This window comes from Oncorhynchus mykiss, chromosome 1, assembly GCF_013265735.2.
Source record: "Oncorhynchus mykiss isolate Arlee chromosome 1, USDA_OmykA_1.1, whole genome shotgun sequence".
Taxonomy (NCBI): Eukaryota; Metazoa; Chordata; class Actinopteri; order Salmoniformes; family Salmonidae; genus Oncorhynchus; species Oncorhynchus mykiss.
Genome location: NC_048565.1, coordinates 66,205,806 through 66,277,894, shown reverse-complemented (window position 1 = coordinate 66,277,894; position 72,089 = coordinate 66,205,806). Strand labels below are relative to the sequence as shown.

Below are 72,089 nucleotides of genomic sequence, written 5' to 3'. Positions count from 1 at the left end.
CCCCTTCGGGAGGAGCCCCGTAAACTTTCCCCCGGGTTCATCGGCCCTTTCCCCATCTCCAAGATCATTAGCCCCTCTGCTGTTTGTCTTCTGTTACCCCGTACCCTCTGTATACAGCCCACTTTTCATGTGTCTAGGCTCAAACCCATGTCTCGCAGCCCTTTGTCTCCTGACTGTGAAAAGACCCCTGGTGGCATGTCTGGTGGGTTAAGTGTGTGTGTCGGAGCTTATAAAAAGAAGGGATGCAGTCAGTCTCTCCTCAACTCTTAGCCAAGAGAGACTGGCATGCATAGTATTTACAGTACATTAGCCCTCTGATTACAATAAAGAGCAAGATGAGCCACTCTGTTCTGTTCCAGCTAGAACTTGACTAGAACTGTGTTAAAATACCCATGCTAACATAATGTATACTATATACTTAATGGGTATACACCACATACTATATACTATTAGTTAATTTTAGTATACTGTAAACAGAACAGTATCCTTTCAGTTGAGCGTACTAGCTCTTTGCCGGTCTACTGGAAGTCGATGCTGTTGCTATGCAACCTCTTGCTAGCTAGTTAGCATAACAAATGACTAGTTAGACATTTTACGACTTTGGGTGTGTTCTTAAATTCAATCTGGAGTGCCAAAGTGCGCTCGTAAGTTCAGAGCGTTGTCAGATTGTCCTTTGTTAATTCAGAGCGCTTCGCTCTCAGAGCACACACTGGACACTAGGTCGGAGGAGTAGGTTTTATTTTAGCGTTATGACCTTACAACTGCAGTCAAGCACCCAAGCTAACTTTGGCTAGCTTGCTAGCTACTTCCAGACACAAATGAGAGTGACCACTCTAACCATTTTCCTCGCCCTAGCAGAGCTGGTTAGGTAGTTTTCATGTTATCCAGAGCGTTGGTGACTGTGTTGCTGGCAATTATTTAATTATGTTCTTTTGCCGACATTTTTTAACTGGCACCGGCCACATTCAACCGGTGTTGAGCATTTGTAAATTAATTATTCTGCGATCTAGTACACTCAGACGAGAGTGCCCTGAAATCGGAGTAGGTAGCCAGAGCGAATTTACGAAAGCACCTGAATGTTAATTGAGAATGTACAAGGACTATACCGAATAATCAAGTCAATAAACATTGTGTATTTAGTTAGATAACATATAGTTAATATACTGGCAAGCTTGATATATAAGTAGCCAACTAACGTTAGGTAGCTAGCTAACATACCCGTACATACTGCTGTAATGATATGCTATATGGTTCGTAAGGACAGCGTAGCTAACAAATAGTCAGCCAACAACGTGTAAGGTAACTTATTTGAAAAGTAATTATTACATTGCTCAACATTTTGTTAACATGTCTCAAAGTTAGTTAAAGCAATGAATTTGTATCCACTATTGTTGGACTTCAGCTGCATATTTTCCGCCATTTCCTGAAGCACATTTCCTGAAGCACATTTCCTGAAGCACATTACCTGAAGAAATGCATTATGGGCCATAAAGTACAGAAATAGTGTCCTCTGTGTGTATACTTCATATTTTGGCGAATTGAGTACGACATCCAGGAACTTTTGGCATACTAACTATATTCATACTATGACCAATATGCATACTATATACTTAATTCACGTCATAAATAGTTTGGTTAGTGTGGGTTGTATGAGTATTCGAACACCGCTTAGGTCTTTCCTTGCAGCCCTCTACCACACAACTGGACAATAATAAAGATAAGACAAACCTAGAGCCTACTGGACTTACTTTTTGGAGTGTGGTGCCAAAACAGCAGAGCTTCTCTTTATTACGGATGGACCTCTCCCCATCTTTACAACCATTGAATGTATATGTTCTGACCATGACAGTTTACAATCTAAGGTAACACCTAGTCTTTTAGTCTCCTCAACTTGTTCAACAGCCACACCATTCATTACCAGATTCAGCTGAGGTCTAGAACTTAGGTAATGATTTGTACCAAATACAATGCTCTTAGTTTTAAAGATGTTCAGGACCAGTTTATTACTGGCCACCCATTCCAAAACAGACTGCAACTCTTTGTTAAGAGTTTCAGTGACTTCATTAGCTGTGGTTGCTGATGCGTACATGGTTGAATCATCAGCATACATGGACACACATGCTTTGTTTAATGCCAGTGGCAGGTCATTTGAAAAATAAAAAAGATGTCTATGCTTTCTATGCCAGCTAAACCCCATTGTGTCTGTGGGGCCTCTTAGTCATGGACAGAGAAACCCTTTGGCCCCTGGTCCTAGAGCAGCGGTAGACAGTAGAGTGATGGAGGCGGACAGGGATTGGCACAGAGGTGGGAAACGGGAGCAGTGCAGGGAGGGAGGGAGAATCACTGTGGTAGTAAATTTCAGCAGCCTGTTTACGCAGACAGGGCACACTGCTCCCACCACCTCTGGAATTCTCCCTCTCATCTTCACATAGCAGCCATGGAAATGCAGTGGAGAAGTGCTTTTTTCTCTCACATGCAAACGCACATACTGTATGCATTCACAGATACGCACGCACAGACACACGCACAGACACACGCACACACACACACACACACACACACACACACATACACACACACACACACACACACACACACACACACACACACACACACACACACACACACACACACACACACACACACACACACACACACACACACACACAGTCTTGTACAGCTACACTTTTGGGGACACACAATTCAGTTCTATTCAAAATAATATTTTCCCTAATCCCTAACCTTAAACATAACCCTAACCCTAACTTGTACTCTTGCCCTTACCCTAACCTTTACCCTAACCCTAGCTCTTAACCCTAAAACTAACCCTAGCTCCTAACCCTGACCAACATAATTCTAACCCTAACACTAATTCTAACCTTAACCCTAAACTCCCTAGAAATAGCATTTGACCTTGTGGGGACTAACAAAATGTCCCCAGTTTGTCAAATTGTTGTTAGTTTGCTATTCTTGTGGGGACTTCTGGTCCCCACAAGAATAGTTAAACACGTCCACGCAGAACACATTGTGTGTATAACAACCCAAGGGGGAGTGATTCTTTGTGATTCACACAATATTTTACGATCTGGTTGATGAGACATAGCAATGGAATTACATGCCTTGTTACTGCACTTGTCAAAACCCCCTGAGTGCTTTAGTCAGCAGCTTTCAAAAGATCCAGTCCTATAGATATCTCAGTAAATCATCAGGGAATGCAGACCTTTCTTAGTGGTTCAGACATCACACAGATTGCGGGTACATAAAATGCAGCTGCACCTTCATCTTGCGGATCAATCATAGACTTGGTAAGGCTTTAATAAAGAAAAAAGTACTGTAAACCACAACAAAAGCCAAAGGCCTTTTAACTATAGGATATGAACCCACCTCATTGCAGCTCATTGATTCTTGGTTTGATGTACACTACCGTTCAAAAGTTTGGGGTCACTTAGAAATGTCCTTCTTTTTGAAAGAAAAGCATTTTTTCATCCATTAAAATAACATCAAATTGATCAGAAATACAGTGTAGACATTGTTCATGTTGTAAATGACTATTGTAGCTGGAAACGGCAGATTTGTTATGGAATATCTACATAGGCGTACAGAGGCACATTATCAGCAACCATCACTCCTGTGTTCCATTGGCACATTGTGTTAGCTAATCCAAGTGAATCATTTTAAAAGCCTATTTGGTCATTAGAAAAACCTTTTGCAATTATGTTAGCACAGCTGAAAACTGTTGTCCTGATTAAAGAGGCAATAAAACTGTCCTTCTTTAGACCAGTTGAGTATCTGGAGCATCCGCATTTGTTGTTTCAAAATGGCCAGTAACAAATAACTTTCTTCATAAACTCCTCAGTCTATTCTTGTTCTGAGAAATAAAGCCTATTCCATGCGGAAGCTTTTCCAAGGCGAAGGCTATTCAAAGAAACTGAAGATCTCGGCCAACGCTGTTTACTACTCCCTTCACAGAACAGCGCAAACAGGCTCTAACCAGAATAGAAAGAGGACTGGGAGGCCCCGGTGCACAACTGAGCAAGAGGACAAGTACATTACAGAGTCTAGTTTGAGAAACAGATGCCTCACAAGTCTTCAACTGGCAGCTTCATTAAATAGTACCTGCATAACACCAGTCTCAATGTCAACAGTGAAGAGGCGACTCCGGGATGCTGGCCTCCATGCTGGCCTTCCAGAGTTGCAAAGAAAAAGCCATATCTTAGACTGGCCAATAAAAATAAAAGACCAAGATAGGCAAAAGAACACAGACACTGGACAATGATGAACTTGGATTAGCTAACACAACGTGCCATTGGAACACAGGAGTGATGGTTGCTGATAATGGGCCTCTGTACGCCTACAGTATGTAGATATTCCATTACAAATCTGCCCTTTCCAGCTACAATAGTCATTTACAATATCTACACTGTATGTCTGATCAATTTGATGTTATTTTAATGGACAAAAAAATGTGCTTTTCTTTAAAAAACAAGGACATTTCTAAGTGACCCCAAACTTTAGAACGGTAGTGTATGTAATACATTGCAGCAGAGTCCTAATCAACGTACCTTATTGACCTTTGACATGGCCAACCCCTCAGATGATCCAGCCAACTCTAAAACACAACAGGGCAACTCAGGATGGAGACTGTCAGAGAACCTCTGAGTGTATGTGTGTGTGTGTCTATAACGTTTTACATGGTGTACCAAGGTCATTGTGACAGACGATCCAGCCAACTCTAAAACACAACAGGGCAACTCAGGATGGAGACTGTCAGAGAACCTCTGAGTGTATGTGTGTGTGTGTCTATAACGTTTTACATGGTGTACCAAGGTCATTGTGACAGACGATCCAGCCAACTCTAAAACACAACAGGGCAACTCAGGATGGAGACTGTCAGAGAACCTCTGAGTGTATGTGTGTGTGTGTCTATAACGTTTTACATGGGAGGAAAGAAATGTATAAGGAAATTGTCATATTTTTCAATATAAATGGGGTTAAAGTAGATAGTTTCTCACTGGCTAAGGACATGCCATTCCTCACTACGCACGCACACACACACATAGGCCACCATGCTGCACTTAAATATGTACACACTCTGCACAGATTGACTTAGCAATGTGGAGATAACCACATAACCACCCACAGTGCTGTGTTTAAATGCAAACACACACAGCCTACTCGTGGCATAAATACTCAAATATGGTCAAACACACACACACACACACACACACACACACACACACACACACACACACACACACACACACACACACACACACACACACACACACACACACACACACACACACACACACACACACACACACACACACACACACACACACACACACACACACACACACACACACACACACACACACACACACACACACGTACGCACAAACACACACACACACCATTCCTTGGCCCGGTTTCAACAGCTCACTTTAAAATCCTGGGTAGTGGGACAGTCTTGTTTTGGTCCTCTTATAGATACTTCACGTATCATTACACCCAGAGTTAAAACACTAATCAAAGCTTTAATCCAGACCAGAAGCCCCCCCCCCCCCCAAAAAAAAAACAGCAAGTGACTTTTCAGTATGGGCTGGTATCTTATCTACTACCTCTAGGAATCTCTTTGACTTCACCTCATGTTAACGTACAGTCTGCCTCTTTCCATTAGGTCAGTCTGGGAGATAACTGGGCTTTAATGTGGACCAGCAGTTTATGATTGGCCTGGATTCAATCCATACTAGAATCTGGCTTCCATCCACTACCAGAAAGAGTATGTGCATGTCATTTTATCTCCTATACGCCTACATGTTATGAATTCAGGTTTTTCTTAAAACTGAATTTGTCTATAGGTAGTGTGTGTGTGTTCGAATTTGAGAGTGCATGCGTGTGTGTGTGTGAGTATATGTACAGCATACAGTGTGAGTGTGTCGGTGGGTGCCTACTGCAGTGACCCGGCGGGGTGGGACTCCATGTGGGGTGTTGGTTATCCATCACAGCCTTCTGCTCTTTGGTAGCCGTATGCTTGAACAGAGCGTGTAATTTCACCCCCCCAGGGCCCGACCCGGAGGCGACAGTCAGAGAGCAGCCATCACTCTCAACCCCTTGCCCCATCACACCCTCACCCCTCTGCCCCAGCTGTGCCACATCCATCTCTGTCCCCCTTACTGCTTTGCCGAAAGGAAAACCCCCACTGCAAGCAGTAGGGGAGATCGGGGTTGGTTGTCACACTTTTAACTCTTGCGTGTATTTCTCAGCACCAGTCTATCTTACAATACTCTTTTCAATATTGAAATGGGGGCCCTTTTTTATCCTCATATCTTATTCTTTCATGGGATTGGATGTCACACTGTATGGGGTTGGTTGTCACAATGTTTGCTAGCAGCTTATTCCTTTTTGTAACAGGAAGTGAAGCAATATGCCAAACTTGTCTTTGATCAAACGAGGTTCCTAACAAAATTCTGCATTTTATGCCTTGAGAATAACATATTTCATTTTTTGTACGTTTGTGTGTGTGTACGCTTATGTTTGCACATATACAATATGTGTGTGTGAGAGAGGCAAGGAAGGGAGCTCTTTATAGCACAAGCACAAAGGATCTTGGGATTTATTTTATACTGGCAGTGGCAATGTTGATAATGACAACCAACCCCACATTCCATTTGACAACCCTACCCAACCACCCCATGGTAATTAAGATATAGTTACCACATGAGTTGACCTAAGGAACTCTGAAATAGGTTTGACATATAGTTCTCACTTTCCTCTTTTCAACAAACACATTTGTTCATGGATACTGCCATAATTCAAACATTTACAAAGAGAATACCAATAATTGATTTTATTATGTTAATCTATGAAACACACAAATTCCTCTCACCTCACTGTTTTGTCATGCTGACATGAATTGACCAGGTGGATGAGTTCTTTCAAAGAATTCACACAGCACCATTTAGATTGGTAGTAGTTAACACTGTAATAGTGGTGCCCGAGTCAGCTGTTTGCTCATCAGCACCCACCTGCAATTGCTAATATCCCATCCGCCTCCGCCCAACTACATGTGATGAAGTGAAACCTAACCAGCTAATATAGAAAATGTGTTGTAGGCTACAGTCCGTTTTCTGCTTATAATTCCTGACATTTTGGTAGACTATTTGTTAGTCAACTTATCTATAATTAGATACATGCTTCTCTTTTGTCATTATATGTTGCCCTAGAATACTAAATAAACACATGCGCACCAGAATGTCAGAAATCGATAGAATGAATGCCTAAATCTAGTTGACGGTAAAGTTCTGTCACCAGTGAGAAAATGCAAAAATATGCAAATGTCATCAGCTTGACCGGTTCTAATGAAATACAAAGCTGTGAAAATGACCCAACATGTTTCTGTTAAGATTTCAGTTCGGCGTGGATGCAGATTTGTGGTTGAAATAATATCAGCTTCTATGTTGCTGATAAAGATAGCACCTTTACAGACGGTCCCTAACTGCACCTTTGCATTCTTTCAAGATACTGTGAGAAAAAAAACACATTTCTCCACTACTGTTCCTGAGTAAAAATGTAGCCGACATTTGGTGTACCATTTTACTGCAAGAAACCGTTCATTCTATGTGAGAGGTGCTAGACCTACCGTCAGTGTCCAGATGTCAGTTTTTATTTATTAACGCATTTGAACAGTAGGCTACAGCTCCCTTGACGTGCCATAGGCCTATTTGAATTCCCGTCTTGTGACTGACGAATTTGTTTAGCGCCTCATTATCATCAAACATAACCGGCACTGCTAGCATCCTTTTTACCACTTCGGCAAATCTTTACCAAACATTTGTCACGTTGTCATGAAGGATAGGGAGACAGGCGCAGGAATGCACAATAGCTTTTTCATGTTTTATTATACCCCAAATTACGGCGTGCCGTGTAAAGGCACGGGGATGGAGACCAAACAAACACGTAACAAAAACACAGGGTTGAAACCCAAACAAAAGAGCGAGGAGTACCTCGAATAAATAACACAAGCGCAGAATGATTAACCCACGGGACGAGACCCGTAATCATCTGCACAAGGGCACGAAAGCCAAAACACACAGCACAGGTACTCACACGCACAAATGGACATTGTAACAATAATCAACCCCCAATGGAAACCAAAGTGCACATATATACAAATACTAATCAGTGGGAATAGGGGACAGGTGTGCGTGAGGAAAGTTCCGGACGGCTCCGTGACAACATTAATTTTCTGGCTCCCCCTTCTCTTTATTTTCAATTCTCCATTTTGCAGCGTTTCTCTTATTGAATTAAACAATGACATTGTCCTTTTTGCCACCATGGATGAACTAACTTTTTCATCCCGTTTTCAAAAGCATTTGGCGATTGGCGTGTAGGCTAGGCTATTTGGTGCGCATAGCCTACAGATAAAGCTTTTACGCACTAATGCCAGATAGCCTAAAATAATGACTCGAAAAACCTCAATCTAGCATAAATTCCACAAGAATTATACATTTATGTATTTTTTTAAGGTAATATTTTCTCTTTATTCAACCCGCCCTTCATCCACACAATATTTAATGACCCTAACCCTGCCTGCTCCTAACTGCGGGGACTGCGGGTTAAGAGTCCAGGTTGCAGGGTCAACCCACGCATAATCACACTGTGACAACCAACCCATGAGACAACCAATCCCGGTCTCCCCTACAGGTTATTAAACTCTGATTGACAGACAGTTGAGTCACGAGAAAAGCCCTTGTGTTGTCTGAGCTGAGAACCTGTTGTGTCACGCAGTCTGCAAACAGTACAGTAGAGTACATTCGATCTCTGGTGCCATCCCAACAGCTGAGCCTGCACAGTGGGGAAGCCCACTTTCCCATATCATCTCACTTCCCTGACTTCCTCAGCCCAGCACATCTATACTGAGCAAAAATATAAACGCACCATGCAACAATTTCAAAGATTTTACTGAGTTACAGTTCATATAAGGAAATCAGTCAATTGAAATAAATGCATTAGGCCCTAATCTATGGATTTCAAATGACTGGGAATACAGATATGCATATTTTGGCCACATTTTAGAATGGCCTTTTAATGTTCCCAGCACAAGGTGCATCTGTGTAATGGTCATGCTGTTTAATCAGCTTCCTGATATGCCACACTTGTCAGGTGGATGGATTATCTCGGCAAAGGAGAAATGCTCACTAACAGGGATGTAAAAAAAATTGTGCACACACTTTGAGAGAAATACACTTTTTGTGTATGTATGGAACATTTGTTCAGTATAGTAAGGCAGGAGTGGAGAGGAGAGAAAAGGAGAGGAGAGAGGCGTCTCTGTCTCTGTCTCTGTCTCTGTGTCTGTGTCTGTGTCTGTCTCTGACCTGTAAACTGAGCCCAGTTCTGGCATTAAGCATTTCAGCCACTCTGCTGATGAATGGCGAGATGGAGACAGACTGTATTGGGCATGCAAGGGGGGGTTGGCGTCGCGCTGGGCGCCCTGACAGCTCACACTATGGTGGCTTAGGCTGATTTGGGCACCATGTTGTTGCCAGATGTGCAGCCAGCTAGTACTGGCCTCAAACTGAGACGCCTGTTCACGCAGACATCCAGGGCCTGGTGACTGGGGTGCAAACCATGCAGAGGTTTTGTGGGTAAATTCAGCCATTGAGGTGCAGTGCCTTTTATGACCTGAATGTGTCATACAAATAGTGATAGGAAGAAATGCATTGAGAATAAACATACGCATGAACTAGTCAATTATGGGGACATAATGTGTCTTTTTGGCCTTGCAATGCACACCACAGATCTCTAGAACTCACATGGTAAACTAACCCGTGCACCATGGCTCCAGTGTGTGCGTGTGTGTTTGTGTGTGTGCATGCGTGCTTGAGTGTGCACTTCTGTGTGTGTGCTTGTGTGTGTGCGAGTGTGCGTACGTGCATATCTTTCAGTGTGTGTGTGTGTGTGTGTGTGTGTGTGTGTGTGTGTGTGTGCGTGTGCGTGTGCGTGTGTGCCATTTCAGAGCCTCCAGCTTCTAGCCATGAAGTGGAACCACAGCCATACTCATATGACCAGCACGTCTTAATGAGGGACATTCCTCCAGGAATTCTGAGGGCCAGACAAAGAGGCTGAGAGACAGTGGTGCAGTGGGGCAGAGATGGGGAGGAATGGAGGGAGGAGAAAGAAGAGGTGGGGGGTGGGGAGGGGTGAGAGATCAGACTCCCCCTGAGCACCTGTGTTCTCCAAATCCAAGAGCCCAGCTAGCACATTTGGTTCCTTGAAAGTTGTGGGAAAGTATGTTATTAGTTTCACATTGGTAATGGGAATGATATCATACGTTTCCTGACTACTAAACATTTTCTGTTCTGGGGAGGTTTATTTTTAGGTTGCAGGGAGGTTCTGAGAATGTTTTACTCTGGTTCCGTGAAAGATTTCCTGGTAGGTTTTTATTAACGCTCGGAGAACTACTCTCGAATAACTTCCTTAAAACATTCAGACAATTTGAGAACATTACTTTAGTTTATCAGGATCCCTATCAGGATCCCTATCAGCTACCGCACGTGCAGCAGCTACTCTTCCTGGGGTCCACACAAAACATTCAAATACATGACCAAGTACAGAACAGTAGCAGACAAGAACAACGTAAGATATTACATTAAATAAACATATATATATATATATATATATATATATATATATATATATATATATATATAAAAGAGTATATACAGTACCAGTCAAAAGTTTGGACACCTACTCATTCCAGGGTTTTTCTTTATTTTTGCTATTTTATGCATTGTAGAATAATAGTGAAGACATCAAAACTATGAAATAACACATATGGAATCATGTAGTAACCAAAAAGGTGTTAAACAAATCCAAATATATTTTATTTCTGAGATTCTTCAAAGTAGCCACCCTTTGCCTTGATGACAGCTTTGCACTCTTTGCATTCTCTCAACCAGCTTCATGAGGTAGTCATCTGGAATGCATTTCAATTAACAGGTTTGCCTTGTTAAAAATGATTATTATCTCTCTCTCTATATATATATATATATATATATATATATATATATATATATATATATATTCAGACACATTCACTTTTTCCACATTTTGTTAGATTACAGCCTCATTCTAAAATTGATTTTAAAAAATGTAGATGTTTGCAAATAAAAAAATACAAAAAAATGAAATATCATATTTACGTAAGTATTCAGACTTTTTACTCAGTACTTTCTTGAAGCACATTTGGCAGCGATTACAGCGTCAAGTTTTCTTTGATATGACACTACAAGCTTGGTACACCTGTATTTGGGGAGTTTCTCCCATTCTTCTCTGCAGATCCTCTCAAGCTCTGTCAGGTTGGATGGGGAGCATCGCTGCACAGCTATTTTCAGGTTTCTCCAGAGATGTTAGATCGGTTAAACTTCCGGGTCTGGCTGGGCCACTCAAGGACATTCAAAGACTTCAGAAGCCACTCCTGCGTTGTTTTGACTGTGTGCTTAGGGTTGTTGTCCTGTTGGAAGGTGAACCTTCACCCGATTCTGAGGTCCTGAGCGCTCTCTGTACTTTGCTCCGTCTACAGACAATTCCTTCGACCTCATGGCTTAGTTTTTACTCTGACATGCACTGTCAGCTGTGGGACCTTATACAGACAGGTGTGTGCCTTTCCAAATCATGTCCAATCAATTGAATTTACCACAGGTGGAATCCAGTCAAGTTGTAGAAACTGCTCAAGGATGATCAATGGAAACAGAATGCACCTGAGTTCAATTTCGAGGCTCATAGCAAAGGGTCTGAATACTTATGTAAATAACGTTTTTCATTTTTAATAAAAATAAATACATTTGCAAACATTTCGAAAAACCTGTTTTCGCTTTGTCATTATATGGCATTGCGTGTAGATTTTTTTATTTAATCCATTTTAGAATAAGGCTGTAACTTAACAAAATGTGGAAAAAGTCAAGGGGTCTGAATACCTTCCGAATGCACTGTATATGTATATATGAAAGACACCAAGAGACAACAAAAATACAAAAAATACACTATTCATAAATACATATTCATATTCTTATATACAGAACAGTTAAATTAGGTCTTTAGAAATACAAGATGTGACACAAGATGGGGTTTTTAATTTTTACCAAAGCTTAACTTGGTTTTTGCCTGAGTAACCTCTGGTGGCAGAGCATTCCACGATGACATGACTCCTCTATATATAACTGAGTGAGCATTCAATCTGTTTTTGGTTTGGGTACCGTAAAGAAACCCATAGTGGTGTGTCTGGTGGGGTGTGTATGTCTGAAGTGAATGTATATCGATTATATAAGTGGGTAGGCATTTTCAACACACAAGTGCTTCTTTAAAGACTAGAAGAGAAGTAGTCCATTTCTCCTCAACCCTCAACCGTGAAAGACTATCCCGCATGTTGTTGATGCTAGTTCTGTGTGTGCAGTTAAGTGCAAGGTGTGCTGCTCTGTTTTGAGACAGCTGCAGCTTTGCCAGGCCTTTCTTCGCTGCACCTGACCATATTACCGGACAGTAATCAAGATGGGACAAGATCATAGCCTGAACAGCTAGTACAGTTGATCTTTTATGTCAAAAACGCAGAACATCTTTTTTGTAACAGACATACCTCTCCCCGTCTTCACAACAACTTAGTCAATATGACTCGAACCACGAGAACTGACCATCCAATGTTGCACCTAGGAGTTAAGCGTCTTCAACGTGTTCAATGGTCGCACCCTTTATACACAACTCCAGTTGAGGTTCAGTTCTAATGGGATGCTTTGAAACCGATTACAATGCTTTAGGTTTTAGATATATTTATGACCAGTTTATCGTTAATTACGCATTCTGACACTGACTGTAACTGCTTGCTAAGAGTGAGCTCACTGGCTGTAGGTGCTGAAGTGTAAAGTGTGCAATCATCAGCATACATAGCAATTTTAACTTCTTGTAAGACAAGTGGCAAATCATTTGTAAAAATAGAGAAGAGTAACAGCCCAAGGCAACTGCCCTGAGAGATTCCTCACAGCACACCTCTCATTTAAATAGAACCATGACGAAACCTGTAGGAAACTTAACGCTGAGGTACTGAAATTCCCACAGAAGAACGTTATTTCGCAGCCCTTAATACTCATACCCATATACAGGTTGAAAATGGTAGATTTGGGCATTAATAAGTGCCTAAATTGGAATGTAGTGGCTGTACAGTAACATGCTATACATGACGTCAGAGCTCTGGTTCTGCGCTTCACAGGGCTGTGTGGGTTTTGAACTTGAGAACTGCACGCAACAAGAAGTTTCCCCAATCCCTGCCTATAATTGGCCTACTTTTGCACATTTGTTGTTGACTGGGTGAGGGAAATGCTGTAAATGACAAGGATTTGACGTATTTTCAAAGATGAGACATTGAGGATGATAATAAATGCAGCTTTAATGTCATACAAAGCAAGCCAAAAACCCGTGAGTCCATTTTTCATATCATACATTTAATGTAATATACAGTGTCCACATCTACGATCACTGTGTTTGATGTGGAGTTACAAGATGACACAGCGTTATAGCCTGGGTTGTCCTGAACAAAACGAGTCTGTGTTTGTTGTGCTGTGAGGAACATTTGCTGCAGACCTCACATCTGAACTCCATTCTCTATACGCACCAAATTAAGATCTGCCTTCTGAAAGCCTGACACTGTAAGAGCACATTTTATAATTTAGCAAGTCATGTTGGCAATAGAACAAGCTTTCAAATTATGCAAACATGACCCAGACTGCGATTTATAATGGACCGTTTTTCTGGAGTGCGTAATTACGTAAAGGCGAGGATGCAGGGCTGTGTCCCAAACAAAACAACTACAACTGTGCTTGCTGTAGTTCCTCAGCAGCACAGCTAGGCGAGCAAAAAAAAAACACCTTATATTTGAAGACTCTTCTTTGAGTCATAAAAGTGCATTGGAATTACTTGCACACTTTTGGGAGGTGTGTGGGCACTTGGAGACACCAGTTGGTCCTCTCACTCAAACCCCATTTTTTGGGGGGGTATTATGTTGCACCTACCCCACATTTTCTAGGAATGTTCTTATCGTGTTGCTGAATGTATCCAGAGTATTTTCTGATTTTTGTCATCAACAAATGCGGTGAAAAGTACAGTAAAAGTGAAGCGCACATAAAATCAACAGTGTATTATTCAGATTCAGTTTAGTGTCAGGTGAACCGTTGTGTCCTCACCTTCAGTCTACTAACGTAGTAATCAAGATGGTGAAGTCCAGGTGTGCATGACGATGGGGTGCAGGTGTGCGTAATGATGGTTGCCAGGTGTACATAATGATGGGTTGCCAGGACTGGTGGTTAGTAAACCGGCGGGAGAGCGGGAGTAGACATGACAATTACCAAAATTGAAATTAAATGAAATGTAACAATGTTTTAACGTTTAGGAAATGAAATGAAATGTAATAATGTTTTAACTTTTAGGAAACGTTCTGTTAAAGTAATGACATACCAAGAAAAGTAAGTTCCTTAAATGTGCTGAGAATGTTCCAAAGCCAAGCAACTATCCTGCACCGTTCCCAGAAAGTTGTGGGAAGGTTGTACACAAAATAGCCATAGGACAACCACATCCTCACCAAGCTCTAAGAAACATATGGTTCTCAGAACGTTATGTGCTAGCTGGGAGAGGTCTTCTATATAGATTATGAGCTAGAAGGGGCCATCTGCCTGCCCTGATCCTGCTCTTTTACCCCCACTGACTCCCATAGCGACAGACTGACGGACAGATTAATTATCCTTGTGATGCCTCTCACTTTGACCAATCCTACTTCACATAATGTTTCTCTCTTGGTTTCTCTCTAAATATTATATTACTTTCATCCATGCTTATTCACCCAATGTCTTCATCACAAGTGCTCCCTACGAACCTGTGATCATTTCCCTACCCTCTCTCTCTCTCCTCCCTCTCTCCTTAGTCTCCTCTCTCTCTTTCTCTTTCTCTCTCGCTCTCTCTCACTCTGAGTGCCTGTGCGTTGGGTGACAATGGTTCTCTCTCCCTGGGCCCTGGGCTGGAACGTCCTCCCATCTCTCTGCTGAACAGCTCCATTGTGAGGCCTCTGCTCTCCAGGCGCCCGCACTCACGCTCCACACTGGAAAGCATCCCGCCAGATCGGGTTCCCTCGCCCTCTCCTCCGCCCGGTCCTCCAACCAGCCACTGTCCCAGGAAATCGGAGGCCCCCGACGCGGCCCAGCGATCAGGGCCATCTGACAGCGGAAAGTGCACCGCGTCCATCTTTCAGCACTCGGGCCAGATCATTTTCTGCTGGGCCACTCTGGTTGGTGTCTACATGGTGCTGAGTGGGGTTGTCAGGGGGATATGCTAATGCTAGCTGGCTAGCTACTGATAATACACAACACATGTGTTTAAATGTTTGTAGTTTGCTTGTTTCAGTTATGATTAACATGGTTAAATAGTCGTCAATCTCTACTTGATTTAGCTTTTGGTATATTTGGCATTTTTATACATATTCTGTATTTCCACTGAAGAAAGCAATAACTAATCAACACAGTACTGTAAATAAATGGACACCACCTGTTATAAAACGAAAGTTGTCAGAGGTGTGGACTCGAGTCACATGACTTGGACTCGAGTCAGACTCGAGTCACAAATATGATGACTTGCAACTCGACTTTAACACCAATGACTCGTTACTTGACTTGGACTTGTGCCTTATGACTCGACCTGACTTGATAGCCTCCCCAAGCACAAATATAAAAAATTATGCTATTAAAAAAAGTGTGCAGTGCATCAACTCTTCATTTAGCAGATTACAGTTTGAATTGGACAGCAGCCAATCAAATTGTGCCAGCTGAGAAAAAGTTGTTAGTGGCAGTGCAGAGGAACGTCGGCGGGTGAATTCAGATGGAGCCCTTGGAAAGATGATACCCCAAAGTATTATTTTCAGGTATAAAGACAACGCTGTATCAACAAAAAACGGATTGCAACTTGCAAAAAATGCGGAAAGAAAATTACAGTTACAATTTCCAACTTGTTCGACATTTGAAGCTGCACAAAGAACGGTAAGTCGTGGCTGATATAGCTATAGCTATATATTTTATTACTTTACTGGGGTGTCATCGAGGCTAACGTAACGTTAAATCAATGAGCCTCCACACAGTCAGTCAGTGCGGGAACGTGATCATTACACCCCAGATTGAGCTACAACTGGCTGTGTGTATGTGTATGTATGTGTGTGTGTGTGTGTGTGTGTGTATGTGTGTGTGTGTGTGTGTGCGTGTGTACGTGTGTACGTGTGTGCGTGTGTGTGTGTGTGTGTTGGGCGATTGTGTACAAGCCTAAATCGCCCGATTGCGCCCCATATCTAGTTACTAGGGTGGGCGTTCTAGTTTCTTTATTTCTATGTTTTCTATTTCTTTGTTTTTGGCCAAGTGTGGTTCCCAATCAGAGGCAGCTGTCTATCGTTGTCTCTGATTGGGAATCATACATAGGCAGTCCTTTTTCCCTCTTTCATTTGTGGGTAGTTGTTTTCTGTTTAGTGTATGCACCTGACAGGACTGTTTCAGTTTCCCCTCTTTGGTATTTTGTTTGAGTGCTCCAGTGCGTCCTGTGCCTCCTCCTCGCACTCGTCCTGAGGTGCGTGTATTCAGCCCGGTGCCACCTGTACCGGTCCCACGCATCAGGCCTCCAGTGCGCCTCCACAGTCCAGAGCTTCCGGCGACAGTTCCCAGTCCAGAGCTTCCGGCGACAGTTCCCAGTCCAGAGCTTCCGGCGACAGTTCCCAGTCCAGAGCTTCCGGTGACAGTTCCCAGTCCGGAGCTTCAGGCAACAGTTCCCAGTCCAGAGCTTCCAGCGACAGCTCCCAGTCTGGAGCTTCCGGCGACAGTTCCCAGTCCGGAGCTTCCGGAGAAGGGCCACAGTCCTGAACCTCCGACGACGGGCCACAGTCCAGAACCTCCAATGATGGACCACAGTCCAGAACCTCCAATGACGGGCCACTGTCCGGAACCTCCAGTGACGGAACCTCCCCGGTCCGGAGCCGGTCCCCAGTCCGAAGCCTCCGGAGCCGGTCCCCAGTCCGAAGCCTCCGGAGCCGGTCCCCAGTCCGAAGCCTCCGGAGCCGGTCCCCAGTCCGGAGCCGGTCCCCAGTCCGGAGCCAGTCCCCTGTCCGGAGCCTGCAGCGATGGTCCCCAGTCTGGGGCCTGCAGCGACTGTCCCCAGTCCGGAGCCTCCGGCGATGATCTGTGGTCTGGTTCCTCCACTGAAGGTCCATGTTCCAGGGCCGCCACCAAAGCGAAGGGATCTGCGAGTAAGGGAAGCCCACCCGGACCCTCCCCTTTATAGTCAGGTTTTGCGGCCGGAGTCCACACCTCTGGGGGGGGGGGGGATACTGTCACGCCCTGGCCATAGAGAGGTTTTTATTCTCTATTTTGGTTAGGCCAGGGTATGACTAGGGTGGGCATCCTAGTTTCTCTATTTCTATGTTTTCTATTTCTTTGTTTTTGGCCAAGTGTGGTTCCCAATCAGAGGCAGCTGTCTATAGTTGTCTCTGATTGGGAATCATACTTAGCCAGTCCTTTTTCCCTCTTTCATTTGTGAGTTGTTTTCTGTTTAGTGTCTGCACCTGACAGGACTGTTTCGGTTTTCCCCTCTTTGTTATTTGTTTGAGTGTATTGAGTATTAAATTGATCAGGAACACTTACCACGCTACGTTTTGTTCCACTCCTTCATACGACGATCGTTACAGCGATCCTCGATAGTCGATCCCTATTGGGGGGGTGTGTCTTTCTCATGGCTACCCATGTATTTCCATAGAAATATAGCGTTTACTTGGAAAGTAATAAATATATAGATGTTTTTAAATGGATTCATGATTTGCGCAAATGTAATATACTATTACTTGTTAAAAATCTGAAATGGTATTACATTTGGTGAAGAGCACATTATGACTTGTTTAGGACTTGAAACTCAAAGTTAGGACTTGAGACTTGACTTGGACTTGCCTGCCTTGACTTGGGACTTGAAGTGCTAAGACTTGAGACTTACTTGTGACTTGTAAAACAATGACTTGGTCCCACCACTGAAAATTGCTCTCCGTAAGCCTAGTAGGCCTCTGGGCAGAGGCAGTAGGTCTACAATGCAGACCTACAGACCTAGTATATAACATGATTGACACGACCGTAATAAACATGAAACGGCCTTGGAAGAGCCATAAGTGGAAACCAACATAATTCATTATTTTACATTAACCTGCCTAACGGCATTGATATGGTTTAATTGATCATAGTCCAGACTCCTTATAGTGGCAAATACCATGCAGTTGCAACAGGGGAATTGAAACCAAACAGATTTCTTTTGCAGGTCTTCTGTTTCCCCACCTTTATTGATGAATTGATTTCCCATCATGAAAATGTATCCCCATTCCCCAATCAAATACCTTCACTGATACCACACACAAAAACAGACAAATACAGCTTTTTACTCCAATCTGGCAACCCTCAAAATCCGTCATAGCACCAGTATTCCGAAGTATGTAGCGAAAACAAGCATAGAAATTAGCATTAGCATTAATAAAAACAAAAACAAATGTAAGGCTACTATTATAAGTATTTCATGACAACCTGGATGATTAACAAAATGTTGTGTGTATATATATATATCCCATATATAAATAAATGTGGGACACAAAAAAGGCAAAACGCATTGCTCCAATAGTTTTCTAAAGATTGTGCTGAAGTTGTATTTTCCTATGAATTTGTGCCCTAAAGAATTAAGTCGCACACAAATGTGTGTATACAAAAACGTACAAAACGCGCAACATCTGCTGAAATACTTTTTGTACATATTTGCACGAATTGTACATTTTTGTACATACAATAGTACATATTTGCACGAAGATTGTGTTGCAACACAGGACCAGGTGCTAGAGGATCAGTTTAACCCCTGCTCTCCTCACATATCAATCTCATCTACTGCTGAGGCCAGATAACCAATCAGACCAGCCCCCAGCATTTCAACTGATGTGTCTTTATATGCCAGCCAGCAGGGCTATCAGTAGATGGCAAACATGGCTCGGTCAACACTGTTTACAAACCGTGGTCATGACTGGAGCATGTCCAAGTCGGTGCACTAAGGGCTATCCGTCTAAGTCAAGACCTTGAGGGTCTGTTGGATGATGTTAGTTCCCATGTACTTTCTGCTTAATGAAGGTCACATTTTTAGTGTTGCTTTATCTACTGTTTTTCACAGCCATAAAAAGTGTGTTAAACAGTATTAAATCCGTATCGTGGAAGTTCAGCGTTACAGCGTGATTAAAATGTAAAGACAATGTTTCCACGTTAGCGGAGACTGCATTCACGGTACACGCTGCATATGTTGGCTCAGACGCAGATTGAATAGAGCCAGGGGCGTCATGCACCCCAAAAGTCTGAGGGACCACAAAGTACATGTGGATGGTTGGGGTGTCGTCCAGACAAGGGCTAGGGCTTTTTCCTGCAATCTAGAGCCATAATAATTATGCTTAATTCTATGTTAAACAAAATATGTCCATTTTTCTGTCTATCTAAGCATACCTCTTCTGCTCTCTGTATCCTCCTGACTGGTGGTTATTTTTTAAAGAAACCAAATATTCTTCTCTACAGCTCTGCAAAAAAATCTGGGTGAAAGATTGAAAGGAATGTGAGTCTTATTCAGTACATTTAGTTATTGCTAAAGTCGACCAACCTCGCCAGCAGGCATGCCAGCCAAGATAGCTAGACAAGCTAGCTACTCTAACTTGATTAATAGCCTGAAAAGATGTGGCATGTTCCCTCAGATCCTCAAAAAGTTCTACAGCTGCAGCATTGAGAGCGTCTTGACTGGCTGCATCACCGCTCGTTATGGCAACTGCAAGGCACCCGACTGCAAGGTACGACAGCGGGTGGTGAGCACGGCTCAGTATATCACTGGGGCTGATCTCCCTGCCAATCCAGGACCTCTATCCTCGATGGTGTCAGAGAAAAGCCCTAAAAATGGTCAAAGACTCCAGCCACCCAAGTCATAAACTGTTCTCTCTGCTACCACACGGCAAGCGGTACCGATGTGCCAGGTCTGGAATCAACAGGACCCCGAACAGATCCTACCCATAAGACTGATAAATAGTTAACCAAATAGCTACCTGGACTATCTGCATTGACCTTTTTTGTACTAAATCCTTTGACTCATCACACATACTGCTACTGTTAATTATCTATCCTGTTGCCTAGTCACTTTACCCCTACCTATATGCACAGTACATATCTACCTCAACTACCTAGTACCCCTCCACATCGACTCGGTACTGGTAGCCTGTGTAAATAGCCAAGTTAATGTTACTCATTGTGTGTATTTATGTGTCATTATTTTTTCCCAAAATGTAAATATTTCTCCTTGCGTTGTTGGGAAGGGCCCATAAGTAAGCATTTCACTGTTAGTCTACCTACACCTGTTGTTTACGGAGCATGTGACAAATAAAACTGTATTTGATTTGATTATGAGGTTGGGAGATTGGGACCCTATCTGCGCTAGCTAAAGTCAACTTCATAAAATTGCTAGGTGGCTTATTACAAAGAAACAACAAAAAATGTAACCAAAAAATTATTATAATTTTTTTATATAATAATAGAGCCCTAGAGAGGAGAGGAGAGAGTCATTTAGACTATTCTAGGTATGAAGGTAGATTGAATTTACAATTGTACTTTTTTTGATGTTCCAAACTTCTTACTTTTGAATCACTGAATCAACGTGTAAATACTGACTCAGTACATGTGACCTGCTTGCCTACCGTGTGACTCTGTCCAGGAAGTAGATATTTTGATCTGATGAGGAGTCTCTTGGTGGAATGCGGTGATGTGCAAGCAGGCTGATGTCAGATGGATGTGAAACACAGGAGTGCAGAATACTAGCATCTCCACTCCAAGGCATAGCTGGCATACCGCTGCTCAGCTGCATGGCAAACGCACACACAGTGGTGTAAAGTACTTAAGTAAAAGTACTTTAAAGTACTACTTATGTAGTTTTTGGGGTATCTGTACTTGACTTTACTATCTATATTTTTGACAACTTTTACATCACTACATCCTAAAGAAAATAATCTGCTTTTTACTCCATACATTTTTCCTGAAACCCAAAAGTACAGTATTTTGAATGATTAGCAGGACAGGAAAATCCCTGGTTATCTCTACTGCCTCTGATCTGGACTCACTAAACACACAGGTAAGGTTTGTAAATGATGTCTGAGTGTCGGAGTTGTCGTTATTACCCTGTTATCGCTAAATTTAAAAAACAAGAAAACTGGGCCATCTGGATTGCTTAATATACAGTGCATTCAGAAAGTATTCAGACCCATTCCCCTTTTCCATATTTTGTTACATTACAGCCTTATTCTAAAATTGATTAAATTAATGTTTTGTCTCATCAATCAACAGACAATACCACATAATGACGAAAACAGGTTTTCAGACATTTTTGAAAAAGTTTAAAAAATAAAAAAAATAAAAAAACGTATTTGCATAAGTATTCAGACACTTTGCTATGAGACTCGAAATTGAGCTCAGAGGCACCATGTTTCCCTTGATCATCCTTGAAATTCTACACCTTGATTGAATTCCACCAATGGTAAATCCTATTGATTGGACATGATTTGGAAAAACACACACCTGTCTATATAAGGTCCCACAGTTGACAGTGCATGTCAGAGCAAAAACCAAGCCACGAGGTCAAAGGAATTGTCCGTAGAGCTCCGAGACAGGATTGTGTCGAGGCACAGATCTGGGGAAGGGTACCAAAAACTGTCTGCAGCATTGAAGGTCTCCAATAGCACAGTGGCCTGGAACCACCAAGACTCTTCCTAGAGCTGGCTGCCCGGCCAAACGGAGCAATCGGGGGAGAAGGGCCTTGGTCAGGGAGGTGACCTAGAACACAATGGTCACTCTGACAGAGCTCCAGAGTTCCCCTATGTAGATAGGAGAACCTCCCAGAAGGACAACCATCTCTGCAACCAGGCCTTTGTGGTAGACTGGCCAGACAGAAGCCACTCCTCAGTAAAAGGCACATGACAGCCCGCTTGGAGTTTGCCAAAATGCACCTAAAGGACTCAGACCATGAGAAACAAGATTCTCTGGTGTGATGAAACCAAGATTGAACTCTTTGGCCTGAATGCCAAGCGTCACGTCTGGAGGAAACCTGGATACATTTCTACGGTGAAGCATGGTGGTGGCAGCATCATGCTGTGGGAATATTTTTCAGCGGCAGGGACTGGGAGACTAGTCAGAATCGAGGGAAAGATTAACAGAGCAAAGTACAGAGAGATCCTTAATGAAAACCTGCTACAGGACAACGAACCTAAGCACACATCCAAGACAATGCAGGAGTGGCTTTGGGACAAGTCTCTGAATGTCCTTGAGTGGCCCAGCCAGAGCCCGGACTTGAACCCGATCGAACATCCCTGGAGAGACCTGAAAATAGCTGTGCAGAGACGCTCCCCATCCAACCTGACAGAGCTTGAGAGGATCTGTAGAGAAGAATGGGAGAAACTCCCCAAATACATGTGTGCCAAGCTTATAGCGACATACCCAAGAAGACTCGAGGCTGTAATCGTTGCCAAAGGTGCTTCAACAAAGTACTGAGTAAATGGTCTGAATACTTATGTAAATCTGTTATTTCAGTTTTTTTTGTTTATAATACATTTTCAAAAATATTTTAAAACCTGTTTTTGCTTTGTCATTATGGGGTACTGTGTTGACTAGGCTTAAAAAATATATATTTTAAAATGTGGAAAAAGTCTAGGGGTCGGAATATAATTATATTATATATATATATTATATAATTTTACTTAAGTATATACTTAAGTATATTTTTGCCATTACATTTACTGTTGATGCTTAAATATATTTAAAACCAAATACTTTTAGACTTTCACTCAAGTAGTATTTTACTGGGTGACTTTCACTTTTACTTGAGTAAAATTACTATTACTATATTTCTATTTCTATCTTTACTTTAACTCAAGTATGACAACTGGGTACTTTTTGCACCACTGCACACACAGATACAAACACACCCAAATGTCAGTGCTCTCTCTCTCTCTCTCTGCTGGCCCCTGAGATCTCACAGTAAGACCCCAGTCCAGGAATTTTGTTTTCTCTTTTCAACTGTATTTCGCCTCTCCGGCCACAAGATTTCTCAAACTAATTCGCATCGTATTGGCAAAACGCAGACAAGTGTCCCATTGTGCTCCAAGCCATGATCCACTTCACAACTAATTAGATATGCTAATGTACCATTAAATTGGAAGATTGGAGAGAAAACGGGAGTGCTGCATGCAGCTTCTATTCAGGGCTAAATGAGATAAATGCTGTGAGGTGTATCTGGCCCGTGTGGTTGGTAGTAGTCCTGGGGAGTAGCACTGTTTATTAAACACATACATTTGCACTGTCTTACTGAGATAAGTATCCGCCATCACCTGCATTGCATTTAACATCTGACTGATAGCCAGGGCTGTTAGGTAAGGCAGGTTATAGATACACACGCTGGCATACGGTGGCTCGAGCTTGGGCCGCACTGACAAGTTTCCTAATGGCTCCAACCAACGCACGTGCTTGTTTCAAGGTCATATCCACACTAGTCTGAGGCTCATAAACTCACAGAGTGTGACTGAGTGTTTGCTGGCGGCACAGGCCTCCCTCCAAAGGAAGATCTCAATTGCATTCTCCTCCACTCCTCTCTCCTCGTCCCTACCATCTGACCTTCTCATCCAATGGGGTTTGAGAAGAAGATAAGGAGAGAGGAGAGAGGAGAGGACGCGAGGAGAATGCAATTGAGACCCCCCCCCCCCCCCCAAGTCTTTCTCTCTCTCCTCCTCTTTCGCCAACTCCCTCCTTTCTCAACTAAACAGAACCAGAAGTTCCTCTCTAGAAACATAACTCTTATGGAGTAGAGAACGCTCTCCTTATCACCCATTTGTCTCAGACACTGATATGGGTCTACTCCACTTTTCTGTAGCAGCCAGCAAGAGAGGATGAATAAGAAACCACACAAACCTCCTGACTAAAGGTTCAGATGGAAAAAGAGTCAATTTCAACTTAAACTGAACATAAAAAAGCTTGGCACCTAAGTGGGAGATTAAATACATGAACAGTGCATTTACAAAATCGAAACCATGATGCACAGCACATTTAATAGATACTGGACAACATCAAGATACAGTTCAGAAATGTCTTTAGTTCATTAAAAACATCTCAAGTTGACTGACTCCAATGTAAATTTAAGCTCTGATTCATAAATGGCTCTGACTAAAAATGTCTTATTCAAGATATATAGCCAATTTCTTTTGAGCTTTTTGGTCCTTGCAGTAAAATGGATGCACAAGTTTACAACTTCTATATATTTTTTGGGAGAACTTCTCTCCATGGCATTCACTTCTGCAGGTTGCAAATTGCGATGGCCTACTAAAGCGCACATTGCCAATGAATGGCCAACCTACGCCCACGTTTGAATTCATGTGTGGTTTACAGTAACAAAGGCACATAATTATTCCCCTCAGAAAATAGAAGTGTAAAAGGATTTGTTCAGTCATATACCGCCGTAGGTTGAGCCAATCACAAAGGCACAGCAAATGTAACATTCCTGCGCTGCAGCGGGCTAATCCGTTACCCGCGAGCCAGCCAACTGCCACTCCCGGATTCTCCATGTAAACGGCTGGTCAAATGGAAAGGCCCCAGCACAGTGGTTAGAATACACTGTTTGCCTATTGTCCCTAATAATCCTAGAGAAAATGAAGTTATTTAAGTGGGATTAATGCGTGTTAGCTCCCCCGAGGCGCATTGAGCCTCCCCTCCCGCAGAGCTGTCCGCCCCAAACTAGGCCATGCAAATGACCACTCCACACACAGTAAGAAATCGGAAATTAAAGCAACAGTTGCACCACTGACGAGGCAAATACCGTTTTCTTACACATCACTTCTGTTACTGTTAAATGCAGCCAAATAATTAATTCTACGTTTTGGGTTAGGCTGTCCTGTCAAAACTTCTTGACAGTTGGATTGCAAAAGTATCCTAAATATGTATATTATGTAATTTACACCACAATGTATAGATGACTTGCTAAATAGGGCAAGATAAGTGTAGTCAATCATTCGGATGTTTATTGGATTATATAATGACGGACAATCAACTCTAGGACCATGCAGAGATAACAATGATGGAATCCAGTCATCGTGCTTAAAAATGAAAGAAAAATAACCACCAAATACACAAACGGTTAATTATCGGATAATAATTATAAATTATTATTATTGTCACTATTTATAATCATCACCATCAAAGACTGTTGTCCAGGAGATGGAGCTAAGCTTCTCCACATCCCTCTTGCCACTTGTCAAATGTGTGGACATTAAACAGTCTCAAAGTGACAGATATGATAACAGTTGGTGTGGGATATAGCGGCCATTTCAGCGGGAGAGGTAGGCTATAGTTAGGCTACTGAAATGCTTCAGCTCCAAAGCAGTTCCATCCCAAATTATCCTTCCCGTCAAAAAAGGGCCAATAAAATGGTTCCAAATAGTACAATATAATATAGGACTAATATAATATAATTATATTTACACTACTTTGACCTTTTAAAAAATGTTACCAAAGCTATTAAAAAGAGTGGATGCGCGCCTCTTGTATAAATTCTCCCTGCGTCTGGCCCCTCGACCCCAGGCCGTTGTGCGGCTGCGCCCCGCTGTCTCCGCTTTGTTTGTTCAGTTTCCAGGTTGATTGTATTTGTTAATTAGTTGCTAACTACATGGTAATGTCGGTTTGATGGATAGCCATGTCACTAGCATTCAGGTCTACACTATCCGGATCTCAAGCAGGGCTCAGGCCGGGCTCCCCGCGTCATCCTTCTGGTTTGTTGGCCTAATGAAGGTATAGAGGCCGCTTGGTCTTGCCTCAGCTGCACCAGAAATAACTAATGTGTCATTATTAAAGTAATCCGATAAACAATGAGAGCATTAATAACATTATTTTAAAGTTCATCATCATTTAGCCTACCACAATAGAGAGCGAGACCCCGTGGTGAACTCTGTTTGGGCCCACTTAAAAGGGGTCGTGGTGGCTCATTTTTTAAACGTCGCTGGCACTCCTATAGTGTATTTACAGCAGATAAACACGACGGGATTTATTTGGGGGGACGGGGGTGCCGGCTAACATGAGATTCCAGCCAAGGAATGCTTATCTCGGCCGAGTTTAACAAATAACAGAGCCTATTATTTGATTATTTATACACCCTTTTTCGTAATGTCTGCTTTTAATTTAGAGTTTTACTTCTCCGACCCCAGAGACATAATTATACACATTTTTCTTTCCAAGTAACAGAGGGGCCAGCAGAGCTTCAGCCTGCAAGGAGTCTGGACTTCTCAACCAATTTAAAACAGAGGTGGAAGATTTAAAGCAATCCAAAAGCGTTAGCTAAATGGAATACCCTACTTGCTGAAAGCATGAAGCGTTCTTATGCGTATGCTCAGTTGTCTCATAGCGCAATGTTCATTATTCGTTGGAAACATTTCAATTTAGCCTACTTTCCATGTTGTGTATAGACCATCAGCAGAAAATCTACTGGATATAGGCTAGGCTACATAATGTTACTATGCGCAATGGTAACAATTAATAATCCGGATGACATAACCAATTGGCATATTAAGGCGTATAGGCCTATTAGAAAGGCTTTGCAAACATTCAAATAAGGCTATATTTAAAACACATACAAGCCTGGCCATTCAAAATTTGAAATAAAACAACACATTAGATAGTAGATATTATAATTAATGTCCATCAACTCATGCGCTTGCATCACTAACGTCAGTGGGCAGATTTTGCGCGTGCCATTAGGTCTACTCGAAACGGCAGTTCTAAGAAACCTCAAACACTGTTCCACAGCTGCTGGTTTGCTGGAATTGTCTGGATTTTTACATTGCACCATGGGTAGTGTGGTTTTAAGATTTTATATGTTCAACGTACCTTAATGGGAAATGGACTTCCTGAAAACTACAGTGCTCACAGATGCATGACCTACGTATGCTGTCAATCACAGTGGCGTCACGGCTGTTTAGTCGCTCAGGGGGCTTCTAGTAGGCTAGAGGACCCCTGCCTGATGCGCTCATAGGCTACAGAAGTGGTGGGTTTTGCAGTGTGTGAAGGCAAGTGTCACCATGGTCAACCTTATATGGGGAGGATCTTAAACCTGCGTGGCTGCATAAATCATATAATTCAAGATGAAGACGTGATCATAGCGCATTCGGCATCGGAATACCATTAAGTTCTGTCGCGCACGAACCTTGAACGCCGGGCACCGCTGCAGAGGTGGTAGACACTTAGGCGGGGGCTGGAGCCGAAGACGGACAAATATATTTTATGCTATTAATACAACTAATCACAATGAAGCGAAGAAAGATTGTGGTTGCAGCAGGCTTCTGCCTCTCTTTCTTCCTCGGTACGCTAATGAATTTGCTGTACATACCAGGGTTCGAGCACCATCAGAACCACGACAATAGAGTACATCGGTACTATCACAAAAAACAGCAGCGGGTTACAGGCGATTCACAGCTTCACGTCGGCGAGTCAGACACTAAAGCTGTGGCGGAGTCCAATAGTAAAAACGCCGCGGGAAGCAGGCATCACCAGGACTTATTACTGCAGATACGAGAGAGATTCGATGAGGTTGTGCGGTACCGTCGGCGCCAGGGACATGGGTCTGGGACCGGGGACCCCGTCCGCCCGCTGGAGAGAAGGAGGCTCATGGATTCAGAGCCAGGGGACAATTGGGACCCTATCAAAGTCATTGAGCGAACCGATAACCAACAGACGCATTTTCAAAATCGGCTTTCATCTTCCACATACATGCAAACAAAATCACGGAAAGATTTAACTATGAATTCGAGGAGCATTAACAGTACACCTATGCTTGACTGCAGCAGCATAGACAACGTGACCAACATTCAGTACCTCGGCTCAGGCTACACAAAGGCTGTCTACAAGGCGACTCTCAACAACAGCTTGTCCGTGGCTCTGAAATCGGTGGATTTCGGGGGACACGATATGGAAAATTGCGTAAAGAAATATGGTTCACCTGGAGACTGCTACAGACTGGCGTCCTTCAAAATAGTGAAAGAAATGACGCTAATGGAAAGGCTACAGCACCCTAACATTCTGAAGGTAATATATATCTAGGCTAGCTAACAAATTGATGATGAATGATTTCACATTTTGTTAATGTTCTAAATCTATGTTTTAGCCTATTTCTGTAAATGATTAGCACTATTACTTATTTAGCTATAGGCCTATTCCATACACATTTAAGATGCAACCTATATGTTTTATGTTGCCTACAGACCAAGAACGACAGGATATTTATCTGACATCCATTAATTTAATTATAACGTCATTATAACTAACAGTAGCAGTGGCCTTATAAATCATTTCAGTTTGACTTCAAATTTAACCCAATTTGCGCTTGTTATACATATCGAAGTTACGGTTAATAGCCATTTTGTCTTATACCAACAGCCAAACCATTAATCATTCTTTCCCTAATGACTGAATAACCATGGGTGTGAAACTTTACTCTCAGCGTTTCAAAAGTGACACATGGGTTGAACACTTGGAGCACTGGTGTGTATTCCATTTCCACGAGATTCCTTGAGAAATCAATTCATGTTGCGTGCAGTGAAAACAAAATAGTCAGCATGAAATAAGTGCATGATTGGCCTATTATTTAATAGTGCTATTTGGATGATGTGTTGTGCGTTTAGTGGCTAAACAGTTGAATGAGGGCCATCGCTCCATTGTTACCCTGTTGATTAAATCCGATCAGCAGATTGCTGGCTCTGCATGGCGCACCAGCCGGTGAGATGCCCGAGGCTTTGTCGCATTCTACCTCGTATTTATTTGCATTTAGACAAGTTCTGTAAACAAGAAAGAAGGCCTTTTAACTTCTGTAATTATATAAAAGCTTGTCTTTCTACACCTAGGCCCTTTTTGTTCGTGTATTTTCAAGAAGCGCCAGGCAACGTTTTACCACATATTCTAAATAAATGCGTAAAGGACGATTTTACAATTCAAACCGAGATAAGTCGGCCAAATGACCTTATCAATATCCACACGAATCATTTATAATTCATCGAAGCCTACAATACAGGTCTACAAATAGTTATGCCTGTACAAGGATCTCTAGAGCATGTCATTTGAAAGCTTTTATACTCACGAATGTCCAATTTTACAATAGCCTATAGGGCATATATTAGAAAAATGTTCCTCTAATATTTCACATGTTTTGCTAATACTAGATACAAATATAGGGCCTTGAAGTACTGGTTACAGTGTCATTTCTAGGCTACAGTATGAGCCTAAATTAGTGCTTGTAATATGCACCGCATGAGGCCCAATTAAAATATCCAAACGATGTTGTTGAGGGAACTTCAATGCAACTTTTACTGAATGGATAGATAAGTAGCCACCAAACAAGTGAAAAACGTGCCTTTATGTTCTGAAATAAAGTTTAGGATAGTTATTCTAACTTAATACATATGGGGTAATTCAAGGTAAGAAATAGTGTTGCACTTTAACCATGTAAAAAGTGGTATGTTTTCAAGATAGGCCTATACTGTTTTTAGGACGGTACAAAGGAACCAAGACAGCCGCCAAATAGTCTATACAGAACATTTATTAAAATACAATACGTTTTAATTTTTAATTTTTTTTATTTCACATTTATTTAACCATGTAGGCCAGTTGAGAACATGTTCTCATTTACAACTGCGACATGGCTAAGATCAAGCAAAGCAGTGCGACAAAAACAACAACACATGGGATATTCAAACGTACAGTCAATAACACAATAGAAAAATCGATGTACAGCGTGGTGCAAATGTAATCAATTATACTCCCTAAAATCATTTTCTGGACAATATTATACGTCTGTGACCTTTTGATCCGAATTTCTACACATCAGTATTTGGTTTGCACATTGGAATGGGAAGGTATCTGTTTAAACATTGAGAAAACGAAACGTGTCACACTTACTTTGAATACATTCTATCAGCCTTTAACATTTTTTTGGTGCATTGGTGAATGGAGAACAATTTGAAGATAATAATGTATGTACCGAGGATATAAGAGAATATTTGGCAATAATCAAGTTATTTACCCTTTTTGAAGCTTTTACATGTAGCTTACATTCTTATCAAGATTTAAATTGCATACAATAAAGAAATATCACTCTCTCATGTGTGGTATTGCAAAGGACATATAATTGTCAAACAATGTTAAACCTACATTAATATTGAATTAAAATACCAAGTGAAAATATAAAACCAAGATGATAATGTACATAAAATGTATAGACTTTAGTAATGCATAATACATATTTGAACTTGGGCTCCCGAGTGGCACACAGGTTTAAGGCACTGCATCTCAGTGCTAGGGGCGTCACTACAGACACCCTGGTTTGAATCCAGGCTGTATCACAACTGGCTGTGATTGGGAGTCCCATACAACAAAACACTTGTTGCAATAACTGAATGTGTAATTTGATTTGCATTAAATATTTGGGATATTTCCAAATATGAACTCTATCAAAACTCTCATCAAAACTTGATGACCACTGAAGTTATAACTTAACTATAACCAGAGATCATTTTTTGACAGCATTAAAAAGAGTACAACTTTTACATGGGCTGTTTTTTTTCTACGTTATTACACATCCCTGTGTCGTCTACTTTTACTTGGTTTGTTCATTGATGGGAAGTTATTTTCTTTATATAAGTTCCATTGTGGAGTCAAGGGGGAGCAGAGCCAATAGCAGCGGCCTATCTCTCACCGCTGTCGTACAAGTCCATGTTGTGATAGTGTACTTTCTAGGTATATATTTACATTGATATTGACTGTGATACTGGAGTCTTGGTTTGTGTGGGAGTGGACTCGGTCAGGGTCAAAGGTGACACATATGCTCTCTGTCCACTCAGACTTTTCTGTCCATCATGCTGCAATGCACGCACACACACACACACACACACACACACACACACACACACACACACACACACACACACACAGCGTGCGCAAGCCTATATATAAACACAAAGTTCTACACACACATGTACACGCTAGCATTGCGTGACTGGAAAGTGGACTTCGGCTTTATCCCACTCTCTCATCGTTGTCATAAGCAAATAATAGCAATATTATTTATTTCAGGATAAACAATAAAAAATAACAAAATTCATTTTCTGGCATGGAAGATATATTGAAGGATTACTGGAATAGCGTTAGAACATGTTAACATAAACTGAAAAGGGTTTGAGATGTCTCTTTCAAATCATAGGGAAACGATTATTCATTGTTCATCCCTCTATGAACATGAGGAATATGCAAGGAATTTAAAACAGCACACTGGCCTTAAGGCTCATCCAGGCCCTTTTCTTGTGCACCAGGAAATAATGCCTGAATGACTTCTGGTAAATTCTATTGACATGCTCCACTACCTGTAAAAAATAACAGTATATTAACTTTAAAACTGAATTACAGCGGCATCTCACTTGGACAAAAGGAATGTTTATTTTTAGCCGACCTAGGTCCACATTAACTTGACTTACTAGAATCGCAACTTGAAATCTGTCTGTATAACAATATTTTTTACCGTTATTTAGCGTGTTTTAATGTCACAAAGAGCAATTCATGTCCCGCTCCGCCGATCCAATACATCCTGTTAGAGTGATGAAGTCTGGCTCCGTCTGAGCAAAACAGTCTCCAACACACTGTCTGGTTAGTGTCTGCCTCTGGCCAGTCCCTCACTATGAGAGGAGAGACAGAGGCCCATGCTTTCTCTCACTAGAGATGGTGGGATCTTATTGGACTCACACCCCTTAAACTAACACAGATGGGATCAGAGGTAGAAACCAAAGCAGTTCATCTCTGTTCTCCTAACTCAGCACACTTGCGGTGTCAATAGCCATGTTGACTGATACTGCTTGTCCAGGGTAGATGGGGACGCTCCTTGGGAGAGGAGAGAAGGGGTAGGTGACTGACTGGGCGGTGTAGTTGGATGTGGATTGTGGACACGTCTTTTCACACCAGCACGCGTGGCAGGCGCGGACCGCCTTTCTCTCCCCTCGTCCATGTTAGAGCGAGTGTGAACAAGATGAATTTGAGCTGATCAGAGAGTAAGATAACGAGCGGGGCTGTCGGCCTGCCTGCCTGAGTGTGTGTAGGGTGAGGGAGGGAAGGAGGAGGAGAGGGAGGTGGAAGGGTAAGGGTTATCCTTCAGAGAAATTGTGTGTGTGTGTGTGTGTGTGTGTGTGTGTGTGTGTCAGCGTACGCACACTTGCATGTGGGTATGGTGGATACAGATGATCTGAGAGTGGTGGGACCTTTGGGCTGCTGCAGGGGTCTGGGCCTGTTTCTGGCCATGTAGTTGGATTATATTTACACGAGCGTGTCATTCTGTCAACCTCTCCTTTTCTCCCCCAGGGCCTGCTCTGTAGATCTCCTCCATTAGTTGGGGAATCAGTAACCAGGTTGTGTTAATGTGAAAGCTGGGTGTCCCGGGCCACAGAGGCCCTGGGGTCAGTTTGAGGATGAGGGGGGTGGGGGGAGTGCAGAGGGGGCGTGAGCTGGAGACAGAGTTGCAATTAAGCCAGGGTTAACACTTTAACCTCCGACTTCCACGGGAAGGAAGCTGGGGGGGGGGGGGGGAACGCCACACAAATGTGGTCCAATGCCTCCTCTGCCTGCAATACCTCTCTCTGCCCTCAGCCCTGTTTCTGATCAACCCCTGCTGTGGGTCTGGGTCTGTTGGGGCTCAACAGCCCTGCAGCCCCCACACTCTGCAGGGAGAGCAGGGTTCCCCCAAGACCTCTACACCCTCACCACATAAACACAAGCCATTTCTGCTTCTCTTCCTGTTCTGAAACTTTCAAAGAATATGCAATACATACATGTCATCCCTTCAAAAGTAATAGTTGAGGTAAAGGAATGATAAGATACGTTTAGAAGTGCTCACAGAATATCTATGGGTATCTCCCCAGTCTTAAAACAGACACATGAAAAATGATTTGATCAGATGACGATCAATTTGTGTGGAACACTATTTGATAGGGCCAGCGAGTCTCCCACATCATTTGCATTAGTTAAAGCTCTGTAACTTCTTCCCTTCATTTCCCCCTGAGAACATCTTCAGCTCCTGTTAACTGGTAATCTGAAGTTCAGGTATCGATTTGTGCCTAGAGAAACCATTAGATGTGTTTAAAGAGGACATGAGAAGATGAAGATAACTCCAGAGTATTGGAGTCAATTCCTTCTGCAAAACGCCTCATGTGTGCAGCCCTCTCTGTCACCTCCCTCTCTCCCTCTCTCCCTCACCTCCCTCTCTCTCCTTCCCTGAACTCGTCAAACTTGTTCATATTTCAATATGCTGCCTTCTCTATATTTAACTGAGATAAAGGCACCAAAAACATATTTCTGCCCATTTTACAGTCATCAAAAGAGCGCAAAGGGAGCGGTCGAAATTTACACAATTGTTACCCGGAGGAAAATGGGGGGAGGGTCATGATTTTTCAATTTCAGTCAGGGGGAGGATTTTGTATTTTTTTTATTTAGTCCAGGGGAGGGTCATATAATTTGAGACAGCACTCAACAAGCTGTATGAGGCCATAAACAAACAAGAAAATGCTCATCCAGAAGCGGCGCTCCTGGGACTTTAATGCAGGCAAACTTAAATCAGTTTTACCTTTACTTCACACACAGAGATGCGTACAACGAGGAGTATATCCCCTCAGTCACCGGCTTCATCAATAAGTGCGTCGACGACGTCGTCCCGACAGTGACCGTACGTACATATCCCAACCAGAAGCCATGGATTACAGGCAACATCTGCACCGAGCTAAAAGCTAGAGCTGCCGCTTTCAAGGAGCGGGACACTAATCTGGACGCTTATAAGAAATCCCTCTATGCCCGACAGACGAACCATCAAACAGGCAAAGCGCCAATACAGGACTAAGATTGAATCCTACTACACTGGCTCTGATGCTCGTTGGATATGGCAGGGCTTGCAAACTATTACAGACTACAAAGGAAAACCCAGCCACGAAACCCAGCCACGAGCTGCCCAGTGACGCGAGCCTACCAGATGGGCTAAATGCCTTTTGTGCTCGCTTCGAGGCAAGCGACACTGAAGCATGCATTAGAGCACCAGCTGTTCTGGACGACTGTGTGATCACACTCTCCATAGCCAATGTAAGCAAGACCTTTAAACAGGTCAACATTCACAAGGCCGCGGGGCCAGACGGATTACCAGGATGTGTACTCAGAACAACTGGCAAGTGTCTTGACTGACATTTTCAACCTCTCCCTGACCAAGTCTGTAATACCTACATGCTTCAAGCAGACCCCCATAGTACCTGTGCCCAAGGAAGCGAAGGTAACCTGCCTAAATGATTACTGCCCCATAGCACTCACGTCGGTAGCCATGAAGTACTTTAAAAGGCTTTGAAATCTGTCATCCCAGAAACCCTAGACTCACTCCAATTCGCATACTGCCCCAACAGATCCACAGATGACGCAATCCCAATCACACTCCACACTGCCCTTTCCCACCTGGACAAAATGAACACCTAAGTGAGATTGCTGTACATTGACTACAGCTCAGCGTTCAACACCATAGTCCCCTCCTGTACTCCTTGTTCACCCATGACTGTGTGGACAAGCACAACTCCAACACCATCATCTATGGTTTAAAGTACTTTAGTCAAAATACTTTAAAGCACTACTTAACTAGTTTTTTTGGTATCTGTACTTTACTATTTATATTTTTGACAACTTTTACTTTTATTTCACTACATTCCTAAAGAAATGTATGTACTTTTTACTCCATAATTTTTCCCTGACACCCAAAAGTACTCGTTACATTTGGAATGCTTAGCAGGACAGGAAAATGGTCCAATTCATACACTTCTCAAGAGAACATCCTTGGTCATCCCCACTGCCTCTGATTTGGGTGACTCACTAAACACATGATTTGTTTATAAATGAAGTCTGAGTGTTGGAGTATTCCGCTGGCTATACGTAAATAAAAAAATAAAATGGTGCTGTCTAGTTTGCTTAATATAAGGAATTGTAAATAATTTATACTTGTACTTTTGATACTTAAGTATATTTAAAACCAAATACTTTTATACTTTTACTGAAGTAGTATTTTACTGGCTGACTTTCACTTTTACTTGAGTCATTTTCTATTAAAGTATCTTTACTTTTACTCAAGTATGACAATTGGGTACTTTTTCCACCACTGACCATCATTAAGTTTGCTGACGACACAACAGTTGTGGGCCTGATCACCGACAACGATGAGACAGCCTATAGGGAGGAGGTCAGAGACCTGTCAGTGTGGTGCCAGGACAACAACCTCTCCCTCAATGTCATCAAGGCAAAGGAGATTATCGTGGACTACAGGAAAAGGAGGGCCGAACGCGCCACCCATTCACATCGACGGGGCTGTAGTGGAGCAGGTCGGGAGTTTCAAGTTCCTTGATGTCCCCATCACCGACAAACTATCTGGGTCCAAACACACCAAGACAGTTGTGAAGAGGGCACGACAACACCTTTTACCCCTCGGGAGACTGAAAAGATTTGGCACGGGTCCCCAGACCCTCAAAAAGTTCTACAGCTGCACCATCGAGAAGATCCTGCCAAGTTGCATCACCGCCTGGTATGGAATGCGACATTAAGGCGCTACAGAGGGTAGTGCATACGGCCCTCACTGGGCATCACTGGGGCCAAGGTTCCTGCCATCCAGGACCTACATATTTGGTGGTGCCGAAAAAAATGTAAAAGACTCCAGTCACCCAAGTCACAGAGTGCCTCCCCCTTTGTTTTTACACTGCTGCAACTCCCTGTTTATTATCTATGCAGTCACTTTACCCCTACCTACATGTACAAATTACCTCGACTAGCCTGTCTCGGTACCGGTACCCCCTGTATTTAGCTTCATTATTGTTATTTTATCGTGTTACTTTTATATTTTTTAACTGCATTGTTCGTTAAGGGCTTGTAAGTAAGCATGTCACGGTAAGGCCTGTTGTATGCGGCGCGTGTGACAAATACAATTTGATTTGATTTGTATTGCTCAGGTTTTGAGAATGATTTGCTTATTGTAGTATCTCAATTTTTTTTCTCCCCCGATGATGCCCCTCATCCCTGATTCTCTGCTGGGCGCTGCTGGGGTGGTATATATGAAAGGATGTTACTCTGCATTACACACTGCAATGGATAGGCGTTCACAATCAGGAGCCCTGGCCTGCCCTGCTCTTGTTGATGTAAACCCTTTTGTGCTGCCTAACCAAATTGCAATATCTCTGCGCGTGGACTAGGCCTACCGATGTCCTGTTCAGTTTTTAGAGGGAAAGCGCGGAAGATGAGAAGGAGAACCGGATGTAAGCTTGTTACTGTTATAATTTATTTGAATAAAAACAATATGTTTCGTAGCCCATAATGAAGTCTATTTATTAGAATTGTTGAACTCACAATAAGCCATATTCGAGTCATTTACATGAAGCGGCAGCCGCGGGAATAGACAGCGCATGGGTGCTGAAAGTAGGTTAATTCGAGGAGGCCTAATTCATTTAAACAGTCTTCATCTTAATTTGACTTTAGGCTTCTAACAAGAAGATGGCTTTATTGTTGAGCCTACTTCTTCCTATTCAAGAAATAAGAGGTGGGCCTACTTTTTGACAGATGAAATTATAGTCTACCATCCATAGATTTTGTCAGACAATTCCTTCAGTCACCATGCACCCCTTAAATATCTCAGTGTCACTGAAGAGCTAGGTCTGCTAAATTAAAACCAGGGCTTGAATTGAGGGGGTATGTGAGGGTATTGTGGCTTTTGTTAAAAAAAAATGGCTAAAAGCATAGGCCTTCCCCTTGTTAGCTTAAGCTTTTAATGGACCTGATTATATACAGCGATCTAAAACAACGTGTTTGTCCGCAATGCTTTACACTAGAAACAAGCTATACAATGTTGGGGAATATATTTTGAGATATCTTTGGTTTGTCTCTATGACATTCAGAAGCTGCACTACAAACTTATGTAGCCGAGGAGACAAAAATGTAACTTTGCTTTGGAAGTAATGTGTGATTCTGTCGCTATCAATTGACGTTCGACATTTCAACAGGCTATTAAACAACACACCAACTCTAAATCAGTCAGGAGCAAGCCAGGTAGCCTAAGAAGGAATTAACATTTATTATTTAGACTATGTTGTTATTATTTCAAGGCTATAGCCTGGCGTTTAGGAAATCGACTGTGACGCATTTGTGACACGCTACAGGCTGGCAGGAGCGCTCAGCATTTCAACAACACATCAACAATATGCCCAGACATGTCGCATTTAGGCTGCATAAAATGTCATTGAAAACATAATTACTTCGAATTACATAATAATGAAACGAAAAATGCCTTATTAGGCTGTACAGTCATTCTACGGTGCCTTTGAAATCCCCTTTAGAAACAAGAGTTTGGCCAGTCATTGGTTTGAGGATCATGCAGTGAGCTATGCATGCCTAGTTTGTTCATTTACCATAGCAGCTGCTCTTGTATTCGCGGGCCCTAATCACAGTCAACACAATGATAGTTTCCCAAATGCATATCGGTCTACCTGATGATATGCGGCTGCTGTAGTAAACAACCACTGACGATCAGATACATTTCAGTTGTAAACGCTTCTGTTGCGCAACATTTTTTACAGCTTACAGACGACTTCAACACTGTTCCAAACTTAGACTATCCTCTTTTTTAAACAATAGCCTGTATAGAAATCAAAACGTCTCCGGTGCCGCAGCATGCACTCATTTGTTGTCATGCTCTGTCGTGGAATAAAAAAAGATTCTGCTTGTCTCCAATCATGTAAAATTACCTAAAATGGCATGAAATGCGTTTATAAAATTACTTTTTTTTTCTCAGCGCAAATAAGTTGATAGATTCATGCTGTGCTTTTATTTTAATGGATATCTTTTCTCCCCTACCCTTGTCCGCGGTGGTCTGCGAATCCACAACCTTCTGGCTACTTTTTACAAAACGAAGAACAGTTTCTAAAACTGCATATCTAAGTCTCTGGTCTGTCCTGGGAGTGAGGGTAAATGGTAGGCATGTTCTCTGCTATCCAAGTTATGTTTTTTTAAGCGTTCAGGAGGGTACTGAAGGGTGGGCCATCCATTTTCATTTCAGAGGTCCGATTTTCTCCGGTATCGCTCATTATAAATAACGTACAGTCCCTAACTTAGCAGTCATACGTCTTTGCTGCCCGAACACTTTCTCCCAAACTCTGTGTTTTCAACCCTATGAAGTCATGCAAATTATATAAGGGGAAAATGTAATAAACGGAGTCTAATCATCGAAACTCAGAACTTTTAAACCCCTTTATGCACCCAAACGTATGTTTTTAACAATTTCACCCTCATTTATTTAATGCATTATAAGTCTCAAATCCATTTAATGTACTAGGATCAATTCACATGGAAAATAAAAATGACATTAGAGGTTTTTCTGCCAGTGGCACTTGGCCCAAGTCTCTGATTAAAACAAGGCATAAGAAATTCAACCATTAACTTCATGCGATACACACACACACAGAATACACACACAGGCTTACATACGCACACGCACACACACACACACACACACACACACACACACACACACACACACACACACACACACACACACACACACACACACACACACACACACACACACACACACACACACACACAGGAGCGCTAAGTTAAACCCGGTATACTCTACATGAATACTCTTCACACATGGATTTGATGAATTCCACATGAATAATAATCAAAATATTACATGATTTGTGAGTGAAATTAAAATCTCTACCTTTTTATTGGGCCTACGACCTGACCTGGGCTTATAGTAAGTCCCCACCAGCCCATAGCAGAGATCCAGAGAGAATCCAGTTCGTATGATAGAGGTACTCTTGTTTGCCTGACACTCAGTCCTGCAGTGACCCTGTCCAACAGAATAGCAGCAGTGTGCTCTGGGCTCTGGCAGATGCTGGGGATTTCATCTCTGGACAAACATGTCCGCCCCGGGGCCGGTTTGATCAGGGACCAGGAGGCCCTCGTTAAAGAAAGTGTGGTGAATGGGGTAACAGCCAGCTCGGCTTGCCCTGCCGGCCCCCGCGTTTATTTACACATTAATAATGTCCCACACAGAAATGCTTTTGTGGAGCGCTGATGTGTTGGCATATTATGACTCGTATAGCATATGTTCTCGACTATTTCATCTGCTTCTCGAGCGGGGCAACTGTTCCAGCAGCAGCACCCCCTCTTGGCTGCTTGAAACATCTCACTTTGACCACTACCCAGTCCCACCTCCAGCAGAACCTGCATGGATTCATTCTCTTTGTCCATCTTCATCTCTCACATCTCTCACATCTCTCTATAATATCTCTATACGACTGTCTCAGTTGAAATGTTAATTCCCACTACCCTACATTCGCTTTAGTAAGAACAGAGAGAACTTCCTTCCTTCAACATACTTCCTGTGTGTACAGCCAATTGGCCAATGGGGTTAAACCCCAGGGTATGGCCTGTGTGAGTGTATCTGGTCCTTGGGCTGGTGTGTGTTTGTGGCCCTGGCCCTTGGTCCCCTCTCTCTGTTCCTGGTGAGGCCATGCCGAGCCGTGCCATGCTGACTCACTCCTGCCTGTGGCCAGGAAAGGGGAGAACTGCCAGGGGATTGGCGTACCATGCTGACTCACTCCTGCCTGTGGCCCGGAAAGGGGAGAACTGCCAGGGGATTGGCGTACCATGCTGACTCACTCCTGCCTGTGGCCAGGAAAGGGGAGAACTGCCAGGGGATTGGCGTACCATGCTTTGTTCCTAACGTACCTGCCTTTTGACACTTACCTCACCTCACAGCTTCTCAGCCTTTTCACTGGAAGCCACGCTCTGTCATGCTCCATATATACCTGTCCAACAATGCAAATAGATACATCTCTTCTTCCAGCAAAAAACCGAGACATATCAAAACCTGAACTCACAACAGATCAGTAAAAAAACAACAACATTTCCCTAAAATATTTCAGTGATGCCTTTCTCAGTAGAAAGACGCTAGCAAACTACCGAGGTGAGTGACCTCTGAACTCCAGTCAGACAAAATGGCACCACATTCAGAGTAAACACAAACACTGCCCCAGCATGCGTACAGCTGCTGTCTCACTCAGGGCATGCGGAGCTGCCGATGAATCTAGTCTGCCACGGAGGAACAACACTGCCCAGATGCAGTCATGTTCGCACAAGAAAGCCTCTGCTGCACGATACCAACAACTTCAGCACAGGCTGCCGATGTGGTGCGCGCACACAATCTGGGAAGGGAGCTACACAACTGAATGCATTCAACCGAAATGTGTCTTCCGCATTTAACCCAACCCCCTCTGAATCAGCGGGAGATGGAGTAGGGTGATAATAGTCATTAATGTGAATTTCATCTCAGATAGCAAATCTTTGCTGCAAAAATGCACTTTGGATGAATGTACTCAACAAAACACTATTTATAGAGTGATAAAGAGACCACAAAACTAGAAAACTCAACTCTATTAGGCTAAACTCAGTTCAGACAGGGAAAATATTGAATCGGACTTATCCTGGAGGCCTGAATAAAGCTCTAGAAGTGTACACCTACATTACATATTTGTAATTTAGCAGACACTCTTATCCAGAGCGACTTACACTCATCTTAAGAGAGCTAGGATGAGACAACCACATATCACAGTCAGAGTGTACATTTTTCCTTAATAAAGTCATTATCAGGAAAGTTAGTGCTGGTAGGAAAAGAGAAGTGCGAGTGCAAAGAAGGCAAGGGTGAAGTCTTCTCCATGTATTTCTCGTGCAGCACCCATGAGTGGGGTGAGGGGGCACTCTGCCAGCCTTGCCCACAGGCCCTTCCTTTCCTCCCACAGGGTTGGCACCCACTGGGCACCTCACATTTCCTATCACACACCACTGCTATAAATGTCTCTGCATCGCTCTTCACAGATGCACCAAAACTGCCAATAAACATTAGTCAGACTCCAGGTGTATGAACCCTTTACTTCACTCTCCGACACGCTACATTCTCACATCATTCACGTGTTAAGCATTTTATTAACCAAAAAACAACACGCAATGCCACCTCCTCTGTTTTGCATAGTCGATGTTTCCCCTTGATTTGGTTCGGTGGTATGGTTGACGGCGATGTCGGTTGCTTAGCTTTTAGATTGAATTTCATGCCCCCTAATTTCAAACGACTTCTTCTGGGCACAAATGATCTTATGTAAATGTTTCTGCAAGCAAAGGGCCAGCCAGATTCTCTAGGAGGCTGTCGCCATGGTAACACAGAGTAGAGTAAACAACTGGAATCGACCAAAATAAACATTCATCAGTGCCAAAGCTATCTCATGTGTCATTGCCTTTTCAGAACCAGAATGCATGCAATTGACATACACAAATGTCATCCTCTGATAGAGATTGTTTGCATTTGACCGCTCAGATTTATACCATGTACAGTATGTATACATGAATAACCAGTGTATCTCTTTGTCCCCGTCCAGTTGTATGGTTACTGCTACCAGGATAGCAATGACATCCAGGACACAGTGACAGCCATTACAGAGCTCGGTAGTCCTCTGGAGATGATCCAACTACTGCAGACCTCCTGGGAGGAACGCTTCAGGGTGAGTGTTACAACACACACACACACACACACACACACACACACACACACACACACACACACACACACACACACACACACACACACACACACACACACACACACACACACACACACACACACACACACACACACACACACACACACTTCACTTAAACACAGACCCTCACTTAAAGCACTACCAGTATTTCATCTAATGCCACATTAACATGAACACGTCTCTTGTGAGCTTCTTGTGCTTTTCTGTCTCTCACTGAACTGAGTGCAACATGTTTGAGTCAGCAGAGTAGGCTGAATGCTGGTTGGGGTTACTGAGGGACTGAGGGTGGATCACATGCATGAGTGGTCTTACTGAGCCTCCTGTGACTCAAACCCATTACAGGCTGTCTGAGTGCAGAGCGAATTGGCTGTAGCATTGGCTGGCTTGACTTGGTTTATAGGGACACTACTGGTACAGCAGATGGTATTTCCAGAGCCTGCCCAGTTTCCTGCCTCCCTAGCTTAGCAGCATGGGCCTGTGTGCCACTGGGCCGCTGGGGCTGCTGGGCCTGGTCTGCCGATCACTATCGCCACAGCGCCACACTCTAATTATTCCCTATTGCTTCCTGTGGCCTGGGAGTGTCCACCCGCCTGCCACACAGAGGATGGAAGAGCTCCAGTGCATGAAATCACCAGCAAGTGCTCTCTTTCAGTTGTACAACTTACTAGGTATCCTTTCATTTCTCTCTGGCAAGACTGGAGGAGATTCCCTGAGACAGGCAGCTCTTCTACTGAGAGACGTCCTTCAACGGAAAAGTATAGTGATGAATACGGGGCGGGAAAGTTCAGTTAAGATTGTTTGCCAAATCCAAATCGTATAGCTGTAGGCACTTATGGATCTGAAAGGAATGGATACAAAAACATAGAATGGATAGATATACAACAAATGTGTTATTAGCTTCACCTTGCCCTCCGATAGGCCTTGGGCTTCCTTAAGTGTCTTGGGCTTCCATATCATTTACATCTATCCAATCCTTTCAGATTTGAATAAGTGCCTGGGGGGTAGGGACTAGGGTGTAGGGGCTAGGGGTGGATTGGGACCCTGGGCATGGGGGAGTTATTTGTAGAGTTCCCAGTGTAACCATTGACACATGCACAGCTCAACACGTCCTTGGATGTGTCATCACTGTCATTTATAACACTACACACTACGCCCATCTACATGTCATCACACTAGTTTATGCCCTCCTAAAGCATTATTTGTTTCATCCCTTAATCAACACTGTATTTGTAGAGGAGAGGCGAACTTTAACCCTTTCCTGCAGTCAAATGACCTAGTGGCCTCATGGGTGGAATGTTATTAATATATTTCACAGTTTCATAATTAAGAAACATATATTTTTTAAATGCCCAAAATCCAGTGTTTCTATGTGAATGGTTTTGTTGTAGTTCAGTCTTCTGTGATGTATATAAAGTGTAATATTGGGATGCAATTTTTTTTATTTTATAAATTTCAACTCAATATCTGACATTGTACAGGTGTCTTCTTTTTATGCCCATAACCATGTGTGTGAGGTGTATACTTTTGTTTCAAAGTAGATTTGTTGAAGACTACCAAGAAACACTGTGTGACAGTGATTTAGTCCACTGCAGTAAAAGGTTAACCAAAGTCAGAGCTGTCTCCTTCGGGGAGGTGCATAGTGTAGTTAGACACATCAAATACATCAGCCTTCTGGTATATAAATCGAGGTAACTTTCCACTGATTTCCTGGGCCTTGAATGATAGCCAGAAAGGTTTCTAAGCCACTGTGTGGAAAGTGAAATAAATTCCCCCTTTTACCTTTTAAACAGCAACCATGAAATACCTGCTTTTTAAGACTCCTTCCTAGTACTGGCTCCTTTTTGTAAGTAGGATAGCAACAGCATTCAAATAACTTTCATTTGCACATAAAAATCGTGCTTTTCTCCAAATGGCTCTGTTAATGTAATGTCTTTGCGGTCCACTCACTGGATCTGAGGCTCAGTTGGAAAAGGCTTTGTCTTCCTTTGAGAGAAACTATGCATTTAAATAATATATGTTTTTTGTCTGTGTAACTCGATTTTACCGTAATGCAATATCAGAGTATGAGGTTAGAAAAATGTAATGAGATGATAATTTAAATATTTTTTACTTAAAGGTGCAATATGCAGAAATTGCTCCGTCATTTCCTGGTTTCAAAAATTTGAATAGTTCGCCCCATTGCAATTTATAGTGTAGAGAATCATTGTACCATCTAAACGGCTGTGAAATATATTTTCAATAACCCCACATTTTGTATTTTCAGCTGTTTGAAGCTGGTGTACAAAACTGAAAGTAAAAGACGCATAGAAATGGAATGGGAAGCATAGAAATAGCATATATAGAACAGAGCTAACTCTTCTTAGACTTGCTTTCAATGAGAAATACAGATCTGTAACTGACTTTTCTATGTGAATTTGGTCAGGTCACCCCCAAAAAGTTGATACTGCAGCTTTAATATAATAATAATATTTGACTGGAGTATCACGGATCGTGGATGCATCAGTGTGTGCTGTTTTTGGTTGCTCCTTTGTTTCCCCACAACATAAGTGTCAGGTATCTTTCCCGCTTCTCACCCAAGATCCTTCCCTTGAAATGTGGAGTGCAAAGTGAAGAAAAAAACGCTTCTTTGCAATTCGCATGAGACATTAATAGACTCTAGGGAGGCCCGCTGTAAACCCACTGAATTTCAAACGCTCCATTTACCGTAAGTCTGTAGCCATTTCCTGTAAGCGTTGATGAAGGCTTTGATGGCCTCGGCCTGCAGCCCCTGTCAGTGAGACAGACACACCCATATCCCCCTTAGCCCCTCCCCCTCCCTCACCAACCACTCCCACCCAGCAGTCTGTCAACCTTCAGCTCATTTACATGTATGGATATTATGAACTAATGGCTGAATTCAATCAAACCCGTATAGTAGAATTTACAACACACAGTAGCACTTTTTACCATGGTCAAACAAGATTAGTTTTGGGTTATAAAAAAACCCATAACTATCAATCAAATCAACCATTTAAAAAAATCTGATTACAGACTAAGTGAAGTTTGTAAGCAAAGACAATGCAACAACCCTGTGACTAGTCTGATTCAATTCCAGCTTTAGCCTCATCATTGTACACAGGGAAGGACCCACACTGAAATGTGGACTATGACCCAGCATTTAAGCACAGTGTGACATAGTATTGCATCCCTCCAGCACTACTCTTCCTTCACTAGGGTAAGAAAGAGACTTCCTTCACGCTTCGGTGCTCTGAGTCTGACCTCACCCACTCACTAATAATCCACAGTACATTAAAAAACGATTTTGTCTTGCCCGAAAATAAATTAGCTGTTCAGCTCCTCCTCTTCACCTCTTTTCTCTCTCTCCATCTCAATCCCTCTCTCTGTGTGGTTTATAGTATATCTTCTATAGGTCTCAAGTCCCCCTTTCACACATCCTCTTGCTACTCTCAGCCCTTACCCTTGCCCCCTGGACAAACACAATGAGAGAGGGACACACACACACACACACACACACACACACACACACACACACACACACACACACACACACACACACACACACACACACACACACACACACACAGGGTCCTCTCAGGGATTTTCTCAGGGATTTTGAGAATTACCACATAAAGAAAGTGCAGTTGCTTGCATAAACGAGGAGTTGAATGGGTTGTAAACGATGTGATGTAAATGTGTGTTAACGTTTGATTTCTCTCTCTCCCACGTCTCTCTTTATCACTTCTCTCTCTCTCCCCTCTCTCTGCTGTAGATCTGTCTGAGTCTGGTACGTCTTCTCCACTACCTGGCCCACTCTCCTCTAGGCTCTGTCACCCTGCTGGACTTCAGACCACGCCAGTTTGTCTTGGTGGCGGGGGAGCTCAAAGTCACTGACCTGGACGACGCCAGCACCGAGGAGGCCCCTTGCTCACCCTCCTCCACCTCAGACTGCGTCATGGAGTTTCCCGCCCGCAACTTCACCCTCCCCTGCAGCAGAGGCCGCTGCCTGGGCATCAACGAGAAGCGCAATCTCTACAACGCCTATAGGTGAGGAGCAAGCTTTTGCCATTTGACAGAAGAATCAAGACCCCCGCCATTTTAGAGGATCATCCAATTAGTTCAGCGAAGACTGGTGGGGAAGGAGTAATCCGAGGATTGGTTGGGTTCATTGCATTTCAGCCCTGACAATGATTGCCTCCTCCGATTTTAGCGGCCACCAGCCTCCTCTGAATTAGTTCCGTCATCGTATGAGAGTCAGGGGCGCATAAAATTAAAATAATTATCTAGTCGGGTAAACACTCTAAACAGCCTACCCGACTGCTCTGAGGCGTCTGCATGGTCCTTAATCTTGATCCTACTTGAGACGCAGACGTCTCAACTAGGCACCTGGAAATGCAAATGCGCTACGCTAAATGCTAAATGTACTCGTTAAAACTCAAATGTTCATTAAAATACACATGCAGGGTATTGAATTAAAGCTACACTCGTTGTGAATCTAGCCAACAAGTCAGATTTTTAAAATGCTTTTCGGCAAAAGCATGAGAAGCTATTATCTGATAGCATGCAACACCCCAATATACCTGAAGGGGACGTAAACAAAATAATTAGCGTAGCCGGCGCTACACAAAAACGCAGAAATAAAATATAAAACATTCATTACCTTTGATGATATTCTTTGTTGGCACTCCTATATGTCCCATAAACATCACAAATTGGTCTTTTTCCCGATTAAATCCGTCCATGTATGCCCAAAATATCCATTTGTATAGCCTGTCTAGTTCAGGAAAGAAGCTCTCTTCCAACGCAACGTCATTTTTAAAAATTATATAAGTTGCCTATATTCTTTGACAAAACACTTCAACCTACTTTTGTAACCCAACTTTAGGTATTTGTAAACGTTAATAAGCGATCAAATTGATCACTGGGCGATCTGTATTCAATAGCAGCTACTCAAGAAAACAATGTCCATTTTTCAATCTTCCAAAATCGATTGTTGTAGGCTGGATGGAATGACGGATCTATTGGTCATGTCTCAAAGGATTTTTGTCAATGAAAATGACGTTTTTGGCGACATCGTGTGGAAGCTGTAGGAACTGCATCCGTGTCCATATTAAATTTGGTGTCCTTTAAACAATACATGAAAGTGGCGCATGGATACTTTTTTCAGCTTTCAGTGACCAGTTTTTCTTGCGCTTTTCGATGAAACACACGCTCTGTTATAGTCACAGCCGTGATTTAACCAGTTTTAGAAACTTCAGAGTGTTTTCTATCCACACATACTAATCATATGCATATACTATATTCCTGGCATGAGTAGCAGGACGCTGAAATGTTGCGCGATTTTTAACAGAATGTTCGAAAAAGGAGGGGGTAGAATGAAGAGGTTTTAAGCACACCGGGGCCTCGTTTTGTTTCACATTCTATTTATAAAACTTGGGGGGGGGGGGCAAAAATGCAATTTCAGAATGTGGGGGTGGATTTGTTGGAGTCTAAGGAATCTTGGCTGTGGTGTTTGAAACTGCGTTGATTTTGATTTCCAGGTTCTTTTTCACCTACCTGCTGCCTCACAGTGCCCCGCCCACTCTAAGACCCCTACTGGACAAGATAGTTAACTCCACAGGTGAGTGCCCACTGGGCGCAGACGTCAGTTCAACTTACATTTTTTTGTATGTACACTTCATTGAGTTGTCAACTAACCTGAACTTTGAACCATGTCATTGGAGGGGGTGAAACAAATACCCCAAATCCTGACATTCCTGTACATTGATGACTTTTTGCAAATCCAATCAGTTTTCCACGTTGATTCAACGTGATCACACTTTTTGTTGTTGTTGAAATGATGTGGAAACAACCTTGATTCAACCAGTTTGTGCCTAGTGGGTGTTTGTTCTCTCTCTCTTTCCCATTTCTCACTAGTTCCTGTTTGGTTTAGGGATGAAGCCACTTTAGCTACCAGTATACCTAGTCTGCCTCAGCGCTCTCTACGTTATCTGCTTAAGCTGGATCCCGTTCTATCCAACCTGCCCTCTCTTTTTCTCCCTTTCTCTTTGCTTCCCCGTCTCTCTACCCTTCCCTCTTCCATTCTCCCCTCCCTCCCCCTCCTCCCTATCTGGCTTATCCTCAGGTTAATGGTATGTCAGCCGGGTGTTTGAGATCTGTTTTTCTGGGACACAACAGGCCGTGAAGGCGCAGGCCGCGTGGGCGGGCGGTGTGTGTCTCTGTCTGCGTGCATGTGTGTGTGCATGCATCTGTGTGTTTGTGAGTGTGTGCGCCAACTGGAGGATGAGTCAGGTGATCCTATCTCTCCCAGTCAGCCTATCGGACAGACAGCTTCACGACCTCCGAGCAGCTTTTCCTTCAAGGCGGGGGTTCTCAAACGTTTTGGGGCCAGGGACCCCTTTTGTGATAGCAAATTCATCAGGGACCTCCTCATAATCAGAACAAAACTGGAGTGAGATATTTTTTGTGTGCACAAAATGATTTTTACTAAGACTTTACCATGACGTTGGCAGTCCATGGCCTGATGAACCAAGTCTCGAGCCCCGGGAAGGAACATTTAAAAGGCATGCCTCTTGGCATCGGAGAGATCATATTTCAGTTTTGAAGCAAATTTCCTGCAACTCTACACATTTTGCCATGAGGCAGTTGTGAAAACTTTGCAGTTTTATTTAAACCTTAAATCACAGACCATTATGAAAAACATTTGTATTTTTATTTTTAGGATTTCAAGTTTTGAGTGCGTAATAGGTGTGGACACCAATATATCCCTGTGAGCTTCCCAGGCCCATGTTGCCCAGGGTTAAGAACATACATTCTAGATTAATATTACATTGTATTGTCTTGTATTACACCCTTTAAACTTATTCCATGGATCCCTTGGCCAAAATTGGTTTAATCTGTTGTTGTTAGTAGTATTCATTTTTTTTTAAATAATTCAGATCTGGCTGCGTACCCCCTGCAGTCCCTCCGCAGACCCCACTTTGAGAAGCCCTGCTATAAGAATAGCCAACACAGACACAGCCCCATGTCCCTTGATGTTCAAAGACTGAGCGGCGCCTGTTTTGTTTGTGCCATTGTACACGCGTTTCAACCAGATTTTGGTTCAATTGTATGCTTTAATGTCTGTATAACAATGAGTCTTAACCTTGTGATGTGGAATGTTGTTTGAAGGTGTAGAGTTTAAACTGTGTTGCACTATCTGAATGTTTCTCCCTGTGTTGGTTTCAGGAGAGCTGATATGGGGGATAGATGAGACACTACTTCAGTTGGAGGAAGTGTTGCACCTGTACAGAAATGGATTTTACCTACAGAACAGCACACAGACGCACAGAGCAGGTACATATGCATGCAAACACAAATACATACATACAGTACACACTCATGTGCACGCATGCACATACATACCCACCCCCACCCGCATACACACACATGCACGCACACGCACAGCCAAACACGCATACACACTCTCATACCACAGCAAATCCAGTACATCATTCCTCTGTTCCCATGCATTCCTGTGTAAGATAACAGTCTAATGTAATTAAACCCAGCAGTGCATCCTACACACACACTGTGCTAGATATCAGCTCATACGGTAATATAGTTGCATAACTGGCTGGACTCCCCTGGGCTTTCTGTGTCCTGGACTACCCCTTTCAATTGGCTATATGTCTGGGCTACTGGCATTTATCCCCTCGACGGACACACTAATGCCTAAGTCTGGGGTTGGAACTGCCACATAACAGACTGGAGGGCCCGTGAAGATGGCCATATATGGACTGCCCTTAGAGGGGCTGGTGTGTGCGTGTGCGTGTGCGTGCGTGCGTGCGTGTGTGTGTGTATGCGTGCGTGTGTGCGTGTGTGTGCGTGCGTGTGTGTGTGTGTAGGTGAGTACGCCTAGAGGCCCAGGGGGGTGAAGTAAGGAGAGAAAGAGGGGTCTGATCAGATATGCTCCGGACAAATGGAATGAGATTAAAAAGATTCCACTTCATATAACGGGAGGGAACTCAGTGGGGGATGGGAGAGACGGACAGCTCTGGTAATCCCAGGGTGCATTTGGGGGGGGGAGGAGGTTAGACTGAGTGAGCTCTCCCTCTCTCCCGCTCAGTTCTCATCTACTGTATGTTCGGAATCTTTCCTTCTCTATCCTTTCACCTTTCTCCATTCCTCTATCTGGAGGAGGCAGTTTTCATTTTCTAATGTTGACTTGGTGTCCCTTGCTCTTCTTCATTTACTTTCACATGTTCTTTCTCTCTCCATTCCCTCGTGTCGAATCGCCTCCCTCCATTGGCAGTGTAAAGCAGATTCAGACAGTTGTTGACTGACGAGTGTTCGCAGCCCAAGGGCCCAACACAACTGGGTCTGCTTAGCTATTCACAAAGACACTGCTGCTCCAGTAGGCCTCTCACTCCCCAGTCCGCACCTTGAGCTCCTCTCTCACTGACACAGAACACTATTACTATAACTATTACACAGGAACACAGGCAGGGTTTTTCTCAGTGGCTACCCAGCTATCACATTTGGTTCCTTGGAAGTTGGGGGAACGTATGCTTTTGGTTTCACATTGGTTGTGGGAACAAAGCCATTAATTTACTGAATGGTAAAATTGAATATTTTTAAGACGTTCTGAGAACAGAAGTGACAATTTAGCCTTTTCTGGGAATGTTATTTTTTAGGTTGGCAGGAGGTTCTGAGAATGTTTTACTCTGGTTCCTTGAATGTTTTCCTGTGAGGGTTTATTAACACTGTGAAAACGTAATTATAGGTTATTTGGATGTTTTTTAATAACTTCCTTAAACTGAATGTTTCAATAAGATTTTTTTAAAACACTGCTAGCTTATTCTGAGTTAACTCTTTTGAACTCACAGATCGGACACATAGAAATTCATTTCCTTAAGCATCATGCAACACACATTTTTATATGGCATCAGTGAGATTCAAACCTATAATCTTCTGTTCTCTAGCCATGTAATTAGTCCACTGCACCACCAGGATGGAGCTAGCATGCCATGATGTTATGCTGTTCATTTTAGTCTATTCAAACAGACTACATTTCAAATTAAACAAGCGCTCATTAAGATCAGGTGTGGCCAACACATTTGAACACCCTTAACAAGATGGAGAAAGTATGTTTATGTTTTTAAATAACATGCATAGAACGTTTTCTGAAAGTTACTGATGTTTCCTTATGGTTTTTATGGACATTTGTATATTTTCTCAGAACGTGACTTTAAATAGAACTATGAGGAAACCCGTAGGAAACGTTATGCTGAAGTACTGACATTCCCACAGAAGAACGTTGCTTCTTAACGTTCTTGGAACAATTTGAGAGCATGACTTTGAATAGAACCATGAGGGAACCCGTAGGAAACGTTATGCTGAAGTACTGACATTCCCACAGAAGAACGTTGTTTCATAACATTCTCTGAACTATTTCAGAACATTCCCAATGCCAAACCAGTTGGAGAACATTCCTAGAACTTTTAGGAAACGTTCTGTTAAAGTAATGAAATACAGAGAAACTGAGAATGTTCCAAAGCCAAGCAACTATCCTGCACCATTCCCAGAAAGTTGTGGGAAGGTTGTATGTAGGGCTGTTGCGTTGACCGTATCACTGCTACACCTGAAGGCAATCAAATACTACGTGACCGTTTAGTCACGGTAATTAGGCTTCTCCAAACTCTGATGCTGCTGCTGGTCATTAGTAGCCTACCAAACTTGCCAACTGCCTGATACTCAGCACTCTCTAATCACTTTGACATCAATGCAAATGTAATTGGAAATCTAACCAAACACTTCATGAGAGGTCATGAGCTCATGTTGCGCAACATTTCTATAGGTTATGCAATTGCGCAAGAAAACAGTTGATGGCCTCTATTAAAAATAGGAGGATTCCATCAGCTTTCTATAGGCTAGGCCTACTATATTTATTTCTCAACTTTCCTAATATTAAGCACATTGCTTCTATTTACAACAGTAGTATAGCCTACCTGGCTGGCATGAAAATAAGCCACTGGGAAAAGCGTCCTCCATTCGCTATTTAAGTGCAGAGATGACATGTATTTTTTTCCCCTGCCCCTGTTTAGAAACAGGTGCATGATAATGGTCCATTCTAAATCTATTATTTAGTATATGTAAAGACAAGATTCATTCAAGAATAGTCTGATGGATGACAATATTAGCCTATCACTGAATGATGGCCAGCGTAAGGCAAGAAACAATGCCTTTTTTGTGTGACTTTATCGAATCATAGCCGCACACCTTATGAAGCCTAGACCATAGGCCTATACAGTATGTTTTGATAAGGTTTGTATCACAACTAAAGTGGACAAATAACTTCTTAAAATGAAGCACATTAATCTGCTTTACAAGGGGTGTAGATCCTAACTGGCATACATACGCAGCGTGTGAGTTTCAAGTTTGGGGAAGATCATTTTCACCTTAAAAATGCACCTTTATAATAAAAACATTACATGCATAATCACATTTGTAGTCACTTTTGATAATGGTGTTTTCACGCTAATAGCCTACTCCCTTGCGTTTGCGCTTATAATGTGAATAAATAGCCTAATAGTTTAGCATCATTTTAAGCTAAACGTTCTGATCTGTTGCGTCAGCCTCATTGCTTGAAAATGTTTTTTTGATGATAGTGGTTGTGTTAATTTGGGATCTATCGCATCCCACCACTGTCCCAGACTATGTTTGGAATATTTATTTCTCCCACAGAATAGAGTAGGTCAACCTTTGTACTGGGGGATAGTAGATTGACATAGGCTAGTGTTTTTGCTGTTCGTTAGGCCTACTCATCTTGTTGGCTGACGAAAAGTAAATGTGGACAGTTTTTCCAACATCTTCAATATGCACCTCGGAATTGGTTAAGGATGCGTGCAGTTGCGTTCCCGATGTGTCTGTCTTCACTTGTAGCCTGTGAGAAAGACCCGTAGCCATGTGAGTGAGAGGTGCTTCGGGGCATGCACTCAGGGAGAAGGGCTGCAAAAGGCATGGATTTTTTTAGGGTGCATTATGGCCACACAAAGGGGATGCCGCCGGGAAATTCTCAAAATGTGAATGAAAGACTGATGAAGTGTGTACAGCCTGCGCAAAAAACTAAGCAGAGCTCTTGCCTTTCAAGCGACTTTACTCAACCGAAAGGTTGCAAGTTCGAATCCCCGAGCTGACAAGGTACAAATCTGTCGTTCTGCCCCTGAACAGGCAGTTAACCCACTGTTCCTAGGCCGTCATTGAAAATAAGAATTTGTTCTTAACTGACTTGCCTAGTAAAATAAAGGTAAAAAAAAAAAAAAAAAAATCGTCATTAGAATCTCATCATGCAGCCTATGAAAAAACAAAACATATAGCCCAACGTTTGTATAACAACTAAAGTTACATTAATAACTCTAAATTAAGTATATTGGAATATCTATTTATTTTTTAACTGCTCAACACAGTAGCCACATGTGCGAATTCCCTCAAATCGTTTGGAGAAAATATCCTTTCCATTTTATTCAGCTTTGTTAAATTTTATTCTTCATACTATAAAATAATATAAAATAATGCCATGGAATTCTAAACAAATCTTGTCTGCTAAATGAGCCAGTGTAGCATATGGCATAACCAGATCAGGACCTAACATAAGGACAACTCACAGTATCTTATTCTGTTCTTCTGAAATATACTATATTTTCTTCATATCATGTTTCTTTAGATCTGTCTAAAATAAATAATGGATTTATTGTGAAGGTGTAGACTATATTACATGGATTTATTAGACTAAAATGTAGATGTTCCAAAGGTCTGCATCAGTGGCTTGAGGTGGAAGCCAGGAGATGCTAAATGTGCATAAGTTAATTAACGGTCAATTACCATGAGACTGACAGTTATTTGCTTGACAATCACCAGCTGATTAAATTTTGTGACCGCCACAGCCCTAGTTGTATGCAAACTAACCATAGGACAACCACGCTCTCACCAAGCTCTAAGAAACATATGGTTCTCAGAACGTTATGTGTTTGCTGGGGAAGTGTTCGCCCATGCAGGGCTTCCCTGTGGAATGTGGCCTTGCATCATGTGATTTTTCTGCAATTACACACATGGACATGCCTACTTCCTTGCGCCCTCCTTCCCTTCATTCCTCCATCCCTCCCCTTCCCTCTCCCTGTCATGCCATTCCTGGAGCTATTAAGTCCTGCATTTGCAGAAAGTGAGAGCTACGTTAAGCATTTAAATATGGCCATAAAGTGTCCAATAGTTGTAGTTATTGATTGTCTGCTGCCACGCATGCAGGGGGGCCAGCTTGTGTGTGTGTGTGTGTGTGTGTGTGTGTGTGTGTGTGTGTGTGTGTGTGTGTGTGTGTGTGTGTGTGTGTGTGTGCGTGCGTGCGTGCGTGTGTGTGTGTGCATATGTGTACCTCCACATAATAAATCGCGGACAGGTGTGCCTGGAGAGAAATACTCTCCTTTCCCCCCTCCCTCCATTTAAAGGCCATCTTTCTTCCTCCTCTTCAAACAGGCATGTAAACCCTCCCTGTAAATCACCAGGACTACTCCTGGTCCAGCCAGGCATGACACTTAAAAAAAAAGAGAAGTACAGAAACATAGTAGGTAACGGAGAGAGAAAGTAAAAGAAAGAGAAAGCTGGACTCAATGATTCATGCTTCATAGGCTGGGAGGCTTTTAAAGGAGCGGGGGGACTTGCTTTGAGCTGCCCTTCTCATTAGGCCCATTGTCACAGTCCTGTGAAGCTTAGTTAAACCCACAGAAGATAGGAAAAGTGGATCCTGATTGTGTAGAGGAAGTACAGATGCTCAAACTGCTTCATGTACAGCATGAATGCTGTCTCAGTTAAAATCACAACTTATAGGTTATTGAAATAATGATTTATTTGCTGATTCATGGAGCCATACTAACCAGTACATACATACATTCATTATCATACACATACCGTGCCTTCGGGAAAGTATTCAAACCCCTTGACTTGTTTCACATTTTGTTACGTTACAGCTTTATTGTAAATTGGATTATATTGTTTTTTTCCCCCTCATCAATCTACACACAATACCCCAAAATGACAAAGCACACAGTTAAAAAATATTTTTCCTCATTTATTAAACATACATTTAAAAAAAAAAAATCACATTTACATAAGTATTCAGACCCTTTACTCAGTACTTTGTTCAAGCACCTTCGGCAGCGATTACAGCCTCGAGTCTTCTTGGGTATGATGCTACAAGATTGGCACACCTGTATTTGGGTAGTTTCTCTCATTCGTCTTTACAGATCCTCTCAAGCTCTGTTAGGTTGGATGAGGAGTATTGATGCACAGATATTTTCAGGTCTCTACAGAAATGTTCGATCGGGTTCAAGTTCGGGTCACACAAACACATTCAGAACCTTGTCTCCTGCGTTGTCTTGGCTGTGTGTTTAGGGTCATTGTCCTGTTGGTAGGTGAACCTTCGCCCCAGTCTTAGGTCCTGAGCGCTCTGGAGCATGTTTTCCTCAAGGATCTCTCTGTACTTTGCTCCTTTCATCTTTCCCTCAATCCTGACTAGTCTCTCAGTCCCTGCCACTGAAAAATACCACCACAGCATGATGCTGCCACCGCCATGCATCACCGTAGGGATGGTGCCAGGTTTCCTCCAGACGTGACTCTTGGCATTCAGGCCAGAGAGTTCCATCTTGGCTTCATCTGACCAGATAATCTTGTTTCTCATGGTCTGAGAGTCTTTAGGTGCCTTTTAGCAAACTCCCAAGCGGGCTGTCATGTGCCTTTTACTGAGGAGTGGCTTCTGTCTGGTCACTCTACAATAAAGGCCTGATTGGTGGAGTGCTGCAGAGATGGCTGTCCTTCTGGAAGGTTCTCTAGAGTTCTTTCAGAGTGACCATCGGGTTCTTGGTCACCTCCCTGAGGTCAGCTCTAGGAAGAGTCTTGGTGGTTCCAAACTTGTTCCATTTATGAATGATGGCCACTGTGTTCTTGGGAACTTCAATGCTGCAGAAATGTTTTGTTACCCATCCCCAGATCTGTGCCTCGAGACATTCCTGACCCGGAGCGCTACAGACAATTACTTCGACCTCATAGGTTGGTTTTTGCTCTGACATGCACTGTCGACTGTGGGACCTTATATAGACAGGTGTGTGCCTTTCCAAATCGTGTTAAATCAATTGAATTTACCACAGATGGACTCCAATCAAGTTGTAGAAACATCTCAAGGATGATCAATGGAAACAGGATGCACCTGAGCTCAATTTCGAGTCTCAAAGCAAAGTGTCTGAATACTTATGTAAATGAGGTATTTCTGTTATTTATTTTAATACATTTGCAAAAATTTCTAAAAACCTGTTTTCCCTTTGTCATTATGGGGTATTGTGTGTAGATTGATGAACATTTTTGAATATTTAATCAATTTTAGAATAAGGCTGTAACGTAACAAAATGTGGAAAAAGTCAGGGGGTCTGAATACTTCCCCAAGGCACTGTACATACATGCACAAGCATGCAAGCACACACATACAAGCACACACAGACGCACACACACACGCACACATGCACTCACACACATATGCACGTGCACGTGCACACACACACACACACACACACACACACACACACACACACACACACACACACACACACACACACACACACACACACACACACACACACACACACACACACACATGGCTATCCTGCTGACTGGACTGTGTAGAGTGTGGTTTCTATCCATTAGAACCACAGTGTAATCATAGCCATTTGGGATGAGACAGAGGAAAACCTCACTATTAGCATCCTAAGACCAGCATAGCAATGGCCTGTAATCATAGTCAGTGATGTTTCTAACCACTAGAAAAAGTAGCATAGAACAATTGTGTTTTATTTTACTTAACTTCGTGAGAATGACAATTGCCACACATCAATCAAGCTACATATGCAGGATCTTAATTTGATCACCCTGTCGCAGGAGAACTTTCAGGGAATTTAAAACTCGTTGTGTATTTGACGTTTAAAAAGGCTTCTGAAGACTTGATTTTCCCTCACAAAAAATGTATCAGCCCCTACAAAAATGTCCATTAATATAATCCACATATTAATTCACATTTACTGTTGCTGCAGGATTATTTTCCTGCTGTAGAAAACACTAAAATCCAGAGCATGACCGTGTTATGTGCATATTCCAAAGTATCATATACATTGTTGAAGTCTGATCATTCAAACTACTTACTGATACTTGTATACGGTTAGTTGCATCTAAGTTGCAAAGACTGTTCCACAGGTAGCCATGCACTCAATAGGATCTTTTCCATCTCAGATCCAGCTAACCATGTCTGGTCGGGCTTAATCAGTAATGTACTCTGGTTTGTACAGTATGTCTATGTAGTTATTGTTCCACGTGAGAACACTCTGAGAAATAAGACTTGCTCTACTGAGCATAAAACCCAGGACACTAAAACAGGTTATTCATTATAGAGAAAAAGACTTTGAATTTGTACAACATACAGCTATTAACAGTTGGCTACCAGCAGTAGTTTGATATGGGGCAAAGGAAAACTATTTAATTCTATTGACTTTACTGTTCATTTGTTTCCTATTTTAGATTGATGTTTTTGCTTTTATTTATTGTTCGTCGACAAACGTACAGTTGAAGTCGGAAGTTTACCTACACTAAGGTTGGGAGTCATTAAAACTCATTTTTCAACCACTCCACAAATTTCTTGTTAGCAAACTATAGTTTTGGCAAGTCGGTTAGGACATCTACTTCATGCATGACAAGAGTCATTTTTCCAACAATTGTTTACAGACAGATTCTTTCACTTATAATTAATTCACTGTATCACAATTCCAGTGGGTCAGAAGTTTACATACACTAAGTTGACTGTGCCTTTAAACAGCTTGGAAAATAACAGAAAATTATGTCATGGCTTTAGAAGCTTCTGATAGGCTAATTGATATCAATTGAGTCAATTGGAGGTGTACCTGTGGATGTATTTCAAGGCCTACCGTCAAACTCAGTGCCTCTTTGCTTGACATCATGGGAAAATCTAAAGAAATCAACCAAGACCTAAAAAAAAAATTTGTAGACCTCCACAAGTCTGGTTCATCCTTGGGAGCAATTTCCAAATGCCTGAAGGTACCACGTTCATCTGTAAAAACAATAGTACGCAAGTATAAACATCATGGTACCACCCAGCCGTCATACTGCTCAGGAAGGAGACGTGTTCTGTCTCCTAGAGATGAACGTACTTTGGTGCGAAAAGTACAAATCAATCCCAGAACAACAGCAAAGGACCTTGTGAAGATTCTGGAGGAAACAGGTACAAAAGTAAAACGAGTCCTATATCGACACAACCTGAAAGGCCGCTCAGCAAGGAAGAAGACACTGCTCCAAAACCACCATTTAAAAGCCAGACTACGGTTTGCAACTGCACATGGGGACAAAGATCTTACTTTTTGGAGAAATGTCCTCTGGTCTGATGAAACAAAAATAGAACTGTTGGCCATAATGACCAGCATTATGATTGGAGTAAAAAAGGGGGATGCTTGCAAGCCAAAGAACACCATCCAACCGTGAAGCACAGGGGTGGCAGCGTCATGTTGTGGGGGTGCTTTGCTGCAGGAGGTACTGGTGCGCTTCACAAAATAGATGGCTTCATGAGGAAGGAAAATTATGTGGATATATTGAAGCAACATCTCAAGACATCAGTCAGGAAGTTAAAGCTTGGTTGCAAATGGGTCTTCCAAATGGACAATAACCCCCCCACCACACTTCCAAAGATGTGGCAAAATGGCTTAAGGACAACAAAGTCAAGGTATTGGAGTGGCCATCACAAAGCCCTGACCTCAAACCTATAGAACATTTGTGGGCAGAACTGAAAAAGCATGTCCGAGCAAGGAGGCCTACAAACCTGACTCGGTTACACCAGCTCTGTCAGGAGGTGTGGGCCAACATTCACCCAACTTATTGTGAGAAGCTTGTGGAAGGCTATCCGAAATGTTGGACCCAAGTTAAACAATTTAAAGGCAATGCTACCAAATACTAATTGAGTGTATGTGAACTTATGACCCACTGGGAATGTGATGAAAGAAATAAAAGCTGAAATAAATCATTCTCTCTACAATTATTCTGACATTTCACATTCTTAAAATAAAGTGGTGATCCTAACTGACCTAAGGCAGTGAACTTTTACTCTGATTAAATGTCAGGAATTGTGAAAAATTGAGTTTAAATGTATTTGGCTAAGGTGTATGTGAACTTCTGACTTCATCTGTATATTGTTAGTGGATCCTCAGGGGAACTCTGAATCTGGTTAAAACAGTCTTGATCTTTTTTCATTCACTCTATTATACAATTTGATGAAAGTTATGTTACTATATTGCCATGGTAAATGTACATTGAAATTGCAACTTAGGTCTGTCTACACATGTATTACTTCAAAATGTAATCCCATTTGATTTGTATGTTTTAAATCAATCGCCCTTTTCTATTTTCGGGATCCTGAGTAACGCAGCGGTCTAAGGCACTGCATAGCAGTGATAGAGGCATCACTACAGACCCGGGTTCGATCCCGGGCTGTATCACAACCGGCCGTGATCAGGAGTCCCATAGGTCGGTGCACAATTGGCCGAGTGTTCTTAACTTACTTGCCTAATTAAATAAAGGTTAAAAAATATATATACAGTATATATAATAATATTTTAAAGTGGTCCCGTTTAAGATTTAGGATTAGAATGATAAAAACAGAGAAGACAAATAGAAAGAATTTGAGAGGTATTCTAGTGTGGTCCTCATTCCTGGGCCCTTCAGACCACTCTCCCTTTATCTCTCTCTCCCCCCTTTCTCTCTTCTGCTCTCTCTGTCACTCCTGAGTTCAGTTTGCCCAGGGTCGTGGTTGCCGTGGCAACCATTGTAGAAAAGTGGCCTTTACAATGTGTGTCAGACAGTTAGTGGGGCAAAGGGAGGGTGAGATAGGAAAAGGGGAGGGTGAGTGTGTGTGTGCCGTGTCTGTGTGTGTGTGTGTGGGGGGGGGGGGGGGGGGGGGGGGGGGGGGGGGGGGGGGGGGGGGGGGGGGGGGGGTGAGAGGGGGGGTGGCGTCGAGGATCACAGAAGACATGTCAGCCTCTCACTCCCCAATTGCTCCATTGCACTCCCTCTGACAGACAGACAAAACAGAGCCCCCACGCTCACACAATGACCTACCTCATTACACGCGTGCAGGACCCTCAGTGCATCTACACCCTGCCAGTGACAGACACACACACACACACACACACACACACACACACACACACACACACACACACACACACACACACACACACACACACACACACAAACACACACACACGCACACCCTTCCTTGCTAACTAAATTCCTTCTCCGCTCCAGACTATAAGCGTGTAGTGGATGCCTCTATTCCCGGGGAGAACTACCGCTGCTGGCCATCCTATCAGCACGATGGATGTCTGCTGTCAGTCTACAGCATCACAGAGGCTATTGGTGTATGTGAGAGCCACGCCCAGTGCCGAGCATTTGTACTGACCAATCAGACAACCTGGACAGGTAAGAGTTAAATGAATGTGTTCACGCTACAGTGTTATCATTGTATTGTACACACACACACACACACACACACACACACACACACACACACACACACACACACACACACACACACTTAATTGGAGCGCAGTCTGAAGGGGGCACATCAGCATGGCAATCACTAATCGTTATTGAACCAGGCCAGCACTTTCATGTTCATTCTCTTCACTCTTCATCCTCTCCTCCCCTGTCATACAGTATATCTCTCACCGCATCTCTGGCATTGTACGATTGTCATCGCATTCATGCAATTAACCAACCATACATTGTAAAAGGGAAGCACGTGCTAGGGTACATTCCATTCATTTAACATAAAGTCTTCAACTTTACGGTCTCTCCTACTTTTCTACTTTTTATTCACGTTTACTTTTTTTCTTCTTCTCTGTCTACAGGTCACCAGCTTGTATTCTTCAAGACAGGCCCTGCCAGTCTAAACTCTGCCAAAGGACAGGTCACCTACGTCAGAGTGGGCAGCTGAACCAAAGGAGAGGGAGGAGACTTAACTACCAAACCTTCCTCTGATTGGCTAACCTGATCCTGGGGCATGCCCTCACAGAATAGTGAGCCACCCCATTGGATGGGTCGGGCAGAGGGAGTGTAAGATGGATCCTAGACCACGCCCTCCAGTGTGAACTTCCACGGGCCATAAAGAAGGCTAACCCAAACCAGCTCCTGCTGAAGTGCAATAATAACTCAAGGAGAACATTTATCGTAACATAGATGTTGATGATCTGTCCTCCATTCAATGCTTAAACGTGACTATTTTTCGGGTTGTGCAGATTTTTAGCTCAGGGTATGCTGAGGTTACCCTCCTAGCTAAGAGGGGTGAGAATGTACCCCTGTGGTCAAATGCCCCTCCTGTGCCCCCTAAACTACCTTCACATATCTGGTCAAAAGGATCTCCTTCTGGTACTGTAGAGTGTTTAATCATCATTCTGTGAAGGTTTCGAGGCGGCCTCAGTACGAACCATCAGCCAACCATCGAACCATAGGAAAGGTACTCAACAAACACATTCCAGAAAAACTTCCAAATTAGTGTTGGGTTCAATCTGTATCGCTGAAGGTCAGTGCTATAGCGTGATTTACATGGAAAGGCCGTGTTCCCGCGTGAGCGGAGATTGCATTCCCGGTAAAGGCTGCGTATGTCGGCTCAATCGGAAATTACCTTTACATTTTAGCGATACAGACTGAATCGAGCCCTAGGACTTGTTCAATAGTGCGTCTCCATGCCATGTTCAGGCTTTATTCTAAGGTTCAGGCTTTATTCTAAGGTTCAGGCTTTATTCTAAGGTTCAGGCTTTATTCTAAGGTTCAGGCTTTAACAAAGGTATTGGCAAAGGACGGATGTTCCAGTGTTACTGTGACGTCTTAGTCAGTGAATAAGCTCTTGTTTTTTTTTTATTCTCCGACGTCTCTCTCTCTCTCTATTTCCTTTCCCTTCCTCGGTCTTGTGTTAGATCCACAGCACTTTCGATTAAGTCAAACAGGGGTTCTCTATGCTTTCAAAAAGCAACTCAATAAGCGATCGATTTCCACGTCTTGGTGGCTGAAGAATCTGTTCTTATAGAACAGGGGATTGTAACAGCTGAGTTATCAGATCAAATATCTTTTATTTCAATCCTATGTTGATGAACACAAAGGCATTGTTCTCGTATGGAAAAATCATGGACTTGTTTGGAATATTGTGTCATTGTTGATTTTGCATGTTGACCAAATGTAATGTAGTGTAGTGACCTCCTTGAGAGGGTCACTTTTTTGATCATTTTGTATTTATTGAGGACAGTGTGTGTTGGCTCCTGTCCCACTCCTGGGTCGCGTTCATTAGGCACCAAACGGAAGAAAAGGGACTAAAACAGGAAGGGATTACCCAAACTTGTCCAAAATAAATTCTAATTTTCGTTTTCTGTTGCAAAACGCTTTGCAATGGTTTGCCCTAATGAATATGACCCTGGGTTTAGAGCAAACACAGCAGGAAGTAATCTCCATCTATTCTAATTTCCTAAGGAAATGTGACATGAACCTTTAGATAAATAATCAGACAAGTATCAAAGAGCTCTTGCTTTCAGTGAAAGCAGAACATTGTGAATTTTTTTAACCAAAAGTGAATTCTACAAAAGCTTTAACACTGTGTGGGCTGTTCATTGATGTATATAATGATGACAATGATGAGATGGCTATTTTTATATGGAAAAATACAAAACTTGTATAAGACATTTGTGTGTGTGTGTGTGTGTGTGTGTGTGTGTGTGTGTGTGTGTGTCTCTCTCTCTCTCTCTCTCTCTCTCTCTCTCTCTCTCTCTCTCTCTCTCTCTCTGTGTGTGTGTGTGTGTCTCTCTCTCTCTCTCTCTCTGTGTGTGTCTGTGATTATTTGAGTTACAGATCTTTTTATTTCATTACAGAAAAACCCTATGTAGTATATACAGTGCATTTGGAAAACATTTTGTCATGTTACATTCTTATCTTAAATTGATTAAATATATTTCCCCCTCATCAATCTACACACAATACCCCACAATGAAAAAGCAAAAACTTGTTTTTTTTTATGTTAGCAAAGTTATAAATAAATGGAAAACTGAAATACCTTATTTACAGTATTCAGACCCTTTGCTATGAGACTCGAAATTGAGCTCAGGTGCATCCTGTTTCCATTGATCATCCTTGAGATGTTTCTACAACTTGATTGGAGTCCACCTGTGGTAAATTCAATTGATTGGACACAATTTGGAAAGGCACACACCTGTCTATATAAGGTCCCACAGTTGACAGTGCATGTCAGAGCAAAAACCAACCCATGAGGTCAAAGTAATTGTCCGTAGAGCTCCAAGACAGGCTTGTGTCGAAGCACAGAACTGGGGAAGGGTACCAAAACATTTCTGCAACATTGAAGGTCCCCAAGAACAGAGTGGCCTCCATCATTCTTGAATGGAAGAAGTTTGGAACCACCAAGACTCTTCCTAGAGCTGGCTGCCCGGCCAAACTGAGCAATCGGGGAAGAAGGGCCTTGGTCAGGGAGATGACCAAGAACCCGATGGTCACTCTGACAGAGCTCTAGAGTTCCTCTGTGGAGATGGGAGAACCTTCCAGAAGGACAGACATCTCTGCAGCACTCCACCAATCAGGCCTTTATTGTAGAGTGGCCAGACAGAAGCCACTCCTCAGTAAAAGGCACATGACAGCCCGCTTGGGAGTTTGCTAAAAGGCACCTAAAGACTCTCAGACCATGACTAACAAGATTATCTGGTCAGATGATGCCAAGATGGAACCTTTTGGCCTGAATGCCAAGAGTCACGTCTGGAGGAAACCTGGCACCATCCCTACGGTGATGCATGGTGGTGGCAGCATCATGCTGTGGTGGTATTTTTCAGTGGCAGGGACTGAGAGACTAGTCAGGATCGAGGGAAAGATGAAAGGAGCAAAGTACAGAGAGATCCTTGAGGAAAACATGCCCCAGAGCGCTCAGGACCTCAGACTGGGGCGAAGGTTCACTTACCAACAGGACAATGACCCTAAGCACACAGCCAAGACAATGCAGGAGTGGCTTCGGGACAAGTCTCTGAATGTCATTGAGTGGCCCAGCCAGAGCCCGGACTTGAACCCGATCGAACATCTCTGGAGAGACCTGAAAATAGCTGTGGAGCAACGCTCCCCATCCAACCTGACAGAGCTTGAGAGGATCTGCAGAGAAGAATGGGAGAAACTCCACAAATAAAGGTGTTCCAAGCTTGTAGCATCATACCCAAGAAGACTCGAGGCTGTAATCGCTGCAGAAGGTGCTTGAACAAAGTACTGAGTAAAGGGCCTGAATACTTATGTAAATGTGATATTTAATGATAATGTTTTTTTAAACATTTGCAAACATTTCTAAAATCCTGTTTTTTCGCTTTTTCATTATGGGGTATTGTTTGTAGGTTGATGAAGGGGGAAAAAACAACAATATAATCCATTTTAGAATAAAGCTGTAACTTAACAAAATGTGGAAACACTTTCCAAATGCACTGTATATAGATGGTAGATAATTGTTTAGTAAACAGTACAGGTTATTACTGTATTGGTACAGTACAGCCAGTGATGGTGTTGATTGGCCTAGTGAATGCCCATCCCATCTGATGTACCTGTCATGTGATGAAATGATTGAGGACGCATTTCTCTGGAATCACCTCAGAGTACTGGCCCATTGTGAAAACAAACAAAAGACACAAACACACGGAGATGTGTTTCTCATTCTTCACTTCTAGAGAGGGAAACATGTAAGAGGGAATAATGCAAAGGAAAAAGTCTGCAAAAAAAGGAGTAAGAGAGTGTGTGTGTTTTGAGAACAAACATAATTTTACAATCATGGAACTATTTGGACGGAGTGCGAGTTAAAGAGGCCCTGGAAGCTGGCATGGGCCTGCAGCCCATCTGGACCGGTCCTGGGTCACTGGCTTAAAGAGCTGCACAGAGCCAGGGGGCTGGGAGAGTGGGGGCCTGCTTGTGGGGCTAAGGGCACCCAATGGAAGTCCTGAAGGGGCCCTTCAAGCACCCAGGAAAGAAAACAACATCTTAATGAAGAGAACACACTCTTTGGTTTACTCCCACCAACTCTTCATGAAGTGTGCGTGTAGGGAGGGCCTGTTTGTGTGTGTGTGTGTGTGTGTGTGTGTGTGTGTGTGTGTGTGTGTGTGTGTGTGTGTGTGTGTGTGTGTGTGTGTGTGTGTGTGTGTGTGTGTGTGTGTGTGTGTGTGTGTGAGGCTCTTTGTCTGACCGTTCCAGTGGAAATGAGTCCGTGTGACCTTTGGCCCCTGACCTTTTCACCTCAGAGTGAGCAGGACAAAGGGAAAGGCTGTTAAACAGTGAGAGAGGGAGGCCATGGGACTCTGGGAGCATCCTATAGAGGGGAATCCTTTTTCCCATTGAGTGTTCAAAGGCTGCTTGTGTCAACACACACATACTCTCTACAACTTAATCAGTGGGGATTTTGGTCACAGGGTAACTGGGGCAGAAATACAGGGAGTGACAAGCATATGCACATTTACTCACAGACACACACACACACACACAGTGTGGAGGACCTTTTCAGAAGAGGGGCAAGGAGGACTCTGGGAAAAGAATGGAGGAGTCTCGGTAAAGCATGGAGTGATCTACTGAAACAACACACTAAAGTGATTGTGCAGGTCTACTCATGTTAATGACAGTTACACAACGTGGTGGGTCGAGCCCTGAATTCTGATTGACTGACAGACGTGGCATATCAGACCATATACCACGGGTATAACAAAACAGATATATATTTTTTTTCTAATTACGTTGGTAACCAGTTTATAATAGCGACAAGGCACCACAGGGGTTTGTGATATATGGCCAAGATACCACGGCTAAGGACTATGTCCAGGCACTCCGCGTTGAGTCGTGCTTAAGAACGGCCCTTAGCCGTGGTATATTGGCCACATACCACACCTCCTCGGGCCTTATTGTTAAATCTACCTCTCCTGTCCCAGGGTGTGCAATGTGAGTAAATCAGTGTGAGTAGATACACTGCAGACATTATTAATCAAATGCGTTCACGGTCTCACACATTCCCCACCGACCCCACTCACAGCAGGTATAGGGCTGTGGTCACGCATGTAGTCCCCCCTGGACTGGAACCACTGGTAGTACTGTTTAATAGACTGGTGTGTTCCAGTGTACCAGCAGCTGTTCTCCATATAACAGACAGCCTGGGAGTCCAGTAAACCCGGACCAGCCATCCCCAAAAACCATCGCTCCAAAACAAACCAACCAGCACAATACATAACGAAATGTGTGTGCGTGTGTGTGTGGTGACGCTAACGGTTTGTTTAGAGCATGTTTGTCTATCTGGGCTTGTATGTGTTAGCTTGTATGCGGCTGTTGATGCATGAATGTGTGTGTGATTGCTGTGTATTATGAGCTAGTGGGAAGACCGCTTTCTTTCTTCTGAACACAAGAGAAATAAGGAGACACCTGCCATGTGCTTCATATCAAGAGGGACAGGTCTGAAGTTGGTTGATTTCATGTCAGAGGGAAAACGTTGTTGCTTTGGTGCCAGTTAAAAATGGGGGAGGAGAAGGAGAGGGATAGTGTGAAAGACACACAGAGAGAGAGAGAGAGAGAGAGAGAGAGAAAGAGAGGGAATGAGAGAAAGAGAGGGAATGAGAGAAGGAGGGAGAGAGAGTAAGACTTATCCCTAGCCTAACGTCTTTTGTGTGAGGGACAGGAAGAGCGAGGGGAGTGTCTCCAGAGAGAGGCGCAGCATCTGTGTTTTATTGGCCTGGGGGATTAGGGCCTTTCCTGGGGAGGAGCCTGGGGGCCAGGGGGGACTAGAGTGGGGCTGGAGGGGAAGGGGCAGGGAGGGCCAGAGGGCCTCCTCGGGGCTAAAGGCTGCTAATGAGAGACAGACAGATATGTCAGAGACAGACAGGGAGGGACATGGCAGCTATAGGCAGGTTGGAGCTAGAGGGAAGTTGGGCATTGGGCGATGGTATTGTTGCAGATCACCATATGAATCACACTTCAATGCAGAACATCAGTCGGAGAGTGTGTGTTATGTGTTTGTGGGTGCCTGCATGCATGTATGCCGTTCTGCCCCTGAACAGGCAGTTAAACCACTGTTCCTAGGCTGTCATTGAAAATAAGCATTTGTTCTTAACTGACTTGCCTAGTTAAATAAAGGTAAAATAAATGTGTGTGTCAGGAGGTTGGTGGTTCCTTAATTGGGGAGAAAGGGCTTGTAGTAATAGCTGGAGTGGAATGGTATAAATTACATCAAACACATGGTTTCCAGGTGTTTGACGCCCTTCCATTCGCTCTGTTCCAGCCATTATTATGAGCCGTCCTCCCCTCAGCAGCCTCCACTGATTTGCACCTCACAGTGGCTGCTGGCTGCACTTGCCCCATAGGCCCAACTGTGGCCCTAAGGGCCGACAACAGTAGCAGCATTGTCCTCTGTCACAGGGGCTCTCAAAACCTGCCTTTGTCTCAGCTATCCTGTGTCTCTCTCTAGCACTGTTGAGAGAGGCAACAATGGCAGCAGTTGTTGGTGGTGACTACATGTGAACGTCTGGACATGACATTCAATCTAGGCATCAAGTGGCCTGGAGGTGAGTGGGGATGGAGGGATATAGAGGAAAGTGGTATTACCTGCACTGCCTTTCTCTTTCTTTTGGTCTTTCAACTCTCCTACTTACTCTCTTTCGCTGTCATACATACGCGCATACACACACACACACTTCCAAGAACCTGTAACTCCAGTGGCGGTCGGGAGCCATTTGAGACTATTCTTTATGAGCGTGATCTTTTACAGCATTGAAGACCACTTCTATGACAGCATATTGGATGACAGTCATTCACATTCCATTCACCCAGCGAAATGGAACGTCCATAGGTTTAGGCCACTACAGGATGCTTTTCAACCGTTCGCTGCCTGCACCCGCACGCCTGACCAGCATCACCACCCTGGATGGTTCCGACCTTGAATATGTGGACATCTATAAGTACCTAGGTGTCTGGCTAGACTCTAAACTCTCCTTCCAGACCCATATCAAACATCTCCAATCGAAAATCAAATCAAGAGTCGGCTTTCTATTCCGCAACAAAGCCTCCTTCACTCACGCCGCCAAACTTACCCTAGTAAAACTGACTATCCTACCGATCCTCGACTTCGGCGATGTCATCTACAAAATTGCTTCCAACACTCTACTCAGCAAACTGGATGCAGTTTATCACAGTGCCATCCGTTTTGTCACTAAAGCACCTTATACCACCCACCACTGCGACTTGTATGCTCTAGTCGGCTGGCCCTCGCTACATATTCGTCGCCAGACCCACTGGCTCCAGGTCATCTACAAGTCCATGCTAGGTAAAGCTCCGCCTTATCTCAGTTCACTGGTTACGATGGCAACACCCATCCGTAGCACGCGCTCCAGCAGGTGTATCTCACTGATCATCCCTAAAGCCAACACCTCATTTGGCCGCCTTTCGTTCCAGTTCTCTGCTGCCTGTGATTGGAACGAATTGCAAAAATCGCTGAAGTTGGAGACTTTTATCCCCCTCACCAACTTCAAACATCTGCTATCTGAGCAGCTAACCGATCGCTGCAGCTGTACATAGTCTATTGGTAAATAGCCCACCCATTTTCACCTACCTCATCCCCATACTGTTTTTATTTATTTATTTTTCTGCTCTTTTGCACACCAATATCTCTACCTGTACATAACCTTCTGATCATTTATCACTCCAGTGTTAATCTGCATAATTGTAATTATTTGCCTACCTTCTCATGCCTTTTGCACACAATGTATATATAGACTCCCCTTTTTTCTACTGTGTTATTGACTTGTTAATTGTTTACTCCATGTGTAACTCTGTGTTGTCTGTTCACACTGCTATGCCTTATCTTGGCCAGGTCGCAGTTGCAAATGAGAACTTGTTCTCAACTAGCCTACCTGGTTAAATAAAGGTGAAATAAATAAAAAATACCCATCATGAGGTTGCTGCAACCGAGCCGACAAATGAAAGTTTACAATGTAGGTGCACACAGGTCGAGAGACAAATTGGAGTAATCGAGGTGACAGACAGTGACACATTCAATACCGCCGTGCACACTCTTGCCTGCATCTAGTGGATCTGGGTAATCACTAGTCCAAACAGTTGCAAAACATTCAAATTCAGGTAGGTCCATCCCGTTTCGTTCCCTTTGCTTCCTTTTTAAGAAACATTTTGCAACAGAATCAGCAGAATTAATACACCCCTGATCAACCGCACACACAGTTCACTTTCATAGCAGCCACATACAGAATCAGCAGAATTAATACACCCCTGATCAACCGCACACACAGTTCACTTTCATAGCAGCCACATACAGAATCAGCAGCATTAATACACCCCTGATCAACCGCACACCCAGTTCACTTTCATAGCAGCCACATACAGAATCAGCAGAATTAATACACCCCTGATCAACCGCACACACAGTTCACTTTCATAGCAGCCACATACAGAATCAGCAGAATTAATACACCCCTGATCAACCGCACACACAGTTCACTTTCATAGCAGCCACATACAGCATTGGCACTTTGCCCGTTCCTTCTCGCATCTACGTGTTCTCCTCCTGTCACCTTTTTCCTTCACTTGTGGACTTCAATGCACAACACAACAGCTGACTGCAACCAGGCGAAAACACCTCTCCAAGCCAAAACGTCATACCATAACCGCTTACCTCTACACAGCTAATGCGTTAGTAAACACACAATCCAATCCATGTGTACAATCATGCAGTACAGTGTACAGCAAGCAGTTTAGCAGTTACACCGGTGGGCTCCGGTGGCAATAAATGAATAAAATCGAAAGCTTCCCTTGAGTTGGAAGAGTTGCAGTGCTGGGTAGCCTTAGCCAGCTATCTAACATAAATAGAATTCCTCTCTGTTTGAGTCAGGTTGTTGAGTAGACTAAATTAGCTGCATTAGCTAGCTGAGTAAATAACAAGCAAGCTAAGAAGAAGAAAAAAATACAATTAATCTCTCTCTCTCTCTCTTTCTCTCTCTCTCTCTCTCTCTCTCTCTCTCTCTCTCTCTCTCTCTCTCTCTCTCTCTCTCTCTTTCTCTCTCTCTATCTTTCTCTCTCTCTCTCTCTCTCTCTGCTGCTTCTCCTTAATTTGTGAAGATATTATTTTGTTCCAAACTGTTCAACTATTGTCTTTCTTTGTATTGAGTAGACTACTCACCACACGTTATGCACTCCCCTGCTAGCTAGCTGGAGCTTATGCTTTCAGTACTAGATTCATTCTCTGATCCTTTGACTGGAAGGACAACATGTCAGTTCATGCTGCAAGAGCTCTGACAGGTCGGAGGACGTCCTCTGGAAGTCGTCATCATTACTGTGTAAGTCTATGGAACGGGGTTAGAACCCAGAACCTGGGTTTTGTATTGAAGTCAATGTACCGGCAAGAGGAATAAGGAAGCCAGCTGTCCTCCAGCTACTCCATGGTGCTACCCTACAGAGTGCTGTTGAGGCTACTGTAGACCTTCTTTGCAAAACAGCGTGTTTTAGTCAGTTATTTGGTGATGTGAATATATTTAGTATAGTTTTATCTAAAAAGGATAACTTTTTTTAATGTTAGAGGAGTAGGATGGGCCTCCCCTTCCTCCTCTGAGTAGCTTCCACTGAGAAACACTTTATTTTCTCAGCTCACACTTGGGCAAAGGCTAATTATCTGGATTGCTGCTTCACATGGAAGCTCTTAGAATCTCTGATGGGAGAAAAGAAACACAGAACCAGAAGCAGGTATGAAACGTCCTGTGGTCTGCTACTGGCCAGCTCTACAGTGTGTTCTTAGCACTTTAATGACTGTTTATACATCCAAGCAACCTCTCCTCATACCTGATTACACAACTACCAAACTATTACACACATTCACTTCAACCGGTAGCTTTCAAGTGATTTAGAAGTCTGTGAAAGTGGTAAAAACCCTAAGAGAGACAGAGAGACACCGGATGGGGTGTACTTTACGGTGGTTCTCAGGCATAGAGGAGTGAAGGTTATACCTACTCACCACCAAGTAGAAAACACACACCAGCCATTCTACATATCTGGAATATTATGTAGTCAAAACGAGACAGACTTTATCCAATGGGAGAACAAGCCACATGTCATGTGATTAACTCACAACCAATGTAAACAGACTTTGGCTGCATTAGACATGGAGCCAGAGACCTAAGGGGTATAGTCTAGCTCAGCTGACAGTGTGGCAAGCTAGCAGAGAGAGAGAGAGAGAGATGTCTTACCAGGAACCCCACTGTGTACTGTGTTAACAACAGACTGTCAACACCTTGGGAGGGGAGAGAGCAAGTGTGTCCCCAGAGACAGACCCCTAACTATGGAGCAGATAGACAGCTAGCAGCTGACAAGCAGGGAACTGAACTTCTGGTTATGTCCATCCCGTAATTGTCCATTTACTGTCATTTTTGACTGATGGTGTTCTTTCAGTGAGTGAATGTGACAGTGGGACAGGGATTTCAAAGGCACACAGGGTAGGTGTTCGAGGGGGCAGAATCACAGATGAGAGTCTGTGAGAGCCAATGCAAGAGCTTGGGACTATACGGTTCTATCTGGGTTTTTTCAAGAGTAAAGCCTTCTTCACATTGGCAGTTTGAAGTGACTCAAATCAAACATTTTTGCATATCTGATTCGAATCTATTCTTTTTCATGCTGTCTGAATAGTGAAAAAGCACATGGAATTGGCTATTTCAAGCCACATTTAAAACCACCTTCGCAGGTGGTTTGAAGTTACATACAAATCTGATTCTTGGCCATGTGACTTGTGTCTGAAAGGTCAAATCTGATTTATTTGCCCTCAAGGTGTTTTTATACTGTTGGCATAGACTGTTGCTTGCTAGCTACTCTGTTGACAGTTTGACAAGGATATGTGGTAGCTAACTAGCTTGTTATTTATTTACAAACAAATGAGTGAATGTACTCGAAAGGTAATCAGCTACCTAGCTAGCTAAGTGACTGCTGTGACTTGCCAAAAATAACTACTTTGAAAGACGGATCATCTGGATACTTTGAGGTTTTAAACGTGTTCCTACACTATGACTTTGAACATTCAAAGCAACTAGGAAATGTCCATGGCAGGTATTGTTCTCAGCTTAGCTTGCTACATAACTGCTGAGTGATA

General features: G+C 43.0%; 1 protein-coding gene across 1 annotated transcript; it reads left to right on the top strand.

Annotated features, from left to right (window-relative positions):
- The first annotated feature begins 27,172 nt into the window (after positions 1–27,172).
- pkdcca (protein kinase domain containing, cytoplasmic a) lies at positions 27,173–62,626 on the top strand. Its single transcript, XM_021608363.2, has 7 exons — positions 27,173–28,220; positions 41,666–41,788; positions 45,597–45,871; positions 47,365–47,444; positions 49,052–49,159; positions 60,203–60,376; positions 60,808–62,626. Exons 1-7 carry the CDS (start codon positions 27,420–27,422, stop codon positions 60,891–60,893), a joined length of 1,647 nt encoding a protein of 548 aa, XP_021464038.2. The 5' UTR covers positions 27,173–27,419; the 3' UTR covers positions 60,894–62,626.
- The last annotated feature ends 9,463 nt before the right edge of the window (positions 62,627–72,089 follow it).

What these genes read in the sequence shown, in the direction of transcription:
- pkdcca (XM_021608363.2), top strand. Translation starts at nt 27,420, where the DNA reads ATGCTATTAATACAACTAATCACAATGAAGCGAAGAAAGATTGTGGTT. An exon ending in AGCACCCTAACATTCTGAAG is followed by an intron (nt 28,221 to 41,665) that starts GTAATATATATC and finishes GTCCCCGTCCAG; the next exon opens with TTGTATGGTTACTGCTACCA. An exon ending in AATCTCTACAACGCCTATAG is followed by an intron (nt 45,872 to 47,364) that starts GTGAGGAGCAAG and finishes TTTGATTTCCAG; the next exon opens with GTTCTTTTTCACCTACCTGC.